At 42.7% G+C, this 72,089-nt stretch overlaps 2 protein-coding genes and 1 long non-coding RNA gene across 3 annotated transcripts in view; all 3 read right to left on the bottom strand.

Moving 5' to 3' along the window:
• LOC105424090 (doublesex- and mab-3-related transcription factor 1) overlaps positions 1-1,701 on the bottom strand; it is a 13,161-nt gene extending 11,460 nt beyond the window's left edge. Inside the window, exon 1 of the mRNA XM_089072621.1 lies at positions 1,546-1,701. The gene's annotated coding sequence lies outside the window, so the exon portion shown is untranslated. The remainder of the gene's footprint in view (positions 1-1,545) is intronic.
• Positions 1,702-25,897: 24,196 nt separating this feature from the next.
• Positions 25,898-61,257, bottom strand: LOC148937506 (uncharacterized). The gene is made up of 3 exons (XR_016138236.1): positions 59,358-61,257; positions 53,699-56,860; positions 25,898-25,983 (listed from the first exon to the last, which is right to left on the bottom strand). It is a non-coding gene; the product is annotated as an uncharacterized LOC148937506 (long non-coding RNA).
• On the bottom strand, positions 41,368-43,428 carry LOC148937507 (uncharacterized). The gene has a single exon (XM_089072169.1). It carries the CDS (start codon positions 43,413-43,415, stop codon positions 42,438-42,440), a length of 978 nt encoding a protein of 325 aa, XP_088928295.1. The 5' UTR covers positions 43,416-43,428; the 3' UTR covers positions 41,368-42,437.
• Positions 61,258-72,089: the final 10,832 nt, after the last annotated feature.

The raw sequence follows: 72,089 nt of genomic DNA, 5'->3' as shown, positions 1-72,089 counted from the left end.
CTCCAATGGACCATTAGTGTCGGTCCACAATAAGTATTTAATCTTTAAGTCGTAAGAAATTGACCAATCATAGTCGATTATTCTTTTCATATTCGATTATAATTGGTCAATTTCTTACAACTTAAATCATCTATTGTGAACCGACACTTAGAGGACCACTATGGAGGTTTATAACCTCCATTGGACGTCTACGAAACTTCCATTAAACTCCATATAGACGTCTCATAGAGGTTGTGTGGATCAATCATGGATGTTTTATACGATTTTAAGAAAGATTAATAAACATTGGAGGCTTTATGAAAAAGTTATTAACAAAACAGTTATTAACAGTTATTAAAATATTAAATATATCAATTATTTTTTTATATTACATCATAATTAAAATACTAAATAAAATTTAATTGTTATAAAATAATCAGAAAAAGTTAATAAAATAAATTTTATAATGCTGAACAAAAATATTTTTACAAAGGCACGAAAGCGCACATATATGCAGCGTGCAATAGAACTAATGAAATCTTTTTTATCTTGCAATGTCAGTAATATCGCATTTTTTGGGAGCCATCGTTCACCCACCTTTTGGTATACCAACTCGAACTCACTTAACCTAGTGATCGGTCAAAATCTGCTACTGAACGATATTATAAACCAAAATTGATTTTGATATAAAAATATGACAGATCTCCGATTAGTGAATGTTATCACATTGTCATATGCTTTAAATAGTTTTAATTTCAATATCCTGATTGATGTACAAGAATTGCGATATGCAATTCTTGTAGATAATTTAATTATATATAAAGTTGTGAAGATTACATGTTATATGAATTTTTATTGTCACGTTTTATGTGAGAAATGTTTATAAATTTATATATTTTATTTGCTCGTTTATATATTTGTTGATCGTATTAAATATATCAGATATTTGTTTTGTTCGAAATATTGTTTTTTATGTTTGATATAATCATTTATACACAATTAAATAAGACATATGCAATAGCTACAATTAAAAATATATATTTATAAATAAATTTTTAATATATTTATAAGTATATATTCTTAATTTTTATCATAAAATAATCATTTACAAAGAGTCTAAAACCTCTAATTAAGTTCTATATATGATCCATGAAAATTTCATTAAAACATCCGTACAATATAATTCATCCATACAACCTCTATGAGACGTTTACATGGAGATCTACATGAACATCTAATGGAGGTCTAATAGAGCTTTACGGAAGTAACATGGATTTCCATTAGAGGTCCATCTAATTTCTACTATGAAAATAGATGTCACATGGAGGTTATGTAAATCTAATAGACGTCATGTTCCGTGTGAGTATAATTTAAAATGTATTTTATTTTTTCGAAGTGCATAATTGCCAAAAGTTTGTTCAACTTTATTCTCAACTTTATTCAACTTTATTTTCATTTCTATAACAAAATTGTAATTTTGTGTAAATTTTTAATACTCGCGTCACACCTATTTATTTTAGCTGCACAGTTTATAATTACTAAAATAAATAAATATTTAATACTCACTAAGAACTGTCTAAAAAATCTGTATAAAGATTTCTGCAAATTTGAAATAATACACCCTGTTCTTTTTGGCTAAACTTTTTGGCTATACTAGTTCACAGTTTATCTTTTTTTCTCACTAGAAGAAGAAAAATAAACTCTGAATTAGTGCAGCCAGTTCAGCTAAAAAGAACAGACTCATTATAATGTAAGGGTGCCGTCCCATGGAACGTATTGCGCGTATCGCGGATCGCGCGTATCGAAAATCTGACCAATCACTGACGTTCCGCTATTTTTATATGCAACCGCTCCGCCGAATTCATTATTCTAGCATAACTGAGCGTAACTAAAGTCTAAAAATAAAGAAATGACTGCACAGATGTTAAATTCGTTTCTACGGCGAACTTTCCGCTGTTTTCGATACGCGAGAGTTTCGTTCTTTGGTTCCATGAAGCAAAATGAGCGTAAACAAATCGACGGTTTACTAATTACAAAACTGTTTAAATGAAGGGAAATAACGAAAATCGTTTGTAATTGGCTATCCGCCTGATTTGTTCCCCATACAGTGTAATTGTGTAAACTGCATCAACCAATCAAATCGTCTAATAAGAGACGGATTTGTGTAGAGTAACTGAGATAATTTGGTTGGATGACGAGTTAATGTTTACGCAAGTTACGCTGTATAGGGAACTAACCTAAGCATTGGAGTGAGCATTCCAGTATAATATAGAGTTCACTAGCATCACCTGTTTTTTCATCTTCTTGCACGTGATCGAAATTTACCAAACGGATAGCTATATGAATAAGGCCTTGGGTGCATTCGTTTACGCAGTGTTTTGTGCATCCAGTGCTTTCTCATCTGTTTGTCACGTGATCAAAATTTACCGAACGGATAGCTGCACGTGAATAATTGCATGGATCGTATTTTCCAAATTGAGCTGATTGCTTGAATGGTAAGTAAAGAGACAATTTTACATAAACTTATATTCGAATAATTAAAATGTAATAAATTTTTTTTGTAAAAAATATTTTTTTCTTATAAAAAATATTTAATCTATGAATTTTATTTAAAGGTTAGATATTAATTTTTTATGAATTATATCTTATTATTATTTTTTTATTATTTTTATTTTTTCTTATTTTTTAAATTTTATCTTATTATTCTTATTTTAATTATATCTTATTATTCTTATTTTACAATATTTGAATCAATTATTTGTTTCTGATCTTTTTGGTTTCCTATTCTAATAAAATTCATTTTAATGTTTACGCAGTAGGTGTTCATTTTAATGTTCGTTTATGAATACGCACTCTGCAAGCAGAGGGTGCATTCGTTTATGCAGTCACTACCACAGATATCGTTCATTTACTTCGTCTGCGAAAGTGACTCCAGCGCAATTTGTCGTTCGTTTACCAGGGATGTATCTCATCTGTGCAGCTATCTCGGAAATCCTGCTTTGGATGCTTTGCTTGCAGTATTGCGTAAACGAATATCAAAATGAATTTTATTAGAATAAGAAGCGAAAAGGATCAAAAATAAATAATTAATCCAAATAAAATAAAAATAATAAGATATAATTAAAATAAAAATAAGATAAAATAAAAAAAATAAAAAAAAAATAAGAATAAAATAAGAATAAAATAAGAATAAAATAAGAAAAAATAAGAAAAAAATAAGAATAATAAAATATAATTCATAAAAAATTAATATCTAACTTTTAAATAAAATTCATAGATAAAATATTTTTTATAATATCCATTATTTATATCAATTAAATTTAATATCAATAAAATATTATCTTTTATACAATAAAAAAGTTTTATTACATTTTTTCAATTATTCATATATAAATTTATGTATAAAATTGTCTCTACTTATTCAAACAATCGGTTCAATTTTTATATGATCCGTACAGTTATCCGTTATTCACGCAGTTATCTGTTCGATAAATTTCGATCATGTGATAAACAGATGAGAAAGCAATGGCATAAAACTGCGTAAACGAATGCACTCATTTAAAGTAGGACTTCCGAGATAGCTACGCAGATGAGATACATTCCTGCGTAAATGAATAACGAACTGCGCTGCAGCAGTGATGCCAGTAGGCCTATTCTCTAACTTCTTAATAACGTTACATTATCGGAATAACGTATCTTAATAACGTTACGTTATCGTTACATTGTCATTGCGCAGGTATAATATATAAAAAAAAAGCTGCGTAATGCCATACCTAGCTAAGTGTCGGTCCACAATAAGTATTTAATCTTTAATCTTTAAGTCGTAAGAAATTGACCAATCGATTGTTCTTTTCATATTCGATTATAATTGGTCAATTTCTTATTTCTTAAAGCTTAAATCACCTATTGTGGACTGACATTAATGAAACTGTCATTAAGAAGTTAAGCCTAAGTCTCGGTCCACAATAGGTGATTTAAGCTTTAAGAAGTAAGAAATTGACCAATTATAATCGAATATGAAAAGAATAATCGACTATGATTGGTCAATTTCTTATGACTTAAAGATTAAATACTTATTGTGGACCGACACTAAGACACAATGAAAAGGTACAGGAAACAGGAATAGAGAATAGCAACAGACAACAGATTTCAACCAATCAGAAGCTGTGAAAGAATATCGGAGATATTTCTAATTGGTGAAAATCTGTTGCCTGTGCTATTCCTTGTTCCTGTTTACTGTACCTTTTCATTGTGTCTCAGGCTTAACTTCTTAACGACAGTTTCATTAGCTAGGTATATTGTTAGTATCGGTCCACAATAAGTGATTTAAGCTTTAAGAAGTAAGAAATTGATCAATTATAATCGAATATGAAAAGAATAATCGACTATGATTGGTCAATTTCTTACGGCTTAAAGATTAAATACTTATTGTGGACCGACACTTATGCAGATTTAACGACACTATAACGAAAAATAATATTCTGTAATTTAACGTAACGATAAATGTCGTTAAAAGTATCGATAAAGTACCGAATCTTATCGTTAAGATATCAAGGGATATCAATAAAGTATTATAATAATATTATAACGACAACATAACTAGACATATCAATCAATAGCAACGTTCCGAAGCGGCTTCGAATAGTAGTACGGAAGTGTGTCAGTATAGTATAATTTTATAATTTAAATATATGAATATCATAAACTTATTCTAAATATATCAAATATTAAGAAGAACACGCAAAAAATAATATTACAATAAAATATTTTAATTTTAATTAAATTTAATTTTAATTAAAAGCAATGTATTATCAATGTTATAATATCTAAGAATATTAAAATAAATAAATAGTATATAATAAATAGATATAGGTTATATTTTACTTATGAATTATATGCAATGTAAATCAGATGTTTTTCATAAAAAATTTTAGATAAAAAGTTAAGATTTTTTCTTATTTTTAAGATAATCAAAGATATTTATTAGATTCGGAAAAATAAACGGAGACCGACTGGATTTGAACCGATCCGAAATTTGGAGCTTCTGCTCCCGAATTCGTTCACTTTTTTGAACGATCGACAACGACATTGGAGTATTTTAACTCCCCGAATTGGTTCATTTTTGAACAACATACAAACGACATACACAAAATCGACTGAATTCTCCCTGTCAGGTAACATAGGCTGAGCCTCTCTGAGATAACATGGGCTGAATCATACTTCTGAGATGAAAGATATTTATTAGATTCGGAAAAATAAACGAAGACCGACTGGATTGAACTCGGGATCCCTCGTTTACTAATCTGACACTTAGTCTGCACGACCACGACGGCTCCTCTCTGTTTATATTCCGAATTTCTTTTATGACCGCTTACGTTTAATTCTTACAGTAAAATGACTAAAGGATACTTGGCATGAAATATACTACTTTAAACAAATTTTTAAAATTATGTAAAAAAAAGAAATTTAAACAAATAATTTAAATAATTATATTTAATAACATAAATTACATTAAATATAATTATTAATTATTATTATTATTAATTATTATTAATAATAATAAATAATAATTATTAACAATTTATTATTATTATTATTATTATTATTATTATATTATTATTATTTATTCTATTTAATAATTTAAAAAAATTATGTATTATGTATTAATTTTTTATATAATTTTGTATTTAACTATTGTATATAACACTAACAAGGGAGCCCCAGATTTTCGATGCCTAGGAATTTTCTAATGAACCATCTATCAAAAATGTTTTTATTTAATCGAGCAATCGGCGATGTGTCCGATTGGACCTCACCCGACTTTATTTATCTTTTCTACTATTTCCCACTTTACCACTTTACTAAGTAAGTTTATAACTTTATCATCGATAATTATTTCATCGATATTTATTTTTACATTCCTAAACTCATCGGAAAAGGATGTTAGAAAAAAGATTTCATTGATTGGATATTACAACAAAAAAGTTATATAAAAGCTAGTATACTCGTTATGATAACGATATCGAAATCATATTTTGTATCGATATTGTTTCGTTAGCTTGTGTTACAGAATAACTTTGTCGTTATAGTAGTTTATCGTCAGTGCAAGCGACATTACAGAATAGCTTTGTCGTTATATAGCTTATCGTCAGTGCAAGCGACGATTGTCGTTACGTAACGATAACGACATTGTCGTTACGAAGTTAGATAATAGGCATACAGAGCTGGGATTCTGTACTTGCTTACCGACAACTGTCGGTGTCGTTAACTAACGACAGCCAATGACAACTGTGCCTTTTTCCAAGATCGTCCTTATCATTGGCTGTCGTTAGTTAACGAGAAATACAAATGGATGAACAATATTCTGTACATCATCTCTACCGATACAATGTCTTTGCAAGCGACAGCCGTCACTATGGCTTTATCGATAATGTACAGACTAGGAAGAAAGATGATGAATAATGTTTCTGAAATAGCATTAAAATTCTAAAAAAAATTGGCGGGAAATTTTTGGGGGGGAATGTTGCATGTAAATTGTTAAGATTAGATGAAAATTTATAAACCTTTATATTATTATTAAAAAAATATGAAAACACAAGGAAGGCATGTATATACTAATTTATATAAAGTTTGTGTGTGTGTGTGTGTGTGTGTGTGTGTGTGTGTGTGTGTGTGTTTGTGTGTACATATATGTAATTGATTCTTATGTATATAATTTTTATTATGTTATTAATAAAAAAGTATGCACTAATAAATATATTAGGTGTACAAAAAAATTCTGAGCTTTAGATTTCATACAATCGAAATAACAATTTAAATGTTATATATCTTTCCGCCCTTTTGCGATTTTAAAGCGTTGACATTTGGCCTTCTAAAATGCCATACGGTTTGGCGTTTGATGCACATAACCTCAAAAATCAGTAATGTTCACTGATGGCAATAACAAAAGAGCATATTCGATTTTCCATCCATTTCGCGTTTCATCTGAAGAAAAATGCTGCTCAAGCTACTGCAATGATTTGTGCTGCATATGGAGAGAACGCTGTAAGTCATACTACATATAAAAAAATGGTATCAAAAATTTCGCCAGAGATTTCAGTCTTGAAGATGAACCGCGTGCTGGACGCCCTCAAAAGATTGAAACGGATGAATTGCAAGCACTGCTGGATATAAACTCTGCGCAAACTGAAAAGGAGCTTGCAGAACAGCTTGGCGTTACGCAGCAAATCATTTCCATACGTTTACATACGATGGGAAAGATTCAGAAGGAAGGCAGATGGGTTCCGCATGAATTGTGCGAAGACAACAAAAATCGTCGGCGTGACACTGCACTCACTTTGCTTTCAAAGTTCCAAAAAAAAGATTTTCTGCACAAAATCATTACAGGCGATGAAAAGTGGATTCTTTATGATAACCCTAAACGTAGAAAATCATGGATTGACCCTGGTCAACCTTCGACATCGATACTAAAGCCCAATATCCACGCCAAGAAGATTTTGCTCTGTATCTGGTGGGATTGAAAAAGTGTGTTGTATTACGAGTTGTTACAACCGGGTGAAACAATCATGGCAGACCGCTACCAACAACAATTGATCAATTTGAACGATGCATTAGAAGAAAAGAGGCCATTTACTGGTCAAAGATGTCGTAAAGTGATCTTGCTTCATGACAATGCTCGACCACATGTTGCGAAAGCGACTCAGGACCATATCTTTGCATTAGGCTGGGAACTTTTCCCGCACGCGGCGTATAGCCCAGACAAGGCGCCTTCCGATTACTACCTATTCCGGTCGCTGCAGCATCATTTGGCTGATACACAATTCGTGGATTTGAAGAGATACGAAAATGCATTGATGACTTTATCGCTTCGAAGCCGGTGAGCTTCTATCGTCAAGGAATTCGCAAGCTAAGAAAGATGGCAAAAGGTCGTTGATGCAAACGGGGAATATTTCGTTGATTAATATTTTTGTGTTTGTTTTTGAATAAAGATTGAATTTTACAAAAAAAAAGCTCAGAACTTTTTTGTACACCACCTAATATAATGAGTATTAGCATAAGAACAGTATATATTATATACATTATATATTGTGACCGTCGCCCTTGAGAACGGTCTCTCGCAATGCAACTTTTGGACGGTTGGGCGCCAGGCACGGGCACGTGCCACTCACTCGTTTGAAAATCGCAGTTGGATGTTATGCAATAAAATCCGGATTCGCGGAAAACGATAATCCGGCCGCTCGGTTATAATTGGTAGATGAGGGTTCACGGAAGGGAGCACGAGAGAGAGAGCAGGAATTAGAATCACACACAAAGATCGATTATCTTGACGCGAGAACAGCCTTTATTTCGGTCCGGTTTATTAGCAGGAAGAGTGTGCGTCACGGCGGGATCCGGCCACGAACCAGTTGTAAAAACTCGTAATTATTTTGCGAAAAAATACCACCTCAGTCAGGAATCGAATCTGGATCTCCTGCTTACTGGGCAGGTATCTTATCCTTTCGACTACAGAGGCATGTGATGATATTTATCGCAAATAACGTGTTTAGAATAACACGTCAATAATACACACACACACACACACACACACACACACACACACAAACACACACACACACACACACACACACACACATATATATATATACATATATCACAATATACATATATACATGTATGTTCTCCCGAATCCTCACGACTGATACTCCAGAGAGATAATGGACCTAATCTCTCGATGGATGCAGGTCGGACTGCAGCGGTGACATCCTCCAACACTATTGGCAAATATACAAATAATCCTCCTGGTGCGCGGCAGGAGAGATTGTATCAAGTATGGCTCAAGCTCCCGAATAAAAAGGGAGAGTGTGCGTCACATCCATCGATTGCAAATCCTTGCATCCGCGACACTACAGCTTTGCATTCTCTCGAATTTCGCAACAACAAAATTTTCGTCTTATGAAAATCACGCACTGAGCAGAATTTAATGATGATACAATATCCCACTTAGGGACGCGCGGCAACGATACCGCAAATTCAATTGTATTTTCGCCGCAATCGAACTCACCATAAATACTTATTCTGTTACAACGAGAGAGTTTTTACGCCACATATATTCTATTTCACTCTTACAGGACCATACGCGCGGTCACCAAACACAACCATACAAGTACAGTTAGATTGACTTTCCGTGACGAAAGCGAGAGAAGATATTATAAACGACTCAAAAATCATATCTTGAGGAAGACGCGCGGCCGGCTCGCCGGGCGAATAATGGCGGTAACGCAATATTGTCGCGAGGAACGCTTCCCCGCGAAAGGTTCTTCGAACCAGCCCAGCGCGAACCCTCGGATCCGCGGGAGAAATCGACGGCTTTACAATCAGAATATTCGTCTCACCAGATGGCAACCCTTTTTTTCGATCTTCTGTTTTTCTTCGTGGCTTGCGTGATTTCTGCGTCCACTTACAGTTACGCGCGAACGGAAAGTGTCCCGGCCTCGCGAACTCTCGCGACACCGTATGTGATTGTCATCCCCTCTCTGCGTATCGATCAGCGCCGCTAAATCCTTTATTTTTCGGCGCGGATCCTAGATGGTCCGCGCTTCGCTGACCCCGCGAGAGATTCGAAGGCGACGACACTTTACTCGTCGAACCTGCGACTTCCGAGGATCCTTTTCCGGTACATCGATCCTTCCGATGAGAGGTGGCTATCTCTCCCGGCTCGAGTACTCGTTCTCGTGCTTTTCGGCTCGCCTTCCTCTGTGTGGGACTTCCTCGCTATTTCGCGAGAAGTAGCGCCTTTCTTTTTGTTCGTCTTTCGGTCCCCGTGTTGTATGGATCAGCCTCTCGATTCCTGAAAAGTCGCGCTACAATACGAGAACTGGTATGCAGAGAGAAAAATTCGGCAACTATTTAAGGCGATACGACCTCATAGTTCCTTGCACCCGGTGGCGACATTCTCTGCATCCTCGTCGTTGATCATCGTGGCAAGCGGTGATACACAAATCTCGCGGCAGCCATCAATCTCGCTGCTTTAATCTAGTATTGCGGAAGCTAGACTCGAAACGACAGTAATAAAACAATAAAAGACAAGGAAATTCGCGCAATTATGCACGCAGTTTGTTTTATTCGTAGTTCGCCTGCGCTCTCGCCCTTCCTACGAGTCAACGCAGGAATCAGAAATGCTCCGAATTGGAATAGCTAAACTTTGTGACGGCCTCCACGTCATAATTCCCCCTTCCCTGCGGAGGATCGAAGAGGTTTGGCTATCGGCGAACAGCCCTCAATTCGCCAACAAGAAAACAACAGCAAATGAAAATTTTGGAACCAACGAGGCCTCTCGCCATCTCCCGGTTGGTCTGCCACTTCCTTTTTAGTCGCAATCGGCTCCTAGTGGGTGTTAGAGCGATACGGTTAATCGAAGGAATCCTCGCCACATTTTACCCAGACTATATTTTAATAGAGGGTTCTATCAAAGTGAAGAGCGATGTACACAAAATAACTCGTGACAAAATTCCCTCGAACAAAACAAAAATGGAACAAAACAAACAAAACAAAAAAAGAAGTAGGAGAGAAAAGAAAGAAAGAAAGGAAAGGAAAAAAAAAGAATAAATCGTTCTTAATTGTGAGGCTCTTCTTCGCCGTTCCCTCCCTCGCGATCGGTCGTGTTTCCTTCCCGAGCGGGCCGAATTCCAGTTATTGCCTTGGCAATCCCGGCATGTCCTCATCGTGTGCCCGGATCTTCCACACCCGTAGCAAAATTGCCCACGGGATTCTGGACACTCGGAGTATCGGTATTGCAGTCCGGAATTGCAGTTCCAACAGCTCTCCACATTTGGGGGCGCTGTACTCGTGGTCCTGGCAAGGCGGCATCCACGATGTCAACGCAACTGCCACAACTACAGTATCTCGCTCGCGTGGTGTGGGCAGAATAACTACTTCTAGTCTTCCCTCCTCCGATCCCTTGGGAATCCGTCTGCGCCCTCACCCCGTTCTTCGGAGTTCCAGATCTCCAGCCCTCATGGGCCAGGCGGCGGAGACCAGAAATGGCGGGTCTAGTCTCTCTGGGACGATATCTGGGAGAGATGTCTGCGTGGCTGCATCGACCGACCAGCGCGCGAGGCTGAGCAGGAGACTTAAGTCTCTCATAACGGGGAATTCTCGCAGTCGGGCCTCGTTGCTTATATACGCGGGCCTGCTGCAGCATTAATTTTTCTAGTGCTCCCAAGAACTCCAGGTAAACTTGGTGCATCCGTTAGAAAAACTCTCCGTGTCTACAAAAAGAGTTCTCCCATTCTTGATTGTTTATCTTTGAATGGCTATGGCGGCCGATGGAGAGACCGCGATAGAATGACGGTGGCAACGATATCTATTCGGGATCGGGAAAACAATAAGGCTTCAAGTTTTTAACGTGCACTTTATCCAAAGAAATGTTATTCATATCTATGAGCTCACCATTGGCGAAAGCACTTTACTAATACGGAAGGGTCCCTGAAACTTCGATGCTAATTTTGCGTCTACGTTCTGAGCGGCGGACGATAGAACGTTGTCTTCTCAACACAACCTCATCTACTTCACCTCACTTACCTAGGTCTTGTCTCTTCGGCGCAAGTTTTAATATGTCGATTGTTTTTGATACGCAGACTCTAAATTTTCAGCAACCCCCCCCTCGTGTAACAATTGTAGTGTTCGCATCCGCTCGGACTATTCTCGTGCGTTGACCTCGTTAACTTCACAAAGCAAAGAGTGTACCGGCTCCGGTTCACGTCTCAAAATTTAAAAATGCGGATGACGTTCCCAGGGAAGAATGATGCGCAGTATTGTACACAAAACGGAAATCTCTCAGATGCACGTCCCATTCGATGATCCTGATCAAAAAACGCGATAATCATCGCATTTTCAAGACTCGATTTACTCGTTCCACAGGATTTGTTTGTGGAATATGCGGTACGGTAGTATGCGTGATATTATGTTCCTTCGCGAACTTTCGAAGAATCTGATTGACGAATTCAGTATCGTTGTCTGTTAGCAAAAATCGCGGCGTGCCCCAGCGCGCGAGAATCAGATCTTGTAGGGCTTCTTTGATTTTTGCTCCGTTGGCAGCGCAACACTCCACCCACTTAGTGAACAAATCCTGCACGACTAATACATACGCGAATCCCGATTTATTCCGCGGAACGGTCCGGAAATAATATCGGCAGCGATCAATCCACGGATCTTCGATGATCCGATAACCTCAGTCCCGCCGTGCGAGTTTGCTCGATTTTTATCAAACTGACAAACGTCACAGCGGCGAAGGTATGGTATCGTGTGGTTTCACGATACATGTCAACCCAATAATACGTGACCGCTAACCAATGATACGTCTTGTCGATCCCTAAATGTCCCGACTGTGGATCATCGTGCGACTCACGTAAAGTCTCCACTGCTCCCACAGTTCTCGCGGCAACTTCCATCTATCTAAATCCTCTACAACGTCGGAAACGAAATCTTTAGGTCTCAGATAATATAATTGCCCATCAACGACTTTCCAATCCGAAAATCTCTTCGCGTTTTCGGCGACTTCCTTAAAACGTTTCTTATTCACTCGTAGTATTCTCAAAAGCCTCCGCATCTACCGTGGTCACGAGTCACCGACGGCCGTCCTCAAACATTCGCGATAAAGCGTCCGGCATGTGATGCGAAGCTCCCTTTCGATGTATGATCTCATAATCATACCCGAGCATCTTTAGTGCCCACCGAGCAAGCCTCCCCGTCGAGTTCTTCAAGTTGTGTAGCCAATGTAAACTGTGGTCCGTTACGATAGAGAATTTATACCCCTCAAGATAAGGTCGAAATTTTTATATCGCTCACACAACCGCTAAACATTCCTGTTCGATAACAGAATACTTTCTTTCGGCATTTGAGAGGATATGGCTCGCGAACGCGATTGTCTGTTCTACGCCGTCGATAGTTTGTGTCAGAACGGTATTCAACCGAGCTAGCATCCGTATGGAGCACGAACGAAGTTCGGAAATCGGGACACGATAACGGAGCGGCAGCTATTCGCTCGCGAATCTGTTCAAAAGCGCGATTCTGCTTATCGCCCCATCCCCATCTTCTGTTTTTACGCAAAAGTCTCGTAGTGGTTCACTGAGGCTGGCAAAACGCGGAATAAAGCGCTGATACCAAGACTGATACCTAAGAAGCGACATAATTGTCGGACATTGTGCGGCACCGGTAATCAAGGATTGGTCGAACTTTCTTGGAATCGACCCCCACGATAAATCTCAAATATCGAACCTGCGAACGACCAAATTCGCATTTCTCCGGATCGTAAGGCCAGCCGACGAAACTCTAGCATCGTTTTAACCACTCTAAGTGCATTTCAAACGTGGGTGTCGCGAGAACAATATCGTCGAGATATTGGCAAAGACATACGGTTCCATTTCTAGTCCGATAATCCTGTCCAACAAACGCTGAAAAGTCGCGGGTGCGTCTGTTAATTTAAGAGGATGCCGTACGGCATCCTCTTAAATTGATAGAGCCCCTTTTCCGGCACGCTAAACGCATTTCCCGATTCTCTTTCGCCAACGATATCTGAAAGTACGCCTGACTCAAATCGATTGTGAAAATGTATCGCACCGCTCGTAATTTGTCTAAGATCCGTTCGGCAGCGGGTATCTTTTTTCAAAACGCTATTAACTTTCCGAAAATCGAGACAAAAGTATTTCCCGTTCGGCTTTTTCATCAAGACGATCGGATTCGATCACTCGCTAAATGACGGTTCGATTATGTCGGCATCTAACATTTTATCGACCTCCTTGCGAGCCTTCTGCACCTTCGGAGAGACCAGATAGCAGCGCTGCCTTATAAGCGGATTCCGACCCACGTCAATTTAATGCTCTGTAAGAGAGGTAACGCTCGGGCTCACGAGGTCTTTCGATATATTCTCGAGAAATTCTTGTAATCGTTTTGACTGATCTGGCGTTAATTCGATTAATCCGCTGTACACTTTATTATCGACCGGTTCCTCCGTATTAAAGGGGTATCGGATTCTCGGTTCATCTGAAAAGTATCAGTCAGCCGTTGCAAAATCGAGACTAACACCAAAAGTACAGAAAGTCTATCCCCATGATACACGGTACGGCCAGACTCAGCAATAAGCACGCGGAAATCCCACGCTTATGACCCCTCAACAACATCAGTACTTCAACTTCTTCCTTAATTTCCGCGATCTGCCCATTCGTTGCTTTAATGTGGAAACCTCGATTGTATAATCCACGTATAATCGGCAACTTTAAATTTTTTACTATGCGAATTCCATCTTCTTCCAGACTCATATGGCTCGATCTAAAATCCACCAAAGCCACCAAAGAATATCGTCCCACGCGTACGCGTAAATAACGCAACAGTGTCAACTTAGCGGTTTCAAACGTGACGTACGAATAGCTAACATTTTCCCATAAAATCGCGGTATGGATCCTATTTGTGGGAGCGGGGTTCGCAGTGACCCGTCTTAACGACCCGTTCCTCCGTTTCCCAAACACTCCGAACACGTATTCACGGTCGCATCCCGCCACAGCAGTAGCAATAAGTACGAAGCGGCTGTCGACACTCTCGCGCAATGTGATCGGACCCGTTGTAATTCCAACACCGTATGCTGGCAGAAGATCTTTCAGACGCCGTCGCGGTTTCCGGTGGCGATAAAAACGGATTGGTGAAGATAATATCGCGGACCCTCACAGTACGATCGGTACACACCTCTAGTGGTTATGTCCCCCTTCTGGGCGGGGAATTCCTTCGCATTGACGATGAAAATCCGATAACGGCGATAACGGTAGGTCCGCGCGGAACTCTACGCGGCGCGCAGTACACTAGTTCCGGCAGCAAAGAGTTTTCCAGGTCAGGCGGAACTCGATATCGTCTCGCGGCATTGTAGCTGACGTGAACAGCCATCCTCTCTAATGTCACGAAATCGCAAAACATATCACGTAGGATGGTAACTTGCAATCGCGGTAACATATTTTGATGCGCGTAATTTAGTCGTTCTGTCAAGTCCCACGGAGGATTCAAACGATCGAACAAAACCTGCATACATATTAAGTAATTCGCAACAAACTCGCCCTCTCCCTATGTGCGACGCATAATTTCATCACGTAACGCGAATTGAAAATCGGGATCTCTGAATTGCGTTCTCCATGCCGCCACGAAATCCTTCCATTATGCCATTGCGCCTAACTCGAAATCAATGTAACGCCGTACCCGACAAGAAGAACGGTAGGCATTTAAATAAATTCTTGTCGGCAACCGGAATGAGCGAACGTTTCTCCTCAATTCTAAAGAATGCCTTCGCGTCTCTGCCGCGCGTTCCCGAAAATTTCAAATTCTACTTGCGCAAAACGTCATAAATCTTGGCTGCCAAAATCGCGGGCTTCCACGCGTACTCGTCACGGCGAGGCATAAATTCTCCTTGTGGAGGCGACGTTACTACTCTTTCACGCGCGATTTCTGTCTCGACGGGCGCGGTGTATTTCCGGTTCGCAAATGCACGGGCTATCTGGCTTATCCGGAGAGTGTGAAAAATGCAGACATCCCTCTTCCATCGCGTCGGCTCGGATCGGAATCGCGCGCGGGCCGCATATGCCCGCTAACTCGTATCGCAAAAGTCGATTATGCATTTCGATTAATTCCCCTTCGGCATCCTGTCTCTGACGCGACAATTCAATGCGTAATTGCTCCAGAGACAGCCGGTATATCCACGTGAATCGGAAATGTTCTTCCGACATTTTCGCAAATCGAAATTATTCGTTTTCTAAGGCGATAACACAAGAGCACGCACGATAAACGCGAGAGCTAAAATAGTGTAATAGTGAGAGGCAATTAAACGAATTTTCTTATTTCAAATATTCCTTGACCTATCGTCAAGGCTCATCTACGCGAAGAAAACACGGTAGGTATTTGCCTGGAGAAAGCACAAACACGCATCGGTAACCGGCAATAATATCATGCAAAAAAAAGAAACGGTCACGCAAAATCGGTACAGCGGACGCGTCACATCGACGAGACGAGACGAAATTTAACACCTTACTTCCGAAAATAAAAAAATTTTTACATATGCGAGCACCGAATTCTCGAATACACTTAATTTTGTGGATCCTTTACTCGCGACACGCACAAAATTTGCTAAAAAGAAATATTAATTGACAAGATAACACAGAAATAATATACAAGCAGAGTAAACAAAAGCAGAAATACGTAGAATAAACAAATAATATCCTAAACAATTGAGAGGAATTTTCAATAAAAATATTAATTATCAACACACCAAACATTCAAGCGTTACTCGATTTGAGAGAGCGATAAGCAATTTAACATATTTTTTGCGCATTCATAAGCTGAAATAAATCTGTACTTTATTTTTCTCTGTTACTTTATTTCTCTCTCGTTCTCGTTAATATTCGGTATCGACAACGTAATTGTCCCACGTTGGGTGCCAAAATTTGTGACCGTCGCCTCTGAGGACGGTCTCTCGCAACGCAACTTACGGACGATTGGACGCCAGGCATGAGCACATGCCACTTACTCGTTCGAAAATCGCAGCTGAATGTTGCGCAATAAAATCCGGATTCACGGAAAACGATAATCCGGCTGCTCGATTATAATTGGTAGAGGGGGGGTTCACGGAATGGGGCACGAGAGAGAGCGGGAATCAAAATCACACATAAAGATCGATTATCTTGATGCGAGAACAGCCTTCATTTCAGTCTGGTTTATTACATCCGTCGATTGCAAATCCTTGCGCCCGCGACACTATAGCTTCACATAGCGAAGCCATAGCTAGTCTCTTGAATCTCGCAACAGCAAAATTTTCGTCTTATGAAAATCACGCATTGAATATAATGACGATACGATATCCCACTTAGAGGGACGCGCGATATAATTTGCAACGATATTGCAAATTCGATCGTGCTTTCGCCGGCGGTAATCGAACTCAGCATAAATACGTTACTCTGTTACAACGAGAGAGTTTTCACGCCACACGGACGATACATTCTATCTCACTCTTACAGGATACGCAGCAAAATACAACCATACAAATACTATAGTTAGATTGACTTTCCGCGGGTGACGAGAGCGAGAGAAGATATTATAAACGACTCAAAAATCATATTTCGAGGAAAATACGCGACCGGCTCGCCAGGCGAATAATGGCGGTGACGCACTGTCGCGACTGCGGAGAACGCTTCCCCGCGAAAGTTTCTTCGAACCAGCCCCGCGCGATTCCTCGGATCCGCGGGCGAAATCGACGGCTTTACAATCAGAACGTTCGCCTCACCAGACGACAACCCTTTTTTTCTCGATCTTCTGCCTCTCCTTGTTGCTTGCGATACCTGGTTTCTGCATCCACTTACAGTTACGTGCGAACGGAAAGTATCTCGTCCTCGCGAATCCTTGTGATACCGTGGTGGTTGTCATCTCCTCTCTGCGTATCGATTAGCGCCGCTAAATTCTTTATTTTTCGACGCGGATCCTAGATGGTCCGCGCTTCGCTGACCCCGAAGGAGATTCGAAGGCGGCGATTTTTTACTCGGTCGAACCTGCAACTTCCGAGGATCCTTTTCCGGTACATCGATCCTTCCGGTGAGAAATGGCTGTCTCTCTCGGCTCGAGTACTTGTCCTTGTGCTTTTCAGCTCGCCTTCCTCTGTGTAGGATCTCCTCGCTATTTCGCGAGAAGTGACGCTCCCCTTTTGCTCGTCCTTTGGTTCCCGCATTGTATGGGTCAGCCTCTCGACTCCTGAAAATGTCGCGCTACAATATGAGAACTGAGTATGCAGAGAGAGAAATTCGGCAACTATTTAGGGCGATACGACCTGATAGTTCTTTGCACCCAGTGGCAGCATCCTCTGCGTACCCAATCGTCGTTGGCCGTCATGGCAGGCGGTGATACACAAATCTCGCGGCAGCCGTCAATTTTGCTGCTTTTAATCTAGTATTGCGGAAGCTACACTCGAAACGACAGTAATAAAACAACAAAAGACAAGGAAATTCGCACAATTATGCACGCAGTTCGTTTTATTCGTAGTTCACCTGCGCTTTCGCCCTTCCTACGAGTGAACGCAGGAACCAGAAATGCTCCGGAGTGGAGTAGTTAAAGTCCTCAGGGCGCCACAATACATCACAATACATTATATACATTATATACATTATACATAGTCTTGCCATAAATTATGTCCCTCTTAAAATTGTACATATTTTGAAGTAAAACGAACAAAAATGAATAAAATACATTGTATGTTATTTTTTATTTCCTAATTTATTGGATAAACATGCAATTTATTCAATGTGACCACCTTTTGCTTTCACACACATATTCAATCGATTTGGCCACTTGTCTATCACCGCACGCACCGTTTCCAGAGATATCGAAGCCGCTGCTGCCACCAAATCATGCTTTAACTCGATATTACGGTGAGGTTTCGAGCATGCCTTCTCCTCTAAAACTGTCCAGAGTCGGTAGTCCAAGGGGTTGAGGTCGGGACTTCCAGAGGGCCAATCTTCGCATGCGATAAACTCCGGTAAATTATCTTTTAGCCACTGTTGAGTGATTCGTGCCTTGTGTGCTGGAGCAGAGTTTTATTGGAATATCCAATGCTCATCGGAAAACAATGTTTGAGTGAGTGGCTTTACAACAGGCTTCAAAATGTCACTCTGGTAATTTGCCGCCTTAGTTTTTACGTGTACTTGTTGGCAAAAATGGAGCTCGGTGACTCCCTCGTATGACACGCCCTACCAAACTATGACAGAAGCCGGGTGATGGCCTCTTTCCACCTTAGCAATCTTCTGCGAAGCTTCTTGAGAGCTGTGAGCGTAGATCCTGTCATTTTGACGGTTGTATTTCTCTTCTACGATGAAAATTTTCTCATCGGTAAACAGGATTCTTCGGTACCCGCCCTTAGCGTGCTTCAGAAACAGTTTTTTCGCTCTGGTCGCTCTTATGTTGCGTAAAGCTGCTGTTAAGCGATGTCCTATACTTCGTCGGTAAGCGGCAAGCTTCAAGTCTTGTTTGATGATGCGTGACATAGTCCTAGGTGGAATCTTCATCTCTCTAGACAAGATTTTCTGCTTACGGAGGGGATTCTTTCGAATTCGCTCAGCAACAGCTTTGATCGCCGCTGGCGTCCTGGAAACCCGCGGGCGGCCACTTCTAGGTTTGTCATCGATAGAGGACATTTCACTGAACCTTTTGATGGTACGGTATACGAATTTTTTAGTAATTCCTAGCGACCGCAACAGATTGAAAATCTCGACCGGCTTTTTTTGCACTTGTGTAGAGCTATAACCGCGACTCGATTTTCTTTCACACCCCACTCCATATCTTCAGCTTGGATAGTTAACATCAAGTGATATTTTTCTAGAAGACCTATTTATGTCATACAGAAACAACAAACCATCAAATGTCAATTCGTTTTCGAAATTTTCGAATTCAAATTTAGGGACAGAATTTTTGGCCAGACTAGGTATATTATACATTGCTTTTGTTTAGGTATGGAGAGATATAAAAAGCAACTCATCAAAGAAGACAAAAATAAGAAATGAACGGAATCGAACAGGAAATTTTCCAATAAATTCAAAACTTTTGGACAATTTAGAACAACGTATCATCGCTTGTATGGGTTTAGATTACATACAAGGTTCTGTAACTTGTCCAAAAAACTTTGTGGTCTACATTGCAAATATGTTTATTGTTTCTTATTTTTATTTATGACGAAATTATTAATATTTCTATTCTATGTACGCCCATAAATTAATGTAATAAATAAATGTAATAAATAATGTAATAAATAATATAATATATAAAATACAATAAACATTTACAATGTAGACCATAAATGAAAAATCAGACCGGATAGAATTATGGTGTTTGGGTACACCAATGTGGTGGTTCGTATGTCCACCAATGAAAACGTTGTGCATCTGATGAGTCTCCGGCGCAGCCAGTCCGCTGTCTGCTTCTCGAGTGCAAAGCGGAATGGGCGACAGGGAAAGAAAGGTTTGTCGTGCTGGTTCCCAGAGATAGGCGATTCTCACAAGTACATTCTTATATATTTATAGTAAAGACGTCGTGTACATTAGGAGCGCGGCGTGGGGGGTCTGTGTCCCTCGCGTGTATGCAGTGCCTCCGGCGGTGACCGGGTCGTGAGGTTCCTCCCGGTACCGTTGTGCGCGTCTCTCACGGGCACCAGCTCCGCCGTGGTGAGTCGTCCTGGCTCGGGTCGTTAGTGCGACTTCGACGGATGGCGAGGCCTCGGTCTGAGAGGCGGCGTGGAACGAAGGTTGCCGATGGTCTCGGCGGGGCGTTCCCCGCGTGATGCTCCCCAGGTCCAGGGGTATGAGGCGCCACGGACTGCTAGTGGGCTCCGGTCGTAGTCCGGTGAAGCCTGGGACCGACGGGCAGCGATGTGCCGCGATCTGGGGCGAGAACCTCGCCCGTTGCGGGGTAGTTGATTCGCTGCGTGCGTCCCTGCGGGCCGGAAAGTGGATGTTGCGGCCCGGCGTAGGCGGGAAAGTCCGCGGAGCTGCTGCGCTTGGACGCGGTGGCGTCCGTGGTGTTGGGCCGGACGTGTGGCTATCCGCTGATGAGGAGGAAGTCGAGAGGGCGCCAAATAATTCGACTAATCGTTCTCGCTTCGAGGCCGTGGGGCGATGGTCGCTCCTCCGCGCTGGCGGCGCGGGCTCTGGTCGGCGCGGTGTCACCGGTGTTCCGGGATGCGTCGGCGCCTGGCTGTCTCGTCGTCCTCCCAGCCGGGAAGTCCGCTCTGCGCTGGTCCTGGCGGCGGGGGTAGGCCTCCCCGCGGTGATGGCAGCCAGCAGGCTGCTAGGGCACGGGCGGATGCGGCTGCGAGGTCGGCGGCTGTGCAGAGGTGGCTGCGACGTGGTGGCGGAGTCTGATCCTTGGCGGCGTACTCCGGCGTCGTCTCCGCGGCGTGGCCTTCCTCCGGAGTCTGTGGCTCGTCCAGGTGCCTCTCGGCAGGGATGTCTAGAGTCCCGCTCAACGGCGTGAACGGCCGCTGAGGAGAGTTCGGCGAGAGGAAGCACGGCGTGAACGGCCCCGTCGGAGAGTGAGGAGCCCCTCTATGGCGTGAACGGCCACCGAGGGGAGAGTACGACCTATGAGGAGTTGGTAACGCCAGCCGCAAAAGGCCGTGTAATTGACCGCAAGCGGTCGGACCTCAGTGCTTCCTTAGCCGTGTACGGGCCCCAGAGCGCACTGAGGGGTAGTGCCGGTTGTTGGTGCTAGCCGCTCTTATATAGCAGCCGTGTGGTCTTCCGCGCACGAGTTGATGATTGTCCGGTTGGCCATCTCGTGGCGAGCGCGTGTATCACTCTCGTGCGCAGACGGGCCCTACTGCTTTCCGCGCACGAGCAGACGGTCGGACGGCTGGCCATCTCGTGGCGAGCGTGTGTCACTCCCGTGCGCGGGCCCACGGTGTCGGCGCGTGGCAGCGCGGCGGCGCGCGCCGGCGCGCTCGTTGCTGGGCCAGAGTGGCGGTGACCGCCATAGAATAATCATTGAGAAGAAGAGTGACATAATTAAAAAACTGTTATATGATATCACGTGTAACTTTCACATATAATATTTATTAAAATACATTGTTATATAAATGTATGCAGAAAAACTGTAACTGTAATAAAGAAGAATATAAGAATTATATAAAATAATTATATAAAATTATTTTTGCAATACAACATGATATATATTCCAAAATTCTCTTAGAAATGTAATAAAATTAATAACTTTGCGGACAAAATTACGTGATTGTACAATGACAGTCAACGTATTAGTATAATATTATAAAAAAGATAATTGATAATTTAAATTGCTAAATATTAAGAAACGTTAAATAAGTAGAAATAGTCGATCCTATTTTCCAACACAGCATTCCGTACATAAATATAAAGATTGTCGAGTATTAGTTTCGTACGGAATATGGCCTGAGAAATTAAATAAGATAATTTGTTACAAAACAGACGTTCCAAAACATTAAAAAATTCTAAACATCAGAACTTTTTCGAAAATTTTTCTTTTCTCCTTGTTTCCTTTCCATCTTCTTTTTCTTATTGTTATTTTCTCTTAAACATTATTAATTGAGAAAATTCATTTTAATGAAGGTGTAATAATATAAAAATATATTTACAGTATGGTGTAACAAAGCGACTTCCCCTCGCTTCGTTTTTCAACTTCCCTCGACTTACCACTCGTCAAGGACCGCCGATTACCAAGCGGAATGCGACTCACCGTCGCAAACCGGTGCATTGCGCCTATTTTTTAATTACACCAGCATAAGATTTCTCTGAGGTATCTCGAAGAATCCACGCCGGCATTCGTGCTCAACTTCGCGGAGCACATCGCTTGCACCGCGTCTAGAAATGCCGGGTCTAGGAGCAAGCGCTTCCCACACCGAACATTGCGCCATCAAGTCATCGCGCTCCCCGTACCGCGCTGACCACTGCGCCTCCGTTTTCGATCCTTCCCCGAATCTCCTATCTATCCATAGAAGGGGAACCTAACCGAAATCGGCCAATCCGAAACCTCCGTATCGAAATACCGCGACCGATCTCGGATAAAAGGGGCTCGCTTTTCACGGAAAGCACCTGTCCCGTTCCCGGTATCTCGAACACAGCATCGTGCGAAGAGAAGCCTTTCCGAATCCTAGCAAGTCAATCGTGAAGTACTGGGGAGCACCCCAGCACGGGTACGTCTGACCACGGTTGACCATCTCCGAATACCTTACGAGAATGCATCGAGAAGCACCTCGATACAATCGCTCGTTACATTTGTCAAAACACTCCCTGACCGACAAAACACCGGTGCATCCCGGTGGCGTCGAGCACTCTCGACTCTGAGCACCAAGGTACTCTCTGGTCTCGTCGGATTACCCTCCATCTGAGTCGACTTCCTGTCAAAATTAGCTGTTCGCGAAAACAGCCGCGGAATTTATCACGCGCGCACCGCGTGATCCTAAGCTGATCGCGCCGGCGACACACCGACCGCACGTCACCCGCCCCTCGCGTCCCGCGATATACACCGCGACCGTCAGGAATTAATAATATCGTAAAATAGTTATACATATTTATTATAACCTCTGTCGCAATAAAAGAATTATTTGTTATTCCAATCTTTGTTGCTCTCATTTCCTCACCTGGTTATCGACTACGAAGTTATCTACGCGCGGAAGTAGGACTGTTTGAATGGAAATGTAAAGACGTATTACTATTTTTATTTAAAAAATAAAAAATTATGAGATCGTACATCGCATTTAAAAATATAAAAAATTTCGCGGTAGTTTACAACTTGAATTACAAATTATTTAAATATAAAATAGAAATGTATTTCAAGAAATGTAATTAAGAAATAATGATAAAAATTACAACTCTTTTTACATAAGTATTTTGAAAATTTAAAAAAATTTATGTAAAGTCATCGCGATGCAAAGATTAGTTGTTCTATATAAAATTTAAATTTTTATTAACAATACAAACAAAAAGAGTAATAGTACAAATTAAATAAAGTTTTTCTTTACAAAACAATTACTTTCTGCATCGCAAGCTCACCCGGCTCTATCATGATATTATGAGCAAAAGTGCGCACTGAAGAGGCAGATCCTGCAGAACGCCTTGTCCCTCTCCGCGATAGCTCCTGATGAGATGACCTACCGAGTGATGAAGTCGCCTGAGTACACCGCTGTGACCGCCGATGAGGTCATCCATATCATTCAGTGCGTGCCAGTGACCTGTAAGCTGAGGCACACAGAGACATGCCACAATGAGCTCCCGATTACATACAAGAACACTACGTATTTCTTGTTGCCCCGCACTGGGATATTTACTCGTAAGGGTACGCATAAGAGCTGCAACAAACTATTGCCTAGCATGTACAAATTGAATGATGTCTGGTACAGGCTAACCATTAAGCCATTAGAGACTCTCACCTCCAATTATACAGCCGCTCTCCACACCCAAGTGGAAGTATGTAAGTCCGGACGCGTTTGCGACGAGCGGGATCTACTCCACCGACGATCTCGACCGCCTAAGGGACCATATTATGTTCCCGGTTGAGAAACCGTCCATGTTAAATACAATAGCGCGGGGAGCGCTGGGGCAAGACATCCCGGGAGATAACATCTCGCTAGTCAATCAACTCGATGAGGAAACCCTCGATAAAATTGCAGAGAGCGCTGGAAAGCGAATCTGGAACAGGTTCATAACCTTCGGCTCCGCCAGCGCTGGAGTCCTAGCGATATTTGTAATAGCCAGAGTAATCAAGCTGGTTATAGACACCATCATCCACGGATATGCGCTGCACAGCATATACGGTTGGAGTATCTATTTGTTGAGAGCCGTTTGGTCCTCAATTACCAACCTGTTGTTGCACATGGGCAGGCCGATAACTCAACACAACGCACACAGTACCGAGCGCCTCATGCCGCCTCGACGAGAAGCTGGTGACGAACCTCCGCAAGCCACCGCACCAGGAAAGGACGACAAGGATGAGCACACACGTTCCTACAGTGAGCTGTGGAAGTACTTACGCGAGGACATAGTATAGAGACAAATAAGTGCGATAACTATTTACCAGCGCTAGCATATAAGACGAATAAACATAAGTAAAACAATTGTAGCTCAAAACTTTCGCAACCTAACCTCTAGTAGACCAGGAGAAACGCAGGGCACCTGGCCCTGCATTTCTTCTTAGGGGGGGAGGTGTAATGTCCGGAGAGCCGCCATATACTTTTTTCCTACCGCGCATGTAATATTGTTTTAACGTGGTTCACCGCCGGGCCGACGATCGAGAACGGCCATTGGCTCTCCTGCCGTTCCGCCTAATATAGCGCGCCCCGCCATATTTATTTCTCTTAGATGTAGTATATACTATAATCATCCTCCTCAATAATCATAGATATTTAGCAAATATGCACTCTACTACCTTCCCTTACTTAATTATAATACAATAATACTTAGTAAAAGTATACGAAATATTTTATAACAATGTTTAAATATATATATACATATCTAGATCATAACAATAAATACTCCTTAAATATATTTAAATACAATATCAATATTAATAATAAGCTCATGTTAACGATAGCGATACTGGCGATCAATTAATTATAAGATAATATTACTATAACAAAACTCTCAACACTGTTACATCATTACTCCTGGTCAGCCGCGTTCTGATTGGCTGACCAATGCACGCCACAGATACATATATTTAGCCTAGCTACATAACCTGCGCCACGCCAGCGCCACGTGCGTTGGCGTAGCCACGCCATCCGCCATCTTGCGCCACAGCGCCGCCGCAGCCGAGCGCTGCAATGCCCGCCGAAACACCGACACTTCAGTGCGCGCCGCGGAACCGTCAACACGTGCCACACTCGTGCGCGTCGTCAAGCGTCTTATTTCCACTTCTAGTATACAGTTCAACTTCTAACACGTAATTCGACTTCTAGCGTATAGTTCCATTTCTAATTCTAAATAAGTAGTCTCAATTGTTCATTTTTGTTATTGAATGATATCTCGTGAGTGTAATCTTGAATCGAATGTCTAAATAAATTAGTATTATAATTGAACTTCCACGTATCCATTCTTTCGCGCGTCACCTCATCGGCTAGTGAAAGTGTTCGCGAGGTAGTGAGGTTTCACGCGTTATTAAACAATTCTCAAATTTGATTTATCGTCCATTATAGCAAGAACGCCGAAGTCCTTCCGGAGCAGGTGTTGTGCGTTTATCCGCACTTACCACGACGGAGGCTCGAAATTCTTGTCCGCGATAGATTCGTTCCCACGCGAAGCCGAAATGCAACGCGAATTGGCTCGCCGCTGAATGATAACCCTATGAAAACCTTCGTTTACCTTCGTTTACCTTCGTTAATAATTGAACAATCGAAGCCTCACACGAATACCGAAAGGCAGGAAGAATCGCGCTGGTCGGAAGACCTCGATTCGACACTTGGAGTACGACCTCCACGTGACATCCATCTTCAACCATAATGAAACCATCGGTGAGACTACCCGCTTCGACAAGCGAACTCCAGTTCCAGCCTCGAATCTCTCTCGAGGAGTATCTGCGCAGAGCATCTTAAGCCACGGTAGGTGAATTGATTCAACAAACGAAATATAAGCCTCCCGCGCGTGGAAATCCTCGCGTCATCTCGTTGATTTAAATGTAAGGGCCTCGCCGCGTGTATCGCAATTATCTCATTAAACAATATATGAAAAATTATGCGCCACGAGTATATTTCGGAAACGACGCTTATATCGTAGAAGAATTTCGTTGCATCAGCATAAACGTGACCGTCTATCACACAAAAAATAAAAAAAGCGACTCGGCCGGAAGGGTTTTACGACCGACTCTTTGTTTTTTGGATACAGTTTTTGCTCCGTGCGTCGGTTTCACTCGAGGAATGCACGTTCCAGTGTTCGTTTCTAACTTCTTTGAGAATTGAACATTGAAATATCCGGAATATTATTTAGCATCATGTGCGAACGCACTTCACATTTGCTAGAATTTTTGATTAATAATCGTGATGTGCCTCCTTCGAGCTAATTTAGCACGCGGCTCACGCACCCATCCAGCCGCCGCCTTCCGTTATCGTGTCAATTCAGTGCGTTGCATCACCGCTTTCGGTTACCGCCGCGTAGATGACTCAATCGATAGGTGTTTACCCAACAGCGCGGAAATTTTCTGCTTTCGTTGCAAAGAATTAATACCTGAGGGCACGCTTACATACCGTCTCGCTCTATCTCATTCCTTCAAATTCGGGTACACCGAACCCGTGGACTTCTGCGAGTGTTGTTACGCCCCCCCTCTCTCCATCATCCGCGAGATAGAACGTTGCGACGAATGTACCGAAATATATATAGCCGCCCTACAAGTCTTTAAGGAAGAGGGGGAAATAATCGAGAACGCTGAGGGACGATACTACGTCGACGAATCAAACTCCGCACCCGACGTGATTATTTCGCGACGACTGTTAAACTTTTCTCTTTCATTATTCCAACGCGAAGAATAAAAACCAGTTGAGAATATCCAACTCTCCACCTCGATCTAATCGATTCGTTGCTGGCGATTTATCGCTCGATCGCTGGTAGTGTTGCCAACCGGCAGACGTGTCCCCCTTGTCCGGTGCTACGCGGCGTACCGTTCCCGCGGACTGTCGCCGCCTGTGACGTAACACTCTGCACTGAGCTCCTTTGTTTTCGGCGGCTTGAAGTGCGGCGGCGCTCTGGTGGGAGCGACGGCGCTTGCGTGGGAGGCACTGATGGTAGGACTCCGGTGATCGTGGGGGATACCAGCGGCTCCCGTGGTAGGAATCTTCTTCATTTAGGGACGCATCACGTCTTTTTATTTTTAAATATATTCTTATATATACGCTGAAATAAATGGAATTGAACGTAATAATTAAAATTTTATATATTGAAATGTTGTTTTGAGAATTTCTTAAAATATGTCTACGCGCTTGACGTGACAAGAGATTTGGACAGCACATAGGAAATCCTGCAACTTAACTCATTACACATACCTATCTAAATCATACCATTTAGAAGATATTCAAATAATTATAAACTTGCTTACACTTATCTCAAAAACCCAGATCAATTCAGAAAGCAAATCTCTATGTATAAATCGGTTCAATTTCTAGAAACCTTCATCTTAAGCTTATATTTATTATTGCTTCTCTTTTATCATTAACACTAATCCTATGGCTATGATAAAAATCCTGGATATTAATATGCATGGAAACTATTCTAATAATTTAACCAATCGCAGAGCCATTCTGTACCTGAAGGTATTTAATAAATAATGTATTACAATAAATAATGTATTATAAATGTAAAAAGATGATATTGATATATTTTAGATATACTAACTATACGATATAATCATTATTATTACAAATATTGTAAAGTATATCTAAAACGACATTGTAAAGACTAATATGTAAAAGCTTTAAATTGAGTAAACGGTATGTTTGTTAACTATAAAAAAAAAGGAATTATTATAACAAAGTATAACTCTTTAAAAGCAAAAGTAGGTCGACTGAATGTTCCCAAATATGACTCATGGTCAGTCTGCAAGTGAAAGTGGACCAGCGTTAAATGTCAAGGCCGCCATAATATTCTAATGCTGTGAGTCATCGCTGACTCACAATGAATGTAGGCAAGCTAACCGATAGAAAACTATGTCAAGAACAACTAGAAATCTTAAACATGTGAGTCATAGATAACTCACAAGTGAAAGTAGGCTAATAGTAGGCAAACTGTGCCAAGACCGTTTGGTCTTTAACAGGCTTTATTCAGACAGGCTTTATAGAATCACCACATCAGAATTTAGGTCACCCTATTTCTTGGATATTTTTGGAAACATATAAAAACCCCAAGTAACGACTTTCCGCATTTGTTCGGGGATAGCTAAACATTTATTTGGGGGTTAAGCATTTTTGATCACCTTAGCGCCTGAGCAATTCGCCATTTTACGAACAATATAATTCTTAATCGCGTATCGCATTCCATAAATGGATTAGTACATATAACATTTGCAATAGTAAATAAATCCCGATTGGAATATAACAAGTGTGACATTTATTCCTTATTCCCGAAATTCAAATTCTTTCTTGAAAATAAAAGTCACTTCGACATTCCTGTTACCCATTTCCTTCGCAATACCTAATCCTGAAGTTTTACCCTCTTAACCGCACGGAAAAAGAACTCTACAAACAACATGTGAGTGTAGCGGTCGAGGATCTGCTGATTTCGGCTCCGTCCGATCTACCAGGGTCTCCCAGGACGTCACAATAGTCGATTAAGATCAAGATTAGTGAAGAATGAGCCTGGATATTTTTCTGAAAGGTTGACTTGCTTTTAATTTATTAGTTGAATAAAAAAAAATGAAAAAAAATAATGATTGATAAATGCTGGTCCACACTAAATGAGAATTTACAAAAATAGTACCGGATAAATGGGCCTCTGAATGAAAAAATGGAAAAGAATGGCTGTGCGCCCCAGAAGAGTCTGATTCTTATAGAGGAGGGATGTTGGTTCTGGGAATCTGAGGTAGGAAAGGATAAGACAGGATCCGAGCTAGACAGGATGTTTAGATTAGATATCGTGTCTCAGTCCGTTGTATGCTTATACTTGATACAGACTTGCAACAGATCCAACCTGAGGATTTATAATATTTAATATTCTTTTTTCATTAAATAAAAAACTCGTTCTAATATATAAGAATAGTTGGAGCAGTTACAATTCTCTTTCTCTTGCTTCGTGTCTGTTTATCTTATTAATAAAAGGTCGAAACTAATATTCTTATATAAGAGAAAAAAAATATTATTAATAACGCTTTTGAGGAAAGAAAAGAATCGTAGAGTCCACTGGACGTAACACCCCCCACCTTAGACAAATGTTGGGGTACACGATGTTAAATAAATAATATTTTAAAGTCAAGACGTCCATACATATAAAAGAAAGGAGAATTACTTGCTGCAGCAGTAAGAAACAGCTTTTCTAAGATAAAATTTTATTATTAACTTTCCTACTTCTTCTGTTTGTTTATATATTTCGTCCTAAATAATTGTCTCTAGTTAAACAAAAAGGGTAGTTATTCTTCCCTTTTTACAGAAATAAAAAAACGTATCAAGTATAGAACATGGAAGTGGAAGAATAATTATCTTATTAATTATTTTTGTATACATATAAAGTTGTTTTTTTTAATTAATATTACGTATCGTTTTCTATTATTAGTTTGCTATGATTTTAACAATAGCATTATTACTAGAATATTCAATATTTATATTGAACATATACATTCTTTCCTTACTATATAGGAAGTTTATTCTAGAGGGACTGAAATGAGATAATATGATTTTTTTCTCTTTGACAGTCGTTATCAAGTATGAAGTATCAGGCATTAGGTTTTAAGCAGTTGATATACTTAGCTTATCCACATGATGTGATATACCCCATCCTTGCTTTAAAATGTCCTTGTCGGCATGTGAATACGTTTTGATGCATTCTCAATATTCATCAGCTGGTTTCATTGAAATTAGTGTTTTGCTACAATTGTATCATATCTCCGCATACTGATTTTATATGGACCAGATTATGCGGCACTATCAGCTTGTATCGATTTTTTAGTTCAGTTGGTATGTTTAAATAACAGGAGTAGCACATCTTAGTGTTATCAATAAATCGCGTTCCCCTGTACGAGTAATGCATCGAAACTTTGTCAGGAAATGATAGGTGTGGACTGGATCTGTTACTGCTGTATTTGCTCGGGTCTAGATGAAAGAATTATAACCTGGCATTTGGTACTGTAATTTATAACAAAATTCTTTTATCAAATAATAATAATAACAGAACTAATAAAAAGAAAGATGGTTTAGTAAACTATATTAGGCTTGTTACTTATCTATAAGTATCTCTAAATAGTATTATTTTTATTATGAAAGTATTAATGATAATACAGTAATTTAAAATAAAATGATAATGAAAGCAATTTAAGGGTAAGAATAAAATTATGACTATTAAAATGATTAAGTTAAATTTTCTTATCATTTGTTTATAGATAGATACTTTATATTAGTGGTTAATAAATAAAAAAACAGATAAGGCATTTGCTAGAAAAGTACAACAAGAACAAAGTCAGGCTCTTTCTACTATATTGTTATTGGCTCTTATTAAATTATGGTTAGTCTTAATCCTATTGTTAATCCTATTATTAATATTATTATAATTATACCGGAGGAGGTACGCTATTCAATATTTGCTTGGTATGATCTAACTCGATGACTATCTCCTTCACGTCCTTCCATCGATCTTCGCATTCATTTCTTATTTCTAATTTTATGAGCGCGGTTTCATTGCTACTGAGAATTGTTATCCATCCTCTACGTCTTTTAATTAAGAATTTCAATTGTTCTTTGGCGCGTCGCGGCCATGCCTTTTGCTGGATTAGGTCCAGTGTAGGCAAGCCCACAAGGAACGGCTTACCATTCAAATTTTTGAAATTTATCCTCGGTGATAAATTTTGACGAAGGATCGTACGACAGTGCGTCCCCAATCTCTTAGAGCGATCAAAGCAGTGTCGTCTTCTCTGATTTTAGTTATTAATCCTTGTTACCATTTTTCTCCTTGAATGACAACACATTCAATATGATTTGTCGATAGCATAACGCGCGTCCTTGACATTTCATTTGGCGATTTTGTTCTAGCATTTCTTCAAAATCCTTTTTATTATTGTGTAACTGCATCCAGAATTTTGTTGGCAAGTCCACTTTTACAATCTCTATCTTTAACGTACTACATGGAAGCAGCCAAGTGTTTATACATGGAATTCCCATTTTCTTCTATAACAGAATTGTTACATCCGAAGTTCTGGAGGAAAGATAATATCTTCCGTCAGGAGGAGGAGAACCCGGATGGACGTACGGAACCTTTTCTGTTCTCACAGATCGACGTCATGAGGTCAATCCGCGAGCCGAACGCGCGTTAAGGGAACAGGAATCAGATCAGCGTCGGTGACGTTATAACCCTTACCTGCGCCAGCGTTATCGGTGATCCGTTTTTTGGACAGAGAACCGAATCTCTTTTACCAGAGATGGATCTCGTGCGATCCTCAGGGAGCCGTGAACGGTTCGGGATCAAGTTTTGGGTAAATAAATTGAGGCGAAATTCGAGTTAACTGATTTAATAATAATAAAGACAAAAGAAATACAATATGTTAATTCGCAAATTTATTGTGTACATTTGAGTGTAGAAAATTGATTACAAAAAAATTTTATATATAAATTTCGAAACGAAAAAAATCTGGTATTTATATATCCAATTGTTCCAATTGGGACAAAAAATTGGTGATCGCGAACATGTCGATGGGATCGGGTTGCGGGTGTGGCGAGGGATCAGGGTGAGCGCTGCGGAAAGCCTTGACTCGAACGAAGTAGGGAAGAGGGTCACGGGAAATGTACTGTTACGTCACGGGCGGCGACGATCCGAGGGAACGGTACGCCGCGTAGCACTGGACAAGGGGGACACGTCTGCCGGTTGGCAACGCTGCCAGCGATCGAGCGGTAAATCGCCAGCAACGAATCGATTGGATCGAGGTGGGGAGTTGAATATTCTCAACTGGTTTTTATTCTTCGCGTTGGAATAATGAAAGAGAAAAGTTTAACAGTCGCCGCGAAATAATCACGTCGGGTACGGAGTTTGATTCGTCGACGTAGTATCGTTCTCAGCGTTCTCGATTATTTCCGCCTCTTCCTCAAGGACTTGTAGGGCAGCTATATATATTTCGGTACATTCGCCGCAATATTCTATCCAGCGGATGATGGAGAGAGGGGCGTAACAACATTCACAGAAGTCCACGGGTTCGGTGTACCCGAATTTGAGGGAATGAGATAAAGCGAGACGGTATGTAAGCCCTCAGGTATTAATTCTTTGCAACGATAGCAGAGAATTTCCGCGCTGTTGGGTAAACACCTAGCGGCTGAGTCATCTACGCGGCGGTAACCAAAAACGGTGATGCAACGCACTGAATTAATGCGATAACGGAAGGCGGCGGCTGGATGGGTGCGTGAGCCGCGTGCTAAATTAGCTCGAAGGAGGCACATCACGATTATTAATCAAAAATTCTAGCAAATGTGAAGTGCGTTCGCACATGATGCTAAATAATATTCCGGATATTTCAATGTTCAATTCTCAAAGAAGTTAGAAACGAACACTGGAACGTGCATTCCTCGAGTGAAACCGACGCACGGAGCAAAAACTGTACCCCAAAAAAAAAACAAAGGGTCGGTCGTAAAATCCTTCCGGCCGAGTCGCTTTTCTTATTTTTTGTGTGATAGACGGTCACGTTTACGCTGACGCAACGAAATTCTTCTACGATATAAGCGTCGTTCCGAAATATACACGTGGCGCGTAATTTTTCATATATTGTTTAATGAGATAATTGCGATACACGCGGCGAGGCCCTTACATTTAAATCAACGAGATGACGCGAGGATTCCTACGCGCGGGAGGCTTATATTTCGTTTGTTGAATCAATTCACCTACTGTGGCTTAAGATACTCTGCGCAGATACTCCTCGAGGGAGATTCGAGGCTGGAACTGGAGTTCGCTTGTCGAAGCGGCAGGCGTTGACGGGGCCGGTCGTCCACTCCAGAGTCTGTCGTGCACCAGGAGCTCGTACTCTCCGTCGAACCTAGTAGTCTCGCCGATGGCCTCGTTATGGTCGAAGATGGATGCCACGTGGAGGTCGTATTCCAAGTGTCGAATCGAGGTCTTCCGACCAGCGCGATTCTTCCTGCCTTTCGGCATTCGAGGCTTCGATTGTTCAATTGTTAAACGGAGGTTTTCAAAGGGTTATCGTTCAGCGGCGAGCCAATTCGCGTTGCGTTTCGGCTTCGCGTGGGAACGATTGAATCTATCGCGGACAAGAATTTCGAACCTCCGTGGTAAGTGCGGATGAACGCACAACACCTGCTCCGGAAGGACCTCGGCGTTCTTGCTATAATGGACGATAAATCAAATTTGAGAATTGTTTAATAACGCGTGAAACCTCACTACCTCGCGAACACTTTCACTAACCGATGCGGTGACGCGCGAAAGAATGGACACGTGGAAGTTCAATTATAATACTAATTTATTTAGACATTCGATTCAAGATTACACTCACGAGATATCATTCAATAACACAAAAATGAACAATTGAGACTACTTATTTAGAAATGGAACTATACGCTAGAAGTCGAATTACGTATTAGAAGTTGAACTGTATACTAGAAGTGGAAATAAGACGCTTGACGACGAGAGTGGCACGTGTTGACGGTTCCGCGGCGCGCACTGAAGTGTCAGTGTTTCGGCGGGCACTGCAGCGCTCGACTGCGGCGGCGCTGTGGGGCAAGATGGCGGATGGCGTGGATATGCCAACGTACGCGGCGCTGGCGTGGCGCGGGTTATGTAGCTAGGCTAGATATACGTATCTATAGCGTGCATTGGTCAGCCAATCAGAACGCGGCTGACCGGGAGTAATGCGCTGAAACAGTGTTGAGAGTTTGTTATAGTAATATTATCTTATAATTAATTGATCGCCGGTATCGCTATCGTTAACATGAGCTTATTATTAATATTGATATTGTATTTAAATATATTTAAGGACTGTTTATTATTATGATCTAGATATGTACACACACACACACACACACACACATATATATATATATATATATATATATATATATATATATTTAAACCTTGTTATAAGATATTTCGTATACTTTTATTAAGTATTATGTTTATTTTTAATTAGTAAGGAAAGGTAGTAGAGTGCATATTTGCTAAATATCTATGATTATTGAGGAGGATGATTATAATATACTACACCTAAGAGAAATAAATATAGCGGGGCGCCATATTAGGCGGAACGGTAGGAGAGCCAATGGCCATTCTCGGTCGTCGGCCCGGTGGTGAGCCACGTTAAGACGATATTACATGCGCGGTAGAAAAAAAATATATGGCGGCTCTTCGGACGTTACAATACATAGGGATGGTATCGGTAATTTGGTGTCTTGAGATTTGATCCCAAAACTGGCTGTCGGGTTTGAATTTTCTTTTAATGAAAAAGGCCAGGAGGTGAATGGGTAGGAAAGCGGGGAAATTGACGGACGAGATCGAAAAATTTCTCCACGTCGAATTTCTCTGGAGTACATTGTTTTTCAAAATCTGCCGCGGAGCGGAGGGCGGTAGCGTACTGTTGTAATGTTAGCTAGTCTCGGTTCTACGTCTATTAACTGCTCCGCGAGTTGTTCGGCGTGTCTGGTTTCGTGACGAATCCGCTTATTTTAACTTCTCCCGACGGTGTCGCAATGCCCGTTTCGTTGGATTGTTCGGGATGACTTTCGTTTGGTTCACTATGTAAATAAGAGTTACATGAGAGAGAGTGTGAGGTGAGAGTGGTAAAAAAAAAGAAATTGAAGAATCGTGATAAGGCAGCTTCACCGAATCAATCGGCGGCTTGCCAGGTTGGAATGTTGTGGAATCGGCGGAGGCAGCTTCACCAAGTTAATCGGCGACTTGCCAATTTGGAATGTTGGAGTGTTTTAATGAAACAAATATGTAGAGATCGCGAACCAAACAGCCACTCTACCGCGGGAAAAAGTGATAAAGATGGACTTACTTTTGTTGTAGCGGCCGCTGGTGATGGACGAGAAGGGTGGTGGTTAGGCTGGATCATGGATCGAACCACACGAAAAATGTAAAAATCGCGCACAGATTCTAACTGAAAAAGATTTTTCGACAACCTTGGATGTTCCCGTCCGTGAAGGCGTGGAGTGATAAGAAGCGAGAAGAGAGCGATCCGCTCCAAGTTGCGGTTTTTAAAGGGTTCCGAAGGGGTGGGAATATCTGAGGGCGTGATGGATTTCCGCGTTGGCTTGTCGAATGATAGTTTAGAAAAATTGTGAGTATAGAGGAAGGTGGGGAGCGGTGTTCTGTGAATTGTGATTGTTTTTATATTTCCAGATTTCCTAGTGTCACGTCAAGCGCGTAGACGTACTTTAAGAAATTCTCAAAACAACATTTCAATATATAAAATTTTAATTATTACGTTCAATTCCATTTATTTCAGCGTATACATAAGAATATATTTAAAAATAAAAAGATGTAATGCGTCCCTGGATGAAGAACATTCTTACCACGGGAGCCGCTGGTATCCCCCACACGACCACCAGGGCCCTACTACCATCAGTGCCTCCCACGCAAGCGCCGCCGCTCCCACCAGAGCGCCGCCGCACTTCGCCGAAAACAAAGGAGCTCAGTGCAGAGGCTCCTTCGGTCAGTTCACATCGAGACTCCAGTTGGAAAGGTTCCTGGCTCGTGAACATATCCTCTCTTAGGATTGGATGCGAGTACTTTAATTTCAATTCAATTCTCGGCACGTTAGCGTATTAAACCGAGATCTTTTCCAATTCTAAGAATCATTGTTCAATTCTATTTATAAGACTAGTGCGATTAAGTCATTAATATTGTAATTTGTTCATTATACTATTATCAATTCATTTTTAATCTCAATTATACGGAGTGAAAATCGAACCGTGAGTGATTATTAACGAATCCCACCTATCCTATCCTAGCGAAATGAATAAAACGAGTTCGCGAGGATAAAGAGATCTTTCAAATCACATTAAATAAACTAAAGAATCTGAATGAAAACATATTAGTTCGTTGTATCGATCCTCTGGATTGACGCTGTTACGTGTTTGACATGCCGGCGCTTCGACGAGAAACTACGACGATCTATCTACTCTAAATTCCAAATTCAAATTATATTTTAATTATCAAGGTTTCATGTACTCGTGCATGCACTAAACGTGCGGCGCTCCTGAGAGTCGCCCGCGAAGCACAACACCTTGTCGGAATCGTGGATAGTGCGAAAATAAACGCAAATTAATACGGAATATTGTGTTCTCATGATGCATTGAGTTGGGGCGCTCACTACAGAATCGCCCGTGAGACATAACATGTCGCAGATAATGCTATCGCTTGCGTCACCAAGCGCATTCCTCTGTGCAAGAGCACAGCTTAAAGTCACGAAATAAAAGGTTATAATGAATTATTACAGTAAGATCTCTTTGCGATGCCACTGAAACGTCGTCACCGTTCAGGTCGGAAGCAATCGTTGAAAAAACTCTTTAACAAATTAAACAATCGACTTCCTCGACATTTGCAAAATCTGCTTGGTGTCGCGTCAAGTTATGATAAAAACTACGAACAATTATTCTCGGGAAGCTTTTGGTCACCGAGGTCCTCTCCAACGTGGAAACTGATCCCCTTCCATACTCCGAGATTGCCACCACTGCGGATGCTCGCCACTGATCCACGGAAGAAGAGATACATGGAAATCAGGAGTGATATTCTCTACAACTACTCCTAAAAGTAGGACAGATATTATTGCTGCATGCACTCGAATAGAAAAACCGCAAATGTGCAGGGAACAACTCGAGAGACCGCGAAAATCGAAAACTTCCCCTGCCGCAATTTACACGCATCATGTAAGTCTTTGTCATTGCATTACTGAGTTTGGTTACGGACCGTTTCCCGGCCCGTTGGGTCGACTATTGTTATATTGCCGTTTTCGGCATTCCTCAATCTCGTGGCCGCGGTTTTTGCAGTATTGGCACCATTTGTCATTCCGCGGCGGTGCTGAGTCACGTGGCCCTTCTCCATTTCTTGGCCCGGGCGTGTTCCGGTTCTCATAACGGTATGTTGATCGCGTTTCTTCGCGGCCATTTGGGGCGCAGTGATTAATTCCGCTCTCGACCCCTGTATTCGTCAAAGCGCGGGGGGAGCGTCGTCTTCCCGGCGGTGACGTCGGTCTGTAATGCGAGTTGCGCCCTGCGTTTGGCTCGGGTGAGCGTCGGGGGGCGTCGAGCGGTCGTCGCGGCGACGGTTGTCCTAGCCGCGCGGGCAGACCGTAGCATTGCCGTTCAATTTCATCGCGTTTCGCGATTATTTTGGCAGCTGCGAATGCTTCGAAGAGCGCGTGGTAGTGCTCTGGCCGCAGCTGCAGACGATACGGCGTGGGTAACCCCTCGCAGAAACACTGCGCTGTAATCTCGTCTATTTCTGGGTAATAGCGGGGTTTAAGGTACCGCGAGCGCGTCGTTCCCCGTCTCTTATCGCGGACCTAATCTCTTTGACGCGGTCTATATAAGCCAGGATATGCTCGTTCGGTCGAAGGTGCACGGCGGTTAGTTCTCCCCGATACTGGGCTACCCTCTTGATCGACTCGAAGGCACTATTGAGCAGGTCAGAGAGTTGAGTCCGTATCGCAAGGTTCGTCGGCGACCGCGGAATGAGCATGCCCTCGTAATTTAGTCATTAATAGTCGCGTGAGGGGCTTTTCGTAATGCGGGGGCAATATATTGCGGGCTTGCCTACACGCCCCGAGAAACTTCGACAATGAAATATTGTACCCATCGAAAATGGCACTGTCACGTCGAAATAAGTACATTAACTAACAATTTTGTTTCCTATGATAAAGATATTACCCTTTTCAATTTTACGATGATAAATCTATAGCATGAAACAAGGAACCGACGTGGTACGTCCCTGGGCTACCGCGAGCCCCACCATGATGATCCTCTAATCTCTCACGCGAGCGCCGCATCCCCACCGCCAGCGCCTCCCATACCTAACACGTGCACCCCACCATAGCGCCGCCGCAGCCTCGAACCGCCGAATCGAAGCACTTCAGTGCACGGCCGACTGTGAGCAGTTCATCTCGCGAATCCGACTGGAGAGGACCTCCAGTCCGTGAACTCCCTCTTCTAATTTCTAGTATTAAGAAAATTCCATTCCAATTCTAGTATTAAGAAGTAACTTGAATCCAATCTCAAATCAATTCCAATTCTATCGTAGTGCTAGTGAATCTAACGTCACTCATTTTAAATTCAAGCTCTTATAAATCTAATTTTAAACGTGTTTTACAATTTAATCAATCTTTGTATCAATTAATTTTGTATTTGAATATCTTACAATATATAAGTGAAAAGTGATCGGTGTGTGTCGAACAATTAATAAATTCTAATCCTCTATCCATCCTAGCGAAACAAACGATCGACAGAATTTGCGAGGTAGAGTGACCACGCGTAAATTAACCAAATAATAAGCAACCCGGAAAGCCGTGCTTTCTCTCTTGGCTAGCAAGTTGTGCATCCACCCGCACTATTCCCCAAGAGAGGTATCACTTCTCACGCATTTTAATTCGTCAAATTATAAGATATTTGACAACCTGTCCCGCCTCTTGGCTAGCAAGTTGTGCGTCCACCCGCACTATTCCCCACAGAGGGCTACAGGTTCTCATCGTGATAGAAAGCTTAATCTTTTCTTCGTAATTTGTAAGGGAAGCAACATTCCCTTCATGGTCACTCTCGATGCCGAATAAACGCAAAAACCGCGCCGGACGTCAGCGTGCGATTCGTCGAACTCTATATGAAATTAAATCCGCGCTCACCGGTGATTTGAGTGAATTGCTCGGGTGCAAAGAAATCTACCAACCAGAATACGAAGGACATTTCAAGAATAGCCTGTGAGCTCCAAGTCCCCCGAATCCAGCAACGTCGCCTCCAGACGCCCCGCATGCTAGTGTGCATCCCGAGACCCGCCAGGCTGACAACGAAAATTAAAAGCCCGAATCCAGGAACCGGGCCAACGAAAGGTAGATGAATTCCAATTTCTATCTGTGAATTGCGTTATGTGCAGAGGACAATCGGAAGGCTCACGTCAAAGGAAAACACATTCGGCCGCAATTCGGTCTTTAATCATCAAATAAGTATCTCTCGGTGTGTAATCGAAGTCGGGTATGGTCTTGTTGGCATAGCTACTGTTACGTCGCAGGCGAGACGTGCTACGCGTGAGGGCAAGTCCGCTCGCGCTGGGCTGCGTGTTGGTTTTTACAACTAATTTGACTTGATTATTGATGTGAATTGCGAGCGTATATATCATGTAAAAAGATCAATAGTCTCCTAGAGAAAATAATATCATGCAGTCCTATCTCTGCATCTATGTCAATAACGGTAGGATTTGGCAGTGCATAAACAGAAGTATTTTCTTCGCGTAAGTATTCTAAGAATGCCACAAATGCTTCGGAGCAGGGATCGCAGTCGGTTACCTCACGCCAGTGGGCTAATTTAGTACCGCAAAAATTGCAGAGCCTTTTGTTATGTCACGGGCGGCGACGGTCCGCGGGAGTGGTACGCCGCGTAGCACCGGACAAGGCGGACACGTCTGCCGGTTGGCAACACTGCCAGCGATCGAGCGGTAAATCACCAGCAACGAATCGATTGGATCGAGGTGGAGAGTTGGATATTCTCAACTGGTTTTTATTCTTCGCGTTGGAATAATGAAAGAGAAAAGTTTAACAGCCGCGAAATAATCACGTATGGAGTTTGATTCGTCGACGTAGTATCGTCCCTCAGCGTTCTCGATTATTTCTCCCTCTTCCTCAAGAACTTGTAGGGCGGCTATATATATTTCGATACATTCATCGCAATGTTCTATCTCGCGGATGATAGAGAGAGAGGCGTAACAACATTCGCAGAAGTCCACGGGTTCGATGTACCCGAATTTGAAAGAATGAGATAAAGCAAGACGGTATGTAAGCGTGCCCTCAGGTATTAATTCTTTGCAACGATAGCAGAGAATTTCCGCGCTGTTGGGTAAACATCTAGCGGCTGAGTCATCTACGCGACGGTAACCGAAAGTGGTGATGCAACGCACTGAATTGACGCGATAACGGAAAGCGACGGCTGGATGGATGCGTGAGTCGCGTGCTAAATTAGCTCGAGGGAGGCACATCACGATTATTAATCAAAGATTCTAGCAAATGTGAAGTGCGTCCGCACATGATGCTAAATAATATTTCGGATATTTCAGTGTATTCTCAAAGAAGTTAGAGCACTGGAACGTACATTCCTCGAGTGAAATCGCTACACTTAGGTAAAACTGTACTAAAAAAAAAGGGATCGGTCATAAAACCCTTCCGTCTTCCCTATCCTTGTGCGATAACGGTCATGTTTGCTTACGCAACGAATTCCTTTGTTGAGAAGAAGCGTTGCAGTGGAATATGCACGTGGCATGCAATTTTAATATATCGTTTAATGGAATTATCGCGGGTATGCGCGGCGGGCCTTCTTACACATGAGTCAGCGGAAATTGCATTTAGTTTATCAAATCAGTTGACCTACCGTGACTTAAGATGATCGACGTAGATATTCCTCGAGTGAGATCCGAGGTCGGAATTGGAGATCACACGTCGAGGAGGCGGGTGCTGGCGGGGCTGGCCGTCCACTCCAGAGTTTATCATGCACTAGGAGTTCGTACTCTCCATTAAATTCTGCTTCCCTGCCAATTATCTCGTTGTAATCATAGATGGTTGGCACGTGAAGGTCGTACTCGAGATGCCGGATGAAGGTCTTGCGATCGCCACGATTCTTCCTGCCTTTCGGCATGCGTGTGAGGCTTCGAATTATTCAAATGTAGACGGAGATAAAACAATGGTTATCATTCGGCAGCAAGCCAATACGCGTTGCGTTTTGACTTCGCGTAGGAACGATGGTATTTATCGCGACCAAGAATTTCGAGTCTCCGTCGTGGTAAGTGCGGATGGACGCACAACACCTGCTCTAGGAGACGCTCGGCGTTTTTGTTTTAATCAACGCTATGTAATTTAGGAATTTATTTATTTATCTCGAAGCCTCACGAACCTCGCGAACACTTCCAATCACTAATACGCGTGATTTAAGGCACGGAAATAAAATAAACACGTGGTAGGCTATATTTAATATTAATATATTCAAAAATAAGTCAAATTACATTCGCGGGTTAATCGGTTCACAAATACACTGAGATGCTAATTATAAAATCGACTTAATTAGGAATTATAGCTAGAAATTGAATTAAAACTAGGAGTTGAATTACAAAATCGGAGATCTTGAGACTGAGACTTGCACGAATTAGATGCTTGTAGCTTGACGGCGCGAACACAAGTGTCGGAATCTCGGCGAGCGCTGCGGCGGCGACACTGTGACGCAAGATGGCGGATGGCGTGGGTACGCCATCGCACGTGGCGGCGGTAGTGGTGCTGCATTGGATGGGCGTTTCTATGCCATACGTCGGTCGCCCAATTAGGGCCCGAGCGGCAGGGGACTATGCGCAGTCGACAGAAATGCGGATGCTCTATATCTAATTTGATTAATAGTATTATTATAGATATTAACGCGTTTAAGATATAATTGCTTATAAAAATGTTAGTATATTTTATGTTAATATATATATATAGATACAGTTACATAACAGTAAAATGTTGCGCAATGATATTGGTTGCTGTACATTGTTATTAATTTTAATTTGTAATTGATAATTGTGACGGTGCTTGTTTGATGGTAAAATAGTATGAATTGTTTATATATATATTTATCTAGCAGAGGACGATATTTATTACTAGTTCGCTTAACGCTATGGTGTTGACAATTATTCGGGTGGTCTGGCGGGCCTAATTAAGTTTAAAAATTTATTTATCCGGTGACTTACATTTAACGCATGGGCTATAGCGTGTATAACGTTAGGATGCTTCTACATCATACGGCATACATATTTGGACGGCGGGAGAGCCGGCTATTACCGTTCGGTATTGATGCAATGGTCTAATACGGTGGCGCTTCTGCGCAGATAAGTAAGAGAGAAGAAGAAAGAAAGGAAAAAAAAAGAAAATATACCTGACGGCTCTCCTGACGTCACACCTCTCCCCCTCGGAAAGAAAATGTCGGGCGTATTGCACGACATTTTCCTACTTAGCGCTATTAGGGTAAAGGAAAAATTACTTCGACTTATATATATTTATTCACTACATTTTCGTAATAGTCTTTAAACAACGTCCTCGCGTAGGTATTTTCGTAACTCACTGTACGAGCGCACGTGGTCGTTCGTTTCGTCTCCCTTTGGTGCAGTAGCTACCAATGGCTCGTCCATGGTTTCTTGTTGTGGCGGCATGAGGCGTTCAGCGCTGGGCGAGTCGGGCTGACTCATCGGCTTCCCCATATGCAGCAATAGGTTAGTGATCGATGACCAAACGGCTCCCAGCAAATGGATGCTCCAGCCATAAATTCTATGCAATGCATATCCATGAATAATCGTGTCGATAACCAGTTTTATTATTCTGGCTATCACGAATATCGCCAGGACTCCCGCGCTAGTGGACCCAAAGGTTACGAAGCCGTTCCAGAGACGCTTCCCTACGCTCTCGGCAATTTTGTCGAGAGCTTCCTCGTCGAGCAGATTCGCTATCGAGATGTTTCCCCCTGGGATGCCTTGCCCCAATGCTCCTCGTGCTATAGTATTCAGCATTGAGGGTTTCTCGACCGGGAACATGATGTGATCTCTCAGGCGATCCAAGTCGTCAGCGGAATAGATTCCGCTCGTGGCGAGTGCGTCCGGGCTCACGTATTTCCAACTTGGTTTTGAGAGCGGTTGTATGATAGGGGGCGGAAGTGATTCCAGCTGTTTGGTAGTTAGTCTATACCAGGCGCCGTGCAGCTTGTACATGTTCGGTAGCAGCTCGTTGCAATCCTTGTGGGTGTCTGTCTTGGTGAGTATCCTTGTACGTGGCAACAGAAAGTATGTTGTATTCTTGTATGTCACTGGGAGTTCGTTATAACAACTTTCCGTATGCCTTAATTTGCAATTCACTGGGACATACTGGATAATATGGATGACTTCTCCAGCAGTCACAGCGGTATAACCTGGGGATTTCATAATTCGATAGGTCATCTCATCCGGCGCTATCGCTGATAATGACAGAGCGTTTTGCAGTATTTGCTGCTCCAGTGCGCACTTCTGTTCCATGATATCATGATAAAGTCGGGTAAGTTGGTGCTTCACATGTTTTTCCACGTATACAAATTTTGAATTAACATAGGCGAATGTGTCCAAATTGTTCACGGAGATTCGTGATTTCGCCCGGAATGTTTTTTCTCTCTGTGTTTCTAGGATAATAAATTTTGGGTGTTCCGTGCGATATAACTGGTATCTACATTATTTAAATATTAAATTCAAATTTAAATATAAATTCGGTATTAAATTCGAAGGATTTCGCCAGTGCAAACGTCGTGTCTTTCGTTGTCACTGTGTATACTACCGGAATCGTGTTGTTCGTCTTGGGTGACAGTTTGATTGCCATGTCTTCGTATAAAATATCATACTGGTCGAAGTGGCAACTATCCACGATCGGTGTTGTCCAAAAGGTCTCTGTTCCGTCGTAGTCAATACAGTTGCCGTATTGCGCTTGGCAGCGCGTCCCGGTCGGCAGGTTAATCATATCTGCTGATCATTTGTACGTGATATCGAAAGATCGCAGAACGATTTTCAGGGCGGCTTGCACTATCACGCCTTCCCAAGTCCCGAAACCGTCCGAGTACTGGGTCCCGGTGCAGCTGCCATCGGTATGCGCGACGCCCGCCATACCGGTGGTGGCGCTCCTGTGATTAGTGGCGTTGACTCTGAGGCGGTCTATAACAGCGGTCCCGACATTAAGTGTCCCCGTGTTATGAATTCTTTGACAGTTTTCCTTGCCGATTTTTTTTACGTATTGTTTACGTCCGTCGGAGACTATTGATACGTGAGAATACATCCCGTAATAATAAATTGTGCGGTCGATCTCCACTCTGCAGTGCACGGCTGTGATACTTTCATATTCGGAAGTCTGCATTAGCTGGACATATGTTTCTGTGCTTTCCGGCTCTAGATTCTCGACATCGCATGTACCAATGTCTAATAATGATAATGTGGTGATGTTCAGCCTGCTGCCCCCGCAGTCGTAGCCCATGAGACCGAGGCATGTTGCTGGCAGTAGTATTAGGTGGATTATTCGGTGTAGCTCCATGACGATCCTGTAAAGGTTGATGGTTGACTACGTCGTCGGCCTTTTTCCTTCTCCGGTCGATGCGGCGACGGTGGGGATTGGCGCGTGGCGGGGCTCCGACCCCCCACCTTCTTCAGCTTATCCGTATGCACGGTACGTAACTTACCTATCCCTATCTCTAGCTTTACATTGTTATTATCGAGTATTTCTACGATGGTGTAAGGCCCTGTATATTGCGGGCTTATCTTTGCGTGGTTCCTTAAGTAAGTATGCGCGGTCGCCTTCGCTGAATGTGCATGCATTTGCGTTTCGATCGTAATACCTTTTAGATCGGAGTTTCGCGTTGCGCAGGTTTCGATGCGCGATCGCTTGCGCTTCGTTAAGTCTGTTTGAGAGGTTGACGTAATATTCGGCGTAACTCTCGTTGTTTTCATCAAGCGCCGCGGGTTCACTCGTGGGCACGCGCACAGGGTGACCGTAGATTAGTTCATGTGGGGTAAAACGGGTACCTTCGTGTACACTGGTTATACGAGAAGCTAGCTAATTTTAATATTTTATCCCAATTCTTGTTTTTTGTCAATAAACTGTTTTAAATATTCCCACAAGACATGGTGAGATCTTTCTACCGAGCCATTGGATTGTGATCGGTAAGCAGTGGTTCTAAATTGCGTTATTTTAAATTTTCGGGCCACATTTTTCATTAAAGAATTCATGAAATGAGTCCCCTGATCCGTGAGAATCGCTTTAGGCGCGCCGTGTACACAAACGTACTCGTTCACGAAAGCATCGACGACATCAATAGCGGATATGCCTTTAAGGGGAATTGCGGATGAATATTTGGTGAGCAGATCTTGTACCGTAAGGATATACGAATTACCTAGATGCGTAGTAGGTAACGGTCCCATGATATTCATAGATATTTTATCGAACGTCTTATCAGGTGTATCGGTTAATACCATGGGTTGCCTGACTTTTATGCGCGTTAGTTTATTTAGTTGACAGTTTTGGCAGTTGGCTATGTATTTACCGATCTGTTTTTTCATACCCGGCCAAATGTACCTTTCTCTTATTCGCGCGAAAGTTTTCGTCACGCCTTTGTGTCCTCCGAAGGCAGATGCGTAGTACTCTTCGATTATTTTGATTCTATCATCCGCGGGTGGGATAATGATTTCATTAGTACAGACATTTATTTCCAGGTCCTAGTCCCACAGCGTGGTGCGAAATATCTTATCTATCTTCGAGAACGGAATACTACTCACATCGCTTTTACAGATCGAGAGGGTTCGCAGGCCCAGCTCGCGGGTTATATCGGTCAGTGAGAGCTTCTCGAATACTGTCGAGGATTGTGAGAGATGAAACATTCTTTTCAATGGGGAGCGCAATGATGTATTTATTGCCTACGCGTCTTATCTTACCGCGCCCGATGGCGTCGCAAGGTTCAGACAAAAGGTCTTGTTTATTTAAGATTCGGGATCCCAGGTCACATGGTTTTCCCTGTGCGTCTACAAACACGACTAAGTTATCCTTTCGGCTTACGAGGCTGTCTCTGATCTCTTTTATTCTTAAAAAATGTGACCGGTACGTTGTCGGCGTTGAACAGATTTTCGTCCTTCGTTGTTTCGCTCTCGCTCGCGCTGGTACCGTCGTCGGTATCTATTTCGGAAGTTTGTTCGTCGAGATGGTCGAGGTTGTCGCTTATTCCGCTGTTTTCGCTGGAGGTTATATTCAGGTTTCCGTCCTCCGCGGCGATAGGCGTCTGCGGATTTCGCGGTCCGGTGCCGTCGAACAATGGTTCGTCGGAGTTGCTCGCGCTTGCGTCGGATGGCGGCTCGTGCGCTCCTGTAAGGGGAAACGTCTGCATCACGGAGTTTCGCGACAGCGCATCCGCGTTGGCATTCATTTTTCCCGCTTTATATATTACTTCGTATTCATACTCGGCAAGCTTTAGCCGCCATCACACCAGTCGCGACGTCGGGTCTTTAACGGAATGGAGCCATGTTAGTGATTTATGGTCGATGACTAACTGGAATTTGTGATCGTACAGATATGGCCTGAAGTAATTTACGTAAACTAGACCTAAAAGCTCCTTTTCGATGGTTGAATAATTTTGCTCGAGCGGGCTTAGCAGTCGAGAGGCAATAGGGAGATCCTTGCCTATCGGTTCTTGGCTTAATATTCTGCCAATAGCAAACTTGGACGCGTCGGTCGTCACGACAAAAGGTTTGGAGAAATCGGGATATTGCAGTAACTGTTCCGAGCAAAGGGCGGCTTTCAGCGTTTCGAACGCGAGTTCCTGCGAATCTTCCCACTTAAATTTCGCCTCCTTCTTTAGTAAGTCAGTCAAGGGCTTTGCCGTCTTTGAAAAATTTGATATGAACCGGCGGTAGTAACTGGCAAGTCCCAGGAACTGCTTTATATTTTTTGTGGAGCATGGGCATGGAAAGTTTTTTTATCGCGTGTATTTTTTTAGGGTCTGGTTTTACCCCGTCTTCACCTATTATGTGACCTAAGTAGGTAACTTCCCTCCGCAGGAATTCGCATTTCTCCGGCTGGAGGCGGAATTTCGCGTTTCTTAATCTATCGGCTAATTTATTAAACTTGATCTCAAGCTCGCGCAAGAAGCTGGCGTATACCACTATGTTATCCAAATACACCAACATTTCTATCCCTTGCACTCAGTACCTGATCCATGAGTCGTTGGAACGTCGCTGGGGCGTTCTTTAACCCGAATGGCATTCGTTTGAAATGGTAATGCCCGAAAGGCGTGGAAAAGGCCGTTTTCAGCGTGTCTGACTCATGCATAGGGATCTGGTGAAAACCCGACGCTAGATCGAAGACGCTGAAATATTTCGCGCTTCCTAGTTGGTCTAATATTTCGGTAATATTGGGGAGGGGGTACGCGTCCCCTATCGTTTTTTCATTTAATGCGCGATAGTCGACCATGCGCCAGCGTTGGTTCTCCTGAGAGTCGGGTTTTTTTGACACAATCAGAGGTGAATTGGAATGCTCTATTACATTGTTTTCTAATAATTTATTTACTTGTTTAGTAATTTCCTCCCTGTGCATTAGCGGAAATCTATACTGTTTCACGTTCACGGGCGCGTTGTCCGTTGTAGTTATGGTGTGCTCAATTGCATTTGTAGCTGATCCGTGGGGAGTTGAAAGAGATCGGCATTTCTTTTTATAAGAGTATCGACATGGTTCGCCTCTGTTTCATTTAGATGGTCTAACCTAAGTAGACCTCGGACCTCTGTGATTCTATCGCGTTCGTGCGGTGTCTCTCCCGATCGAGACACGGTGGTGCAGTTGACAGCGCGGGTTTGGCGGGGGGAAATTGATGCGACGGCTTCTATTTCTTCCAGCCGAATTGTGGGAATAGTAATTTCTTGATCCGCCTCCGTAGCGTTAATGATTTGAGCATAGGCTTTCCCTTTCCTGTTTGTAACGATCGCTTCCCCCAGGTAAACCCCCTCCGCGACGCTAAGTCGCGGCAGGTAGCCGATGCTAATTTCGGGGTTAGAAATGTAGGAAATATAACCTCGCTCACGTAATACACGAAAACTATAACAAAACAATTTACATTGTAATATTTTTATCAACAATGATATAAATAAACAAAACCATATTATTAACCAACCAATTTCTTTATATCGTCAATTATAACTTCAGAAACTAAGAAACCTTTGTACATCAAACCTTTCACTTTTGTTCCATTTTAATAATAAATATAGAAGTTAATAACAAAATTAATAACAATAGAAAGGATGTGAATAAGGAATAAAAGTCATTTCGACATTTCTGTTACCTATTTCCTTGGCAGTATCTAATCCTGAGGTTTTACCCTCTTAACCGCATGGAAAAGAATCTCACAAATAACGTGTGAGTGTAGCGGTTGAGGATCTGTTGATTTCGGCTCCGTCCGATCTCCCACGTCACACTCCTCTCTCTTGGCTATCAATTTCGCGGCGATGAATGCTTCAAAAGGATTAAGATAGTGTTCGGGTTTCAACTGGAGGCGATAAACAGTCGGCAACCCATTGCAAAAGCATTCTGCCGTCAGAATGTCTATCTCGCTTGTTATCTCTCTGTCTAATCTACCTCGTGCTCTTCTTTCACCATCCATCACTGCGGATCTGAGTTCTTTTACTCGATCTATGTAATCTAAAATATGTTCTCGCGCCTTTATGTGGATCGCGGTTAATTCTCCTCGGTATTGAGCAACGTTCTTTATGGAACCGAATGCGCTCTCCAATAAGTCGGTCAGCTGCGTTACTGACTCGCATGGTTCGTCTGCTACTGCAGAGTGGGCCCTGCCTCTTAATTTTGCAATTAATAATCTTGTAAAAGATCGTTCGTAATTTGGCGGTAGTATGTCTCATGCTTATCAACAAGCGCTCAGAAATTTATTTAACGGTATATTTTAACCGTCGTAGTATGGGACGAACTCGGTTGCTTCGCGATATGAGATTCTCGGTGCTGGTGGTAAATCTGACGCGGCCTCACTTATATCGGGATATGAGATTCGCGGATTTAGAAAAGATTGTCCTAATGGGACTTCTGATATTTGTTCGTTGCGATGATCGATAACGTTTCGTAATTCTGCTACCTCGTTATGCAGTGTCGCGATTATTTCAACGACGTCGCGCATTATTTCTCGTTCTTTACGAAAAGCGTTCATTTCTGCTTTCAAATCGTTTTTATCGTCCATTTCGGAGCGTTCCGCGGATGCCATGCATTCATGTTCAACGTCTTCCTCGAGGGGAGACCTTTTATTTGATCGCGTATTCATTGCGACAGGCGTTCTCTGCATGAGAGATTTTAGATTTTGAGATTTTAAAGGAGAAATTTATGCGAAGAGTTTTTCTTTGCAGGTTTAACAATTTCCCAACGAGCAGGAACTCAACGTCTATAAGGACTCCGGGCAGTTTTCCCGCCAAGCAGAGTCTTGTGGATTAATTAAAAAGTTTTAATGATTTAAACTCTTACAATTTGTAGGAGTAACATGCGTAATCGATTTTCAGAGAGCCCGAATTTTTATTTTCATGCAGTTAGTGGACATGCAAGAATATAAGCGTTAGGATATTGTATTTGAATTTAGAAGAAAAATTATTTATACAGTGGCTTTTGGTATCCCATCGCTGTCACCAGTTTGTTACATCCGGAATGACGCAACGTAGTTACGTCTGGACGAAATTGATTCGATTCTATCGAACAGTATTCACGCCGGGCTGTATGGAGGAAATTTCGTGTAAAAATTTTTAATTTGGAAATTGTAGAAACCTCGAGTGGCAAGGTTTCTTTTTTTATTAAGATTTTGCAGCAATTTTAATTAATGAGTAAATGACAGAGATCTCGAGCGGCAAAGATCCCGTCAGCTTAATCAGAAGGCGTTTTTAGTTGTCTCGTCGAGTATTTTGTCTATGTAAATTATTTAGGAAGAAACTAAGTCTCCTGGAAAAAATAATTTCATGCGTTCCGATGCTGTTATCGACGTCTATAATGGTCGGATCTGGTAACGATTCAAACGTTTGATTTTCTTCTCGTAAATGATTTAGAAAAGCAATGAAGGCGTCTACGCACGCGTTGCAATTGTTTAGTTCGCGACAAATGGACAATTCAGTCAGGCAGTGCTCGCACTTTCGCGACACTGGATTATTTTCGATATGAACAAAATGTCTTAACACCAATTGAAATTGTTGTTCGGGGTGAATTCGCTCATAGTCTGCTTTGCACTGATGGCACAAGAGTCCTTGTTATAATCACTGGCGATACCAAACAACCCGTAACTGAATTCAGTAATGCAATGACAAAGACTTACGCGATGCGTATAAATTGCGGCGGGGGAAGTTTTCGATTTTCGCAGTCTCTTGAGTCGTTCCCTGCACATTTGTGGTTTTCTAAATTCGAGCATGCAGCAATAATATCTGTCCTACCTTTAGTAGTGGTTGTAGAGAATCTCACTCCTGATTTCCATGTATCTCTTCTTCCATGGATCAGTGACGAGCATCCGCAGCGGCGGCAATCTCGGAGTGATGGAAGGTGATGGGGATTAGCTTCCATGTTGGAGGCGGCCTCGGTGACCAAAAGCTTCCAGAGAATAATTGTTCGTAGTTTTTGTTGTAACCTGACTCGATACCAAGCAGATTTTGCAAATGTCGAGGAAGTCGATTGTTTAATTTATTAAAGAGTTTTTTCAACGATTGCTTTCGGCCTGAACGGTGACGGCGTTTCAATGGCATCGCAAAGAAATCTTACTGTAATAATTCATTATGAACTTTTTATTTCGTGACTCTAAGCTGTGCTCTTGCATAGAGGAATGCGCTTAATGACGCAAGCGATATCGTTATCTGCGGTATGTTATATCTCACGGGCGACTCTGTAGTGAGCGCTGCAACTCAATGCATCATGAGAACACAATATTCCGTATTAATTTGCGTTTATTTTATGCACTATCCAAGATTCCGACAAGGTGTTGTGCCTCGCGGGCGACTCTCAGGAGCGCCGCATGTTTGGTGTGTCACGGCTATCTACATCTTATAATTTTAAATGAAGGAATGCGCGTAATATGATAAAATATTGATTTATTGATTTATTGATTGAATTCTTGTCAGTACCAAACTTCGATTGTTACCAACGAAGATTCAGATGACACCTCTGAGAAAGAACCTTCCCCCTCTTAATTATGGGTTTGAAAGAAGGAAGTGATGAGAAGCTCGCGCGGGGATTCTGATTATTTCCACCTATAAATATGCGTGCGGAAAAAGCGGCCGCGGCCTTTTCTTCGGTACTAACTAGGCGGTGACATTAGTTTGTGGCGCGTGATCAACTTTAGGGTTAAATTCTTAAATTTATAATTAATTTCTGTAATATTTCTCTTAGGAGAATTTAAAAGCCTCATTGTCATTATGACTTTTATTTCTTATTCCCATCCTTTCTATTGTTATTAATTTTGTTATTATCTTTTATATTTATTATTAAAATGGAACAAAAGTGAAAGATTTGATATACAAAGGTTTCTTAGTTTCTGAAGTTATAATTGTCGATATAAAGAAACTGGTTGGTTAATGATATGGTTTTGTTTATTTACATCATTGTTAATAAAAATATTACAATATACCGATAATTGTTTTGTTATAGTTTTCGTGCATTACGTGGACGAGGTTATATTTCCTACATTTGTTTTTTATTCATTATTTACTATTTGTTGAGATTTTGTTGTTAATGTTGAAATGCTTAGATAAGGATGCTATATTAAGCTCTATTTTCTTTGTTACTTTATTGAACAGTCTGGAGAAGTGATTTCGATATGTTCTGCTTTTGTTAGTGAGATTCTAGGGAAAATTTACTAGGAACATTAAGGCTGTAGTAGCGCCATAAGATTACGGTAAGGAGCGGCCATTTTGTATAAATCTTTAAATAATTTTAAGCGGTATGTTCTTTTTATTATATAGGAATATGTATAGGAAAGGTTTTACGGTGCTATCTCCTGATACAGTCAGTCATAAATAATTAAAAATTTTTGAAAAATTTACATTTACATTTTGAAAAATTTACATTGTCCATCTCACGCCGCATATTGTGTAACTCGGCGCGCAGCGATGCTAGCATGTCGCCCATTTCACGCATAGCCGCCCGATTCTCCTCGACATCGACGCGGTCTCGCTGCATCGCAGCATTCTCCGCGCAGGTTCTCTCTCTTCCTCTGTTTAACGCGTCGGTTTCGGCGGCTAACTGCGCGGCGCGTTCCTCCTGTGCGGCGCGAATCCGCTCTAGCTCCTCTTTGGTAAGGGGCTTTTTAGAATTTTGACGCGTATTCATATTACCGTCCTTCCCTTTTACGGGCGTACATAGCATATGAGTTACGAAGCGAAAAGTAAATCGGTGAAATATGCCGAAATGTTCGATTCTCCCGATTAACGGTATCCCATCGCTGGTACCAACAATATGTCACGTCACGGGCGATGTTGCCAAGCAAATCACCACGTGGCACCGGACAAAGGCGGGAATACGCTCGTGTAACGTCCGGAGAGCCGCCATATATTTTTTTTTCCTACCGCGCATGTAATATCGTCTTAACGTGGCTCACCACCGGGCCGACGACCGAGAATGGCCATTGGCTCTCCTACCGTTTCGCCTAATATGGCCCCGCCATATTTATTTCTCTTAGGTTTTGTATACTATAATCATCCTCCTCAATAATCATAGATATTTAGCAAATATGCACTCTACTACCTTTCCTTACTAATTAAAAATAAACATAATACTTAATAAAAGTATACGAAATATCTTATAACAAGGTTTAAATATATATATATGTACACACATATATATATATATGTGTGTACATATCTAGATCATAATAATAAACAGTCCTTAAATATATTTAAATATATCAATATTAATAATAAGCTCATGTTAACGATAGCGATACCGGCGATCAATTAATTATAAGATAATATTACTATAACAAAACTCTCATCACTGTTACAGCGCATTACTCCCGGTCAGCCGCTGATTCTGATTGGCTGACCAATGCACGCCATAGATACATATATCTAACCTTGGTACATAACCCGCGCCACGCCAGCGCCACGTGCGTTGGCGTAGCCACGCCATCCGCCATCTTGCGCCACAGCCGAGCGCTGCAATGCCCGCCGAAACACCGACACTTCAGTGCGCGCCGCGGAACCATCAACACGTGCCACACTCGTGCGCGTCGTCAAGCGTCTTATTTCCACTTCTAGTATATAGTTCAACTTCTAGTACGTAATTCGACTTCTATCGTATAGTTCCATTTCTAATTCTAAATAAGTAGCCTCAATTTTTGTGTTATTGAATGATATCTCGTGAGTGTAATCTTGAATCAAATGTCTAAATAAATTAGTATTATAATTGAACTTCCACGTGTCCATTCTTTCGCGCGTACCATCACCGCATCGGTTAGTGAAAGTGTTCGCGAGGTAATGAGGTTTCACGCGTTATTAAACAATTCTCAAATTTGATGTATCGTCCATTATAGCAAGAACGCTGAGGTTCTCCCGGACCAGGTGTGGTGCGTTCATCTGCACTTACCATGACGGAGGCTCGAAATTCTTGTCCGCGATAGATTCAATCGTTCCCACGCGAAGCCGAAACGTAATGCGAATTGACTCGCCGCTGGATAAATATAAAAACCTTCGTTTAACAATTGAACAATCGAAGCCTCACACGAATGCCAAAAGGTAGAAAGAATCGCGCTGGTCGGAAGATTCGACACTTGGAGTACGACCTCCACGTGGCATCCATTTTCGACCATAAAGAAGCCATCGGCGAGACTACCAGGTTCGACGGAGAGTACGAGCGCCTGGTGCACGACAGACTCTGGAGTGGACGATCGGTCTCGTCAGCGTCTGCCGCTTCGACAAGCGAACTCCAGTTCCGGCCTCGAATCTCCCTCGAGGAGTATCTGCGCAGAGCATCTTAAGCCACGGTAGGTGAATTGATTCAACAAACAAAATATAAGCCTCCCGCGCGTGGGAATCCTCGCGTCATCTCGTTGATTTAAATGTAAGGACCTCGCCGCGTGTATTGCAATTATCTCATTAAACAATATATGAAAAATTACTATTACATTTACCATTACAATTACGCCACGTGCATATTTCGGAACGACGCTTATATCGTAGAAGAATTTCGTTGCGTCAGCGTAAACGTGACCGTCTATCGCACAAAAAAAAATAAGGAAAGCGACTCGGCCGGAAGGGTTTTACGACCGATCCTTTGTTTTTTTTTGGGTACAGTTTTTTTGCTCCGTGCGTCGATTTCGAGGAATGCACGTTCCAATGCTCGTTTATAACTTCTTTGAGAATACACTGAAATATTTGAAATATTATTTAACACCATGTGCGGACGCACTTCATTTGCTAGAATTCTTAATTAATTGTCGTGATGTGCCTTCCTCGATTTAATACCGTACGCAACTCGCACACTCATCCGAGCGCCGCCTTCCGTTATCGCGTCAATTCAGTGCGTGGCATCACCGCTTTCGGTTACCGTCGCGTAGACTCAGCCGCTAGGTGTTTACCCAACAGCGCGGAAATTCTCTGCTATCGTTGCAAAGAATTAATACCTGAGGGCACGCTTACATACCGTCTCGCCTATCTCATTCTTTCAAATTCGAGTACACCGAACTCGTGGACTTCTGCGAGTGTTGTTACGCCTCTCTCTCCATCATCCGCGGGATAGAACATTGCGACGAATGTACCGAAATATATATAGCCGCCCTACAAGTCCTTGAAGAAGAGGGGGAAATAATCGAGAACGCTGAGGGACGATACTACGTCGACGAATCAAACTCCGCACTCGACGTGATTATTTCGTGGCGACTGTTAAACTTTTCTCTTTCATTATTCCAACGCGAAGAATAAAAACCAGTTGAGAATATCCAACTTTCCACCTCGATCCAATCGATTCGTTGCTGGCGATTTACCGCTCGATCGCTGGCAGCGTTGCCGGCAGACGTGTCCCTCTTGTCCGGTGCTACGCGGCGTACCGTTCCCGCGGACCGTCGCCGCCCGTGACGTAACAAAAACTGGTAACAGCGGTGGGATGCGTTAATCGGGAGAATCGGAATCTCGATATATCTCACCGACCCGCGTTATACTCGCGCAGTAACGATCTCATATGCTCCGTACACCAGTAAAAGGCGAGAAGGAAACCGGCATGACCACGCGCGCTCAAAAAGGAAAGCTCGCGAACGACGACGCAGAGATGATCTCCGTAGACAGGCCGGGTACCCCAGAACAAAGTATACCGACAGCGAATTCGATGTTATGCAAGCTAACATTGCTAAGCGCGCCGCGCAATTACAGGCCGACGCCGATGCATTACAACGGGAGAGAGAAGAAATTAGGGTGGAGAGCGCCGCGCTACGAAGAGACCGAGCTGAAGCAGAGCAGAGTCGAGCTGCCGTGTGCGAAATGAATAATATGCTTACTGCTATGCGCGCTGAATTAAATAACAGTCGCCACGAAATCGAAATCGAACACGGCGTGACCTACCACCGTGAAGCCTCAGCCTTCCCGCCGGGAAACGGTTTACGGAAACGCCCGCTCTCTTTGGCGAACTGAACGAGTCGGGTACGGAACTCCCTCCCGCGCCGAAGATAACGTATCGCGAAGCGACCGAGTTCGTTCCAATTTTTGATAGTTATAACATCCCTTTGTCGAAATTCCTCGGAGCGTGTAGTCAAGCGCGCAACATCCTGCCGCCCCATTTCGAGAGACCCCTCACGCGTTTACTGGTAGCGAATTGCGCGGTCACGCCCACGCCGACGAGCCGTGCGACACAGTGATACAACTGTTAGACTTATTAAATAGTGCCTTCGGCTCAATAAAAAGTGTTGTGCAATATCGCAGGGAATTGACCGCTGTGCGCTTTAAATCGGGAGAGCATATACTAGATTACAATGACCGCATCAAGGAGCTCCGAGCCTCCATAAGGGACGGAGAACGCCGGGCCCACGATACGATAGATTCCGCGACGAGCCAAGAGATAGACGAACTCACCGCTTCGTGTTTCTGTGAGGGTCTATCCACCCCCCTTCGTTTACAACTCAAACCGGGACATTTTCACCAGCCGTTCGAGGCATTCGCCGCCGGAAAGATCATAGCCAAGCGTAACGAGATAGAACGGCAGCGTTACGGAATGCCGCCCCGTCAAGGACCGAGCCCAAATAAACAAATCCTTAGCGCAAACCGTCGTTTCCCCGAAACGGATGCGGGCCCTAGCCTGCGCTACAGGCAGTCCGCACCGCCGGAACGACGATGCTCGTCTCCGCGACTCGACACATACAGAGACCGCGATCGGAACTATTCACCGCGCTACCTTTCCGAGTGGCCCGAGCGCTGCGACGAAGTAAGACGAGCCGCGCCGCTTTACGAGAAACACGAATTGCCTACGTCGAGGAGAGGCGACAGAGGGCCGCGCGACTACGGATCGCAGCCTAACGATAAATGGTGCAGGTATTGCAAAAATCGCGGCCATGAAATGGAGTGTCGGAAACGACAATACAATAACAGTCGCCTCAACGAACCGGTCGGGATCCGCCCCGTGGGTCGGACGCAGCGCGCGCGGATCCTCCAAGGAGTACGCGTCCGGTGAATGTCGTGGAGACGGAGAAAGAAGTGTCAGGATCGCAGTCTTAAATCCGCAAGAATATTCACCCCCACTATAACATTATTCGCGCATGGCTTAATCAAGGAAACTAATTTCGATGGTCGACACAGGGGCGGCACCGAATCTAATAAAGGAGCGTTGCTGACACATCCCGAGACTCCGGTATTCAGACGCGATACAATATACCTAACCGGGATCACCGAAGGCAGGCTGGAAATTCTCGGGTCGGCTCGTATAGAATTTATGGGCCACAAGATAACCTTACACGTGGTACCTGTGTAACGTCAGAAGAGCCAACGTAAAAATATTTTTCCCTCCCCTTTTATCCCACCTGCGCAGAAGCGCCACTATTCAAGCCAAAGTTGGCAACAACCGGCTCTCCTGCCGTTGACATATCACGCGCTGCGCCTTACCGCCAGCGAATATACACTGTAATAAATATAAGTAATAAATAATAATATTAATAAATAAATCATGCTAACAACGAATCTAATCAATTGTAAAACTATTAATACTACAATAAGGCTCGCGTTGCTGTTGCGCATCATCTCCAGTCAGCCGCGCGCTGATTGGCCGACCAACGACCATTGTAGATATGTGCGTCTAGTCTAGCTTTATAGGCTATGACCGCCGCGTGCGCCACGTGCGTTGGCGTACCCACGCCATCCGCCATCTTGCGCCACGTGCTTTGGCGTACCCACGCCATCCGCCATCTTGCGCCACGTGCTTTGGCGTACCCACGCCATCCGCCATCTTGCGCCACGTGCTTTGGCGTACCCACGCCATCCGCCATCTTGCGCCGCGTGCGTTGGCGTACCCACGCTACCGCCACGTTGCGCAACAGCGCCGCCGCAGGCCGCGCGTTACAACGCGCGGCCATGCTCGCGCACTCTTGTACGCGCCGTCGAGTAGTACACATCGTGCGAGTGTCAATCCAAATCTAATCCCAATTCCAATTCTAATTTTAAGTCAATTCTATTTCGTCTCAATCTAGTTAAGTTAATTAAGTGATCATTTGTATTCTAAATTTTGTATTGCTCTAAATTTAACCAAGTGTTACGCGAGTGTAATTCGATTCATGAATATTTGAATATAGTAAGTACAGTGTATTCGCCACGTGTCATTCATTGCATCATCCTTCCTATCGCCGCGAGAAATCGGAAGTGTTCGCGAGGCTAAAGAGGCAACGGGCATTAACAACTCAAACCTTATTTTACCGAATAATTAGCAGTTAAAGCGAGAATTCCAATCGTTTCCGGGGGCAAGGTGTTGTGCGTTATCCGCACTTACCACGAAGGAAACATTGGACTTCGAGCACGCGGTAATTCTAATCTTTTAATTAAATACAATATACGCCTGGAGCCTCTGCCGAATGCCTAAAGCACGGAGGAATCGCGCGGGTCGTAACAACGCACTTCGGCGGCTTGAATACGACCTCCACGTGGCCGCGATTTACGATCATAACGCGATCATCGGCGAGGAAGTGAGTTACGACGGCGAGTACGAACTCCTCGTGCACGACAGCCTCTGGAGCGCCTTACCGGCCCCGTCCACCCCCGTAGCAGCTTACCAGGGAAGCAGTTTCAGACCACGCATCTCCCTCGAGGAGTATCTGCGCAGAGCGGACACCGAAAGGTAGGTGAAAATCATACATCAAGTTTTATTCCCGGTCGCTTTCGCGTTCCCATCTTGCATACGTTTCAGTAAAATATAGAGTATAAAGGAATTAGACGTGAATGAATATAAGAGTACTCGCGTTCAAGATTCTTTCGGGTTGCGTCACTCGTTTTGTTCGCGTCGACCGACCGTCGCATAGTTGCATCGCCCGACCGGAAGGGTTTTACGACCGACCCTTTTTTGCCGCCCTTGCCACTTTCTCCTAAGGCATGTAGGGTTTTGAGCCGGTTTATCGCTACGCACGGAAATATTCCAGTTTCGTAATATCATTTTAATATTGAATATTCGCCGCGTAATATTAATTCCCGTTATTTGACGTAATGTGCCCGCCTTGCTTTCTCGAGCCACGAGATTCGCGCACTCACCCGGCCGCCGTATACAGATACCGTAGGAGCACGGTGCGTTGCCTTACCACGTTCGGATATCGACGCGTGGACGACGCTATCGCCGAGTTACTCCCTAATAGTGCCGAATATCTTTGCTTTCGATGTAAGGAAGAAATACCAGAGGGAACTCTTACGTATCGTCTTGAATTGGCCCACGCGTTCCAGTTCGGGTATACTTCCGCCCGGGATCATTGCGATTGCTGCCGCGCTAGTCTTGTAATAGTCCGCGACATTGAGCTTTGCCCTGACTGCACCGAAGTTTTTACTGTGTCTCTAGAAGTGCTCAGGGAATTAGGTAACGCTATAGAGAACATCTGCGGGCGATACTACCTCGACGAGACCAATCCCGCTCCCGATGGCATCCTATCGCGCCGGCTAACCAACTTCTCTGTTGCACTGATCCGCTTACAGTCTAATAATCGCCCAACGTCTGGTTAAACGCAACGTTAGCCGTGTAATTCACTGAAATTTCCTGAGAACTCAATAATTCGCCGCTGACATTATCGGAGGGGTTCCCGCGGATTTGAGCAGTATAATCAGGGTTTCGTACTCCTTAATTCCTTAATTCCTTAATTCTTCCGAACCGCTGTTGGCGATTTGCCGCTCGATCGCTGGCAGCGTCGCCGAGAGGCGAGCGTATTCCCGCCTTGGTCCAGTGCCACGTGGCGATTTGCTTTGGCAATCTCGCCACCGCCTGCGACGTAACACCTGATCATTTCACCATCGTTCAGAAAGGAATCTTAGGATCAGAATTCCTGCGCGATAATGCCAAAATCGATTTCGGGCGAAAACAGATAGAGTGGCAAGTAATATGCCTGCCCTTCGCCCAACGGGAAACTATCGTAATACCGCACCACATTTTATATGAACCCGGAAATAGCGGTCGGTCATATCCCGCGACTTAGAGTCTGCGATGGGATATATCTCGGCGAAGCGGTCGTGAATAATCGCAATGGAAAGGCATATTCGCAAATAATCAATTCAACCGAATCCAATAAAGAAATCGCCATTCCTACTATTCAACTCAAGTAGATCGAATCAATCTCATGGGAAGACGTCCCTAGGGAAGAATCCTCCCTTAATTGCGGGGTTATAGGCCAGAAAGTAGAATCGAATTCAAAAAGAATCTCAGCGATTCGAACGCTCCTTCGTTTAGAGCACCTCAGTCAGGTAGAGATGGAGTATGTCGATAGGCTCATTGAAAGAAACCCAGACTTTTTCCAGCTCCCTTCCGACCACCTCGAGTACACAGACGCTACCGCTCACATGATTACGACGACGGACAACCAACCCATTAATACAAAGTAATATCGATTTCCGCTTATACATAAAAAGGAAATTACTAGGCAAGTAAACGAGCTACTAAAAAATGATGTAAATGATGTCCGTCCCTCCAGTTTCCCATACAATTCCCCTCTGTGGATTGTTCCTAAGAAACCGGAAGGTAATAAACGAAAGGTAATAAACGATGGCGCATGGTCATAGACTACAGAACGCTCAATGAGAAAACAATAGGCGACGTGTACCCTCTTCCCAACATAACCGAAATCTTAGATCAACTGGGGAGCGCGAAATATTTTAGCGTTTTCGATCTAGCGTCGGGCTTCCATCAAATACCGATGTATAAATCGGACGCGCTGAAAATGGCTTTTTCCACGCCCTTCGGGCACTATTGTCACGTCCCAGCGCCGAGAGTACCTCTAGTCATGTCTAATGTAAATTTTTCAAAAATTTTTAATTATTTATGACTAACTGTATCAGGAGATAGCACCGTAAAACCTTATATACATATAATAAAAAGAATATACCGCTTAAAATTATTTAAAGATTTATACAAAATGGCCGCTCCTTACCTTATGGCGCTACTACAACCTTAAGTTCCTAGTAAATTTTTCCTAGAACCTCACTAACAAAAAACAAAACATACTGAAATCACTTCTCCAGACTGTTCAATAAAGTAACAAAGAAAATAGAGCTTAATATAGCATCCTTATCTAAGCATTTCAACATTAACAACAAAATCTCAACAAATAGTAAATAATGAATAAAAAACAAATGTAGGAAATATAACCTCGTCCACGTAATGCACGAATATTATAACAAAACAATTATCGGTACATTGTAATATTTTTATTAACAATTAATAAACAAAATCATATAATTATATAAATAACAAAATACCAACTAATTTCTTTATATTGTCAAACATAACTTCAGAAACTAAAAAACCTTTGTATATCAAACCTTTCACTTTTATTCCATTTTATAATAATAAATATAAAAGTTAATAACAAAATTAATAACAATAGAAAGGATATGAATAAGGAATAAAAGTCATAATGACAATATAACAAAATCCACGACAAAATATTTATTCAACAGTTCATCTGATACATATCCTTATTTCAAGGAAATTTTGTTGATGTCCTTATATGTATATATTTTCTCTATATAAATACATTCTCCATCAAAAATCCTTTCGAAAACATAAATATAGTTTGTGGTTACGATTCTTAATTCTCAAGTATAAACAAAATTAAGGGTACATGAAAGCACACACACATATATACATATATACGTACATTATACATTTCCTTATGATATAGTTTTCTTTATGAAATTATATAAACAACCCCGATAGAAACATATTCTATCTCAGAAAAGAAATTCTACGATTTAAATTTCGTTTAATAAAATTTATAAATAAATAAATTATTATATTAACAAATAATTATTATGAAAGATTTGGACAACACACAGGAAGTCCTGCAACTTACCTCATTACACATACCTACCTAACTGGCACCGTTTAGAAGATATTTAAACAATTATAAACTTGCTTACATACACTTACCTCAAAAACTCAAATCAGTTCAACTTCTAGAAATCTTCATCCTAGACTTATATTTATAATTGTTACTTCCCTTTTTTTATTAACACTAATCCTATGGCTATGACAAAAATCTTGAATATTAATATGCATGGAAAACTACCCTAACGATTCAACCAATCACAATCAGAGCCATTTTGTACCTGAAAACATTTAATAAATAATGTATTACAAATGTAAAAAGAGTTATACTGATATATTTTAGATATACTAATTATACGATGTAATCATTATTATAAAAATTGTAAAGTATATCTAAAACAATATTGCTAAAACAATATATATGATGATTAATATTTATTATAAAAGTTTAAATTCAAATTGTATGCTTGTTAATTATAAGAAAAGGAATTATTATAACGAAGTATAACTCTTTGAAAACAACAATAGGTCGACCGAATAGTCATAAGTATGACTCATGGTCAGGTTGTAAGCGAAAATAAGCCAACGTTAAATGTCAAAGCCTCCATAATATTTTAGTACCACGAGTCATCGCTCATAGCAAATATAGGTCTAAGTCGACCAATAGAAAACTGTGTCAAGAACAACTAAAAGGTCTTAAATGCGTGAATCATAGCTGACTCATAATGAAAGTAGACTAATAATAGGCTTTATTCGGACCTGTAGAATCATAACATTGGAATTTAGAATAAGGGAGGGTGTACGTCACGACGGGGCCCGACCACGAACCGGTCGTGAAAAACTCGTAATTATTTTGCGAAAAAATATCACCTCAGCCAGGAATCGAACCTGGATCTCCTGCTTACCGGGCAGGCATCTTATCCTTTCGACTACCGAGGCATATGTGATGATATTTATCGCAATAACGTGTTTAGAACAACAAGTCAACAATCAATGATATATACACATATACATATATTACAATATACATATATATATATATATATATTGTTGTAGCCAAGCCTACAACCAATAATAAAAGTAGTCCGCATGGCAACAAAATTAGGTTGCACGAACCTCGAAAAGTCTTTCGAAAGATTACACAAATGTGTGATCGCCGAAATCGCGACCAGTCTTTCGAAAGACCGAAGAAACGCATCGCGAGAACATTGCGAAAAAGCTGATCAACAAATTCCTAAATTTGATGATCAAATCGAGCGTGATATTGATTGATCAATATCACGCAACCGATCGACGCAATCGATCAGAATGCTGACCGGGCATTGATCAGACTATATAACCGGCTATACAAGGCGGAATAGTGAGAGTCGGAAATCAATCAAACATTACGTGTCGTTCGGAATCGTTATTATAATTATCGCGCAAGATATTACACGAGCACAGCGAAGTTCACGCGAGCCGTACTATCAACGTCTCAGGTGACATACTCGGTCGACGGCCGCCAGAGTAACGCGATACGCGCCCGCCGACGTTTAACCGTGTGTGAAAGAAATAATATAAGCAATCCAAGAAATTGTGCAGTTGTTAAATAAATCAAGTATCCTAAAGAAAGTGTGTTAGTGATTTCAAGATTTCCTTCCATTCGTTCGATCCTGCTCGGAGTCCCAACTCCTTAGGCTTAACGGACCCGACTATCTCTAAAAATTAACGTTGTAGCCCATCCGGGGTACAACAATATATATATATATATATATATATTTTATATGTATATATGTAAAATATACATATATATATATATATATATTTTTTTTTATATGTATATATGTAAAATATATATATATATATATATATATGTATATTTTTCTCAAATCCTCACGACCGGTACTAGAATTTAGGTCACCCCCCTTCCATGTTTTGGCAACATATAAAAACCTCAAGCGACGATACCTTTGCGCATTTTCCCATTTCGCACTTACTATTCACACTTACGATTCACACTTACGGACACTTACATTTTTGCACTTGTATTTCCACTCGCACTCGCTAAATATATATATATATATATATATATATATATATATATATATCATTTATAACAGTGAATAAATTCCGATTCAAATACCACAAGTGTGATATATTATTCCTTATTCCCAAAATCGAAAACTCTTTCCTGAAAATAAAAGTCATTTCGACATTCCTGTTACCTACTTCTTTCGCAGTATCTAATCCTGAGGTTTTACCCTCTTAACCGCATGGAAAAGAATCTCACAAATAACGTGTGAGTGTAGCTGTCGAGGAACTGTTTATTTCGTCCGATCTATCAGGACCTCCCAGGACGTCACAATACTCGAGGACACGCTCACTTATCGTCTCACCCTGTCGCATTCATTTAAATTCGAATATACCGAACCCTTAGATTTCTGCGAGTGCTGTCGCTCCCCTCTTTCAATTATCCGTGAGACAGTGCATTGCGACGAATGCTCTGAGATATACATAGCTGCCCAGCATGTGCTCGAGTGTCACGTCAAGCGCGTAGACATACTTTAAGAAATTTTCAAAACAACAATTTCAATATATAAAATTTTAATTATTACGTTCAATTCCATTTATTTCAGCGTATACATGTAACGTCAGGAGAGCCAACGTAAAAATTTCTTTTCCTTCCCCTTTTCCCACCTGCGCAGAAGCGCCACTATTCAAGCCAAAGTTGGCAACAACCGGCTCTCCTGCCGTTGACATATCACGCGTTGCGCCTTACCGCCAGTGAATATACACTGTAATAAATATAAGTAATAAAATTAAATAATATTAATAAATAAATCATGCTAACAATGAATCTAATCAATTGTAAAATTATTAATACTACAATGAGGCTCGCGTTGCTGTTGCGCATCATCTCCAGTCAGCCGCGCGCTGATTGGCCGACCAACGACCATTATAGATATGTGCGTCTAGTCTAGCTTTATAGGCTATGACCGCCGCGAGCGCCACGTGCGTTGGCGTACCCACGCCATCCGCCATCTTGCGCCACGTGCGTTGGCGTACCCACGCCATCCGCCATCTTGCGCCACGTGCGTTGGCGTACCCACGCCATCCGCCATCTTGCGCCGCGTGCGTTGGCGTACCCACGCTACCGCCACGTTGCGCAACAGCGCCGCCGCAGGCCACGCGTTACAACGCGCGGCCATGCTCGTTCACTCTTGTACGCGCCGTCGAGTAGTACACATCGTGCGAGTGTCAATCCAAATCCAATCCCAATTCCAATTCTAATTTTAAGTCAATTCTATTTCGTCTCAATCTAGTTAAGTTAATTAAGTGATCATTTGTATTCTAAATTTTGTATTGCTCTAAATTTAACCAAGTGTTACGCGAGTGTAATTCGATTCATGAATATTTGAATATAGTAAGTACAGTGTATTCGCCACGTGTCATTCATTGCATCATCCTTCCTATCGCCGCGAGAAATCGGAAGTGTTCGCGAGGCTAAAGAGGCAACGGGCATTAACAACTCAAACCTTATTTTACCGAATAATTAGCAGTTAAAGCGAGAATTCCAATCGTTTCCGGGGGCAAGGTGTTGTGCGTTATCCGCACTTACCACGAAGGAAACATTGGACTTCGAGCACGCGGTAATTCTAATCTTTTAATTAAATACAATATACGCCTGGAGCCTCTGCCGAATGCCTAAAGCACGGAGGAATCGCGCGGGTCGTAACAACGCACTTCGGCGGCTTGAATACGACCTCCACGTGGCCGCGATTTACGATCATAACGCGATCATCGGCGAGGAAGTGAGTTACGACGGCGAGTACGAACTTCTCGTGCACGACCGCCTCTGGAGCGCCTTACCGGCCCCGTCCACCCCCGTAGCAGCTTACCAGGGAAGCAGTTTCGGACCACGCATCTCCCTCGAGGAGTATCTGCGCAGAGCGGACACCGAAAGGTAGGTGAAAATCATACATCAAGTTTTATTCCCGGTTGCTTTCGCGTTCCCATCTTGCATACGTTTCAGTAAAATATAGAGTATAAAGGAATTAGACGTGAATGAATATAAGAGTACTCGCGTTCAAGATTCTTTCGGATTGCGTCACTCGTTTTGTTCGCGTCGACCGACCGTCGCATAGTTGCATCGCCCGACCGGAAGGGTTTTACGACCGACCCTTTTTTGCCGCCCTTGCCACTTTCTCCTAAGGCATGTAGGGTTTTGAGCCGGTTTATCGCTACGCACGGAAATATTCCAGTTTCGTAATATCATTTTAATATTGAATATTCGCCGCGTAATATTAATTCCCGTTATTTGACGTAATGTGCCCGCCTTGCTTTCTCGAGCCACGAGATTCGCGCACTCACCCGGCCGCCGTATACAGATACCGTAGGAGCACGGTGCGTTGCCTTACCACGTTCGGATATCGACGCGTGGACGACGCTATCGCCGAGTTACTCCCTAATAGTGCCGAATATCTTTGCTTTCGATGTAAGGAAGAAATACCAGAGGGAACTCTTACGTATCGTCTTGAATTGGCCCACGCGTTCCAGTTCGGGTATACTTCCGCCCGGGATCATTGCGATTGCTGCCGCGCTAGTCTTGTAATAGTCCGCGACATTGAGCTCTGCCCTGACTGCACCGAAGTTTTTACTGTGTCTCTAGAAGTGCTCAGGGAATTAGGCAACGTTATAGAGAACATCTGCGGGCGATACTACCTCGACGAGACCAATCCCGCTCCCGACGGCATCCTATCGCGCCGGCTAACCAACTTCTCTGTTGCACTGATCCGCTTACAGTCTAATAATCGCCCAACGTCTGGTTAAACGCAACGTTAGCCGTGTAATTCACTGAAATTTCCTGAGAACTTAATAATTCGCCGCTGACATTATCGGAGGGGTTCCCGCGGATTTGAGCAGTATAATCAGGGTTTCGTACTCCTTAATTCCTTAATTCCTTAATTCTTCCGAACCGCTGTTGGCGATTTGCCGCTCGATCGCTGGCAGCGTCGCCGAGAGGCGAGCGTATTCCCGCCTTGGTCCAGTGCCACGTGGCGATTTGCTTTGGCAATCTCGCCACCGCCTGCGACGTAACAGTAGTCTCGCCGATGACTTCGTTATGGTCGAAAATGGATGCCACGTGAAGGTCGTACTCCAAGTGTCGAATCGAGGTCTTCCGACCAGCGCGATTCTTCCTACCTTTTGGCATTCGTGTGAGGCTTCGATTGTTCAATTGTTAAACGAAGATTTTCATAGGGTTATCGTTCAGCGGCGAGCCAATTCGCGTTACGTTTCGGCTTCGCGTGAGAACGATTGAATCTATCGCGGACAAGAATTTCGAGCCTCCGTCATGGTAAGTGCGGATGAACGCACCACACCTGCTCCGGGAGAACCTCGGCGTTCTTGCTATAATGGACGATAAATCAAATTTGAGAATTGTTTAATAACGCGTGAAACCTCACTACCTCGCGAACACTTTCACTAACCGATGCGGTGACGGTACGCGCGAAAGAATGGACACGTGGAAGTTCAATTATAATATTAATTTATTTAGACATTCAAGATTACACTCACGAGATATTATTCAATAACACAAAAATGAACAATTGAGGCTACTTATTTAGAATTAGAAATGGAACTATACGATAGAAGTCGAATTACGTACTAGAAGTTGAACTATATACTAGAAGTGGAAATAAGACGCTTGACGACGCGCACGAGTGTGGCACGTGTTGACGGTTCCGCGGCGCGCACTGAAGTGTCGGTGTTTCGGCGGGCATTGCAGCGCTCGGCTGCGGCGGCGCAAGATGGCGGATGGCGTGGGTGGCAACGCACGTGGCGCTGGCGTGGCGCAGGTTATGTAGCTAGGCTAAATATATGTATCTGTGGCGTGCATTGGTCAGCCAATCAGAACGCGGCTGACCAGGAGTAATGATGTAACAGTGTTGAGAGTTTTGTTATAGTAATATTATCTTATAATTAATTGATCGCCAGTATCGCTATCGTTAACATGAGCTTATTATTAATATTGATATTGTAGTTAAATATATTTAAGGAATGTTTATTATTATGATCTAGATATGTATATATATATATATATATATATATATATATATATATATATATACACATACATACCTAGATCATAATAATAACATGTATGTATATATATATATATTTAAACATTGTTATAAGATATTTCGTATACTTTTATTAAGTATTATTGTTTATAATTAGTAAGGGAAGGTAGTAGAGTGCATATTTGCTAAATATCTATGATTATTGAGGAGGATGATTATAGTATACTACATCTAAGAGAAATGAATATGGCGGGGCGCGCCATATTAGACGGAACGGCAGGAGAGCCAATGGCCGTTCTCGGTCGTCGGCCCGGCGGTGAGCCACGTTAAGACGATATTACATGCGCGGTAGGAAAAAAAAATATATAGTGGTTCTCCGGACGTTACAGCTCCCCCCCCTAAGAAGAAATGCAGAGCCAGGTGCCCTGCGTTTCTCCTGCTCTACTAGAAATTAGGTTGCGAAAGTTTTGAGCTACAATTGTTTTATTTATGTTTATTCGTCTTATATGCTAGCGCTTGTAAGTAGTTATCGCACTTATTTGTCTCTATACTATGTCCTCGCGTAAGTATTTTTGGAGTTCACTGTATGACCGCACATGCTCACTAAACTTTTCTTTTCCAGCACTAGGAGCGATTTTGGGCGCCGTGTGTCTTCTGTCGAGCTCTGGACTATTGGCACGATGCGTTCCCTGCTAGGTGAGTCAGGTTTTGTTGCTGGATTTCCCATGTGCAGCAAAAGATTAGTGACTGATGACCATACTGCTCCCAATATATGAAGGCTCCATCCGTATATTCTGTGCAGCGCGTATCCGTGGATGATCAACAATTTGATCAGTCTGACTATCACGAATAATGCCAAGACTCCTGCGCTGGCCGAGCCAAACGTGATAAATCCTTGCCATAATCGTTTCTCTGTGTTTTCAGCGATCCGATCTGAAGACTTTTCATCGAGAAGATTCATCAAGGAAATAGACCCTCCCGCTCGGGACGTCTTGTTCTAAAACGCCTCGCGCTATTGTGTTCAGCATAGACGGCTTTTCGACTGGGAACATTATATGGTCTGGCAGTTAGTTCAGATCGTCTGCGAAATAGATCCCGCTGGTGGCGATTGCGTCCGGACTGACGTATTTCCACGTGGGGGAAAGCGGCTGAATCGTCGGCGGAGAAAGCGACTCGATCGGCTTCATGCCTACTCGATACCAGCTGCCGTGCAGTTTGTACATGCCAGGAAGTAACTCGTTGCAGTCTTTATGTGTTTCTATCCTGGTCAAAATTTTGGTGCGTGGCAATAAGAAGTGTGACGAATTGCGGTAGGTAACTGGCAACTCGTTGTAACACTCTTCGGTATGTCGCTGTTGCATTCTACTGGGACGCATTGGATAATATGGATGACTTCTCCGGTTATGACTGCTGTATATCCAGGGGCTTTCATTATCCGGAACCATTTTATCTGGGGCTATGGTTGCCAATGAGAGCGCATTCTGGAGGATCTGACGCTCTAATGCACATTTCTGCTCCATAATGTCGTGGTAAAGCCTAGTAAGTTGCGTCTTCACATGTTTCTCCACGTAAACGAATTTCGAATTCACGTAGGAGAATATGTCTAAGTTGTTAACTGAAATCTGTGACTTAGATTTGAACGTGCGTCCTCGCTGTTTCTAGTATAACAAGCTTTGGGTGCTCGGTCTGGAAGAGTCGGTATACAGGTTGAATTCCGTCGTTTTTGTCAAGGCGAACGTTGTATCTCTGATGGTCACTGTATATACCACTGGAGCTGTTTGCTTAGGCCTCGGCGACAGTTTTATGGCCATGCCCTCGTAAAATATATCGTACTGGTTGAAATGGCAGCTGTCGTCGGACGGTGTTTTCCAGAAGGTTTCCGTACCATTGAAATCAGCTCCCCAGTTGCACGGGGCAGCACGTTCCAGATGGCAGATTTAATGAGTTTGCTGACCGTTTGAAAGGTGCTTCAAACGTCCTCAATACCACTTTTAAGGATGCTCGTACTACCATGCTCTCCCATGTTCCGAATCCGTCCGTGTACTGCGTTCCGGAACAGCGGCCATCAGCGACGTGCGTTTGTCCGGCCATAATGATGCTCCTATGATTCGTGGCGTTTACGATCAATCTATCCACGAGGGTGGTTCCCAGCGCGAAAATTCCAGTCTCGTGGATTTTTTGGCAGGTTTGCCAGTCGACCTCTTTGATGTACACCTTTCAACCGTCGGATACAATTGATACGTGCGAGTGCATGCCGCAGTAGTATATAGTCCGGTCGATTTCAATTCGGCATTGAATTATTGGCAAGCTCTCGAAATCGGAACTCTGCATGAGTTGTACGTACGTCTCCGTGCTCTCTGGCTCCATATCCTCGACATTACAGGCGTCGACGTCTAACAACGACAAGGTTGTGATATTAAGTCCGCTGCCTTCGCAGTCGTAGCCCGTCAAGCCAAAGCCGAGCGTCGGGAACAATAGAAGCGTTAGGATTCGCTGTGGCTCCATGTTTCTTCAAGGAGTAACGTGTGTCGACTGCCGCTTGGCTGCTCGCTTGTCTTCGGCTCTGGTTGTGGTGAGGCACGGCGTGTGGTGAGGCTCCGATTCCCCGCCTTCTTCAGTTTGTCCATATGGATAGTACGTAATTTACCTGGCCTTATCTCTAACTTAACATTATTATTACTTAGTATTTCCGCTATTTTGTAGGGACTGGTGTATTGTGGACTTAGTTTATTTTTCACAGATTCTTTAAGCATGTACACTCGGTCTCCCACTTCGAAGTTGCATGTCTTAATCCTTTTATCGTAGTATCGCTTCGATCTAATCTTCGCGGTATTCAGATTACGACGCGCGGCTCTCTGGGATTCGCTTATTTTCGCATTTAGTTCGAGTAGGTAGCCAGCGTAGCTTTCGTCGCGCGCGTCTTCGGGGAAGGGATCGCTTTCGGGAGTACGCGCAACGCTCCCGTAGACCAATTCGTAAGGGATGAATTTCGTTCCCTCATGTACATTCGTGTTATAAGAAAAACTAGCTAATTTTAGATATTCGTCCCAATCATGGTGGTCATTGACAAATTGTTTTAAGTACTCCCAAAGTACATGGTGCGAGCGCTCCACGGAGCCATTGGACTGAGGGTGGTACGCAGTGGTCTTACACTGTTTAATTTTGAATTTGCGAGCTATGTTGCGCATTAAAGAGTTTAGAAAATGAGACCCTTTGTCTGTTAGTACCACTCGCGGGGCACCATGCACGCAGATGAATTCGTTTACAAAAGCGTCGGCCACGTCGATAGCCGAGATCTTCTTGAGGAGAATAGCTAGTGAGTACTTCATCAAGAGATCTTGTATAGTAAGTATGTATGAATGGTCCTTGCGAATGATGAAGAGCGGCTCCATGATATCCATGGATATCTTATCAAACGCTTCGGATGTATCCGTTAGAATCATGGGCTGTCGGGTCTTTACTCTAACCAATTTTTTCAACTGACAATCTTCGCAATTATTTATGAACCGTGTTACTTCTTCCTTCAGTCTAGGCCAATTGTACCGCGATTTGAGGCGCGTGCATGTTTTATTTATGCCTTTATGGCCTTCTATTGCGGACTGTTCCGGAATGACGCAACGTATTTATGGGCGAAATTGATTCGATTCGAATGGTATTCACACCGGGCTGTATGGGGGACTATTTCGTGTAAAAATTTTTAATCTGGAAATTGTAAGAACACTTGAGCGGCAAAGGGTTTTGATTAAGATTTTGCAGTGATTTTAATTAATGAGTAAACGACAGAAATCTCGAGCGGCAAAGATCCCGTCGGTTTAATCAGAAGGCTCTAGTTGCCTCGTCGAGTATTTTGCCTATATAAATTACTTAGGAAGAAACTAAGTCTTCTGGAGAAAATAATTTCATGCGTTCCGATGCTGTTATCGACGTCTATAATCGTCGGATCTGGTAATAATTCAAACATTTGATTTTCTTCTCGTAAATAATTTAGAAAAGCAACGAAGGCGTCTACGCACGCGTCGCAATTGTTTATTTTGCGACAAATGGACAACTCAGTCGGGTAGTGGATCATTTCCGATATGGATAAAATGTCTTAGTACCAATTAAAATTGTTGTTCGGGGTGAATTCGTTTACAGTCTACCTTGCACTGATGGCACAAGAGTCCTGCGTTGTTGTAATCACTGGCAATACCGAACAACCCGTAACCGAATTTAGTAATGCAATGATAAAGACTTACGCGATGCGTGTAAATTGCGGCAGGGGAAGCTTTCGATTTTCGCGGTCTCTCGAGTTGTTCCCTGCACATTTGCGGTTTTCTAAATTCGAGTGTATGTGGCAATAATATCTATCCTACCTTTTAGTAGAGAATTTCACTCCTAATTTCCATGTATCTCTTCTTCCATGGATCCATGGCGAGCATCCGCAACGGCGGCAATCGGGGTACGGAAGGTGATGGGGGTCACCTTCCACGTTGGAGGCGGCCTTGGTGACCAAAAGCTTCCGGAGAATAATTATTCGTAGTTTTTGTCGTAATCTGACTCGACACCAAGCAGGTTTTGCAAATGTCGAGGAAGTCGATTGTTCAATTTATTAAAGAGTTTTTTCAACGATTGCTTTCGGCCTGAACG

Source organism: Pogonomyrmex barbatus, unplaced genomic scaffold, assembly GCF_055798465.1.
Source record: "Pogonomyrmex barbatus isolate J1 unplaced genomic scaffold, ASM5579846v1 scaffold13, whole genome shotgun sequence".
In the NCBI taxonomy this organism is placed as follows: Eukaryota; Metazoa; Arthropoda; class Insecta; order Hymenoptera; family Formicidae; genus Pogonomyrmex; species Pogonomyrmex barbatus.
This window is presented reverse-complemented; position numbering and strand designations above follow the sequence as displayed.

Excerpts from the sequence above, each read along its gene's own strand:
- LOC148937507 (XM_089072169.1), bottom strand. The coding sequence starts at position 43,415 with ATGGAACAGAAGTGCGCACTGGAGCAGCAAATACTGCAAAACGCTCTG.